This window comes from Haliotis rufescens, unplaced genomic scaffold (assembly GCF_023055435.1).
Source record: "Haliotis rufescens isolate VD_foot unplaced genomic scaffold, xgHalRufe1.0.p SCAF_8, whole genome shotgun sequence".
Lineage (NCBI taxonomy): Eukaryota > Metazoa > Mollusca > Gastropoda > Lepetellida > Haliotidae > Haliotis > Haliotis rufescens.
Genome location: NW_025964372.1, coordinates 404,483 through 476,571, shown reverse-complemented (window position 1 = coordinate 476,571; position 72,089 = coordinate 404,483).

The window sequence follows — 72,089 nt, the reverse complement described above, 5'->3', positions numbered from 1 at the left end:
GAAACAGAGCCATTGGACGTCTGGAAGCTGGAGAAAGTCAGACATCAGTAGCCAGGTACTTTAACGTGAGGCAGAGTACCATTTTTCGTCTGTGGCAGCGCTACAGACTCCACAACTCTACAAGAGATCGACCGAGAAGTGGAAGACTCAGGGTCACAACTGCGGCGCAGGACCGCTTCATCCGGGTGTTGCATCTTCGCACCCGTTACAGTGCAGCATAACAACGTTCCTGGTCTTCGTAGAGTCTCAGCGCAAACCATCAGAAATCGTCCAAGACAGCATGGGATACTGCCAATCAGACCATATACAGCGCCCGTTCTGCGGCAACATCATCGTCGTGCACGTCTGCAATGGAGCAGAAATTTTCGACCATGGACCCTAGTGAACTGGAGAAGGATATGGTTCAGTGATGAGTCGCGGTTCATGCTGTATCGCCATGATGGTAGGATGCGTGTCTACAGACGGAGAAACGAACGCTACAATCGACACTGTATTCATGAAGCCGACCGATACGGCGGTGGAAGTGTCATGATATGGGCTGGCACATCCGTGAATGGTAGGACAGATCTGGTGCACGTGCAGGGAAATCTAACTGCTGTACGCTACCGTAATGAAATCCTTAACGTCACCTTATTCCCGCCATTGACGTTAGAAGAGGGATTTTAATAAATAATTTAAACCCCATATTTTATTGGATATAAACTACCGTCCAAAAGAAACTTGGCAGCCTGTTTGAAGTTCGATAGCGAAACAACACCAAAACATAAACGATCAGAATAAACTGTATTGTAAACATGAATATTTTACCACAACCTTAGGCATAAAGTCATAACTATAACATGACAAGCGAATTAAATAAGGCTGGTAATGTTCAGGTGGGGTATGCAAAACAGTTTTTCATTACACGTGCAAATGACTAGCTCGGCACAAAATGACTACAGATGGTGTTTGTGTCACCCTAGTAGCGTGTGTGACCGCCATTGGCTTGAATGCAGGCAAACACTCTCCTACAAACTGAATTTGTCAGTTGCCTGATGACGTCACGTGGGATGCGTCGCCATTCTTCGTGGAGGGCCTGGATGAGTTCATTCCTGGTGGTTGGAGGTTGTTGTCGTCGTCGAATTTGCCTGTCCATGAAATCCCAAATGTGCTCTATGGGATTAAGGTCTGGTGAACGAGCTGGCCAGGGCAACACATGGAAATTGTTGACATTAAGAAAGTTTTGCACGATGTTAGCAGTATGTGGCCTAGCAATGTCATGCCTGTCAATACCCTGTGGTTGTTGACGAAGAAATGGAAGCACAACAACACGTAAAACCTCATCCCTGTAACGTACGGCATTCAAGTTACCGTTAATGATGACCAATGGCGTCCTCTCATCAGCACAAATGCCACCCCACACCATGACACTCATACCACCAAAGGGTACGACCTCTTCGACACAACAACGAGCAGTACGTTCGCCTCTTCGACGATACACGCGGTGTCTGCCATCAGAATGGAACATACAGAACCTACTCTCGTCAGTGAAGAGGACACGCTGCCAATCACGTCGTTGCCAACGCCTAACTGTTCGCGCCCATCTCAGTCTTCGACGACGATGTTCATTCGTCAACAGTTGGCCTCTGTAAGGTCTATAGGCTCTGATCCCTGCTGCCCTTAGTCTTCTGGCTATTGTCTGCCTACTGACCACACGACCCAACGCATTCGCTGCCGATGACGTCACAGGTAGGAATCGATTACGCAGGTGCAATGTGCGTAGGTAGAGATCTTCATGGGTCGTGATCACCCTTGGTCTGCCTGTTCTTGACCTGTCCGATGTGCGACCTGTTACTCTCAATCGCTGGACCAAGTTGGCACAAGTTGTTTCGCGACATTGGTCCAATGTGTGAAGCTTATTGCTGGTGTCCCCCACCATGATATTGTTGCAATATTGCTAAGTGGCAAAACAGCATTCTCACTCAGAAAAAAATGGAAAGAAATTGGCTATGTGCTTTGGCATTTGGCATTTGGTGAGATTAAAAGATTAGTTTGGAACGGTATCAGTACTTGTTATATCGGGACAGTGTAGTTTCATGGGAATATGAAACAGAATACAATTGTCCCAAATTGGTGCATATGGTGCAATTGGTGCATATTTCTAATGGCATCCATAGAAAAAACCTAAATAAAGTACAGAAAAAATAAAAATGTCATTTGTCTACTAAGGTGAAACAACAACTTCTGTTAAGTGAGCTGTATTTACAGTAGGAAAACATCCAGGGCATTAGTACATTTTATATTTGTTCAGCACCTATGTTATGGCTGATCAGTATTATATTTCTTTATGCTAATGAAGCAAAACAAATCATGTTTTTGGAAAAAAATCGTATTTATTGATTATATGGCATTTCATTGGTACATATCACAAATTGAAATTTGATCAAGCAAGAAGAGGAACTAGCATTAAGTAACCAGTGGTGTTTGCAAGGCCTTACAGAACAGACGCTTCAATGCCATTTTCTAAATTAGTCAAATTAGTCAAATCTCAGAAGAATTTCATTGAAGAAGAATATCTAAAGTCAATTATGTTTCTGCAGTAAACCACAAAAGTCATTCAGATTTGTATAGTCAGCATCGGTGTACACAACCTGGACATAGTCACAGTGCTTTGGCATAAATTCATTCAGACTTCATTAGTGTCATAATAAAACCACCTACAGTCACAATGATGTGGCATTATTCATTCAGAATCATCACTTTCTGAGGTGAATCTGTTGGTTGGTATCAGGAGGACTGTTCATCATCCGGCGAGTCCTTTGTCTGAATTGTGTGAGCAAGATCTTCTTAAATGTAGCTGGTGTCAGATTGTGAAATCCAGGTACCTGAAACATTTCATAACATCTTTAGAAACACACACATATTTACAAATGTTTAAAGTTATTTTCTCGAACAGTGAGGTATTGACGATTTATCTTGCAACTGATATTTAACCAATCTTTGAACATGTAAATAAGCCATTGCAAACAGAAAAGTGTTCAGAAAATACAAAAATGTATCCGGTCTTCTAAAACAATACCTTAAGCGCCACAAGGTTCACTTGAATTTTGCTTGAATGTTTGCATCACATCAAAATGTAAGGAAGGGTAAACAAGACAATGCAAAACTACATGTAAGTTACATAGGTTCTTATACATAAATACATAAATACAACTATTCATAATTATCAAAACACATGTCATGTAAGTGATCTCAAAATACAACATAATGAGCGAGTGAGTTGGTATAGTTTCATGCAGCTTGTTAACAATATTCCAGCTATGGGCTTCACACATTGTACCCATGTGGTGAATTGAACCCGGTTTTCAGAGACTGTTTCACCCACTAGGCTACCCTTGCACACCAAATACAAAAGAAAGTATATTAGGAATTCAGACAATATATATTCTCACCAAATTCATTAATTCATTAATGACAAATTAGGATGATACTGTAGAAGCATTTATCTAAGTTATTATTGATATTTAATATCTACCGTTAATTGGTAGTCCATCATAGACAGTGATAAGAAATTCAACTGAAAAGTACAACCTGAACCATCAACTAAAAACTATGTATATTACATTAAAGGGGCCGGTCATGTATTACGGGTATGTTCTCATTCATTTTTGACACAACCTTCCCTGAAAGAAAATGCAAAGCACTTTATATTTTATTGTCCATTTTGTCAAAAGCCTCCCCTAGAGACTCTCACATTTTGGGGTGACCCTCCCTGTTTGTTCTGATCTGAATTCAAATATTCATGACTCATTATCATATTTTATCATTTATCCTATCTTTTTTGAAATATTATCTTCATGAAGATTAACAATTACATGCAAATCTGCCAAAATATTGGCCTGGCAAAGTTTAAATTAATCATAATTACTGTTATAAAGTTTGGAATCCATCGTCTGTTTCTAAATACAGTGAAACCCAACTTTGACTTGTGTGGCATTATTGAATCATCTACCCAATGTTCTTTATGCATTGATATGCATCTGCACAGAGTGGTCAAAGTCCTTGTCTGACACATAGTGTGCTACACGGGAGACGTCAGTTTGTGTCTAGCCAAACTGTCTGATAATCTCAAGGGCTGCCTTGGTAGCATCAAGGGATGTAGCTAATCCTAAATAAACATAAAACAAGTGACATCATCTTTTCTACAGAACACATGATCAAAGCCTGCCCCACCTTTGATGTTTATTACCTTGCTACTTTAAAAACAGCTAATTAGCAAAATGAACTCAAGACAAGACAAGACAAGACAATAATTTATTTGCGTCTCACCCATAAGGTACATTGTACAGTATACATATAAATCAAAACATGCTTTAAACTTACGGCCAGTCGTAAAACGACTAATGAGAGACGATATGATCATAAAACCAACTTATATACTAAAATGAATATACATACAATATATACATCATGAATATAAAATAGATCGGCGCTTCAATAAAATATCATAGGTTTTGGCCACTTAAAAGGTGAGATCGGAGCTGGATAGAAGTAGTGTAAATTGTTCACAGTAGGAATAGCCTTAGAAATACGGATCGGTAAAAGTACATCGTTTAAGAAGATCTGTTCTCACATCATTATATAGTGGGCATAAAAGTAAGACGTGTATCTCGTCCTCCACACAGTCTCTACAGTTAAAACAAAATCGCTCTTCTGCTGGAATATTAGAATAGCGGCCAGTTTCTAACTTTAATGGGGCTACCCCGCATAATCTTCCGTATCGTAATGGTGTTTGAAACGCCTGTAGGTTCTCAGTTTATTTCTTCCCCTCGCCCCTTGTATTGACTGTAGCTTGTCCCACCACTTTGTTTTATACACTGACATCAGTCTTTCTCTTACTGCCGCAGCAAGGGGCCTCAGCTCAATGTGTGAGCTAGTCAACTCATTGTGGACTAGGGATTAACAGGGCAATTAGTGTCGGGTGGGTATTAGTACTTGCAATTGTCTGTTAATTACTTAATTGAGTAGTGACGGCTTAGTCAGTTGTGCCTTTACAACCACGCTGACTGCTATTCAACTTATCGAGTCAGTTTACTATGTAACATGCTTCTTGGGACCAAGGAAATGTATCTTGCTGGATAACAGTTTTTTTCTAATTTATCAGAGATCAGAAATAATAATAATGACGTTTTTGATGTGCATTTCTTGTTGTGTTCACTAGAATGATTAGTAGTGATGGTGTTTGAATTATTAGACACTATTTATTCTAAAAGAAGAAGGGGGTTGGTGAAGAGGCAAAGCTTATTTGAACAACATATACATTTAATAAACAGAAACTGTACAAAAAACAGATTAACTGTATCTACAGTTGAAACTATCATGATGCAAATTTTCACTGAATCAAAGTCATATCTTTTCAAGACTCAGATCAGGTTGTAGTGATTGAAGGTCACATAAAACTTGCTAATTTCAAATCACTCATCCCGCACTTATGATTTGGTTTGTTGTTTTATGCCGCACTCAAGCAATATTCCGGCTATACGTAAATAATCGAGTCTGGACCAGACAGTCCAGTGATTGACATCATGAGCATCGACCCACACAATTGGGATCAATGACATGCATCAACCAAGTCACCGAGCCTGACTGCCACCTGATCGCGTTAGTCAACTCTTTAGACAAGCATTGTCGCCCGTTAAATGTTGTGATCATCATAATAAAGAAGTTGACATCAATACATTCTCCACCTTTAAGTCCTTATGTGTATAACTTGTAAATAACTTTCATAGACTTCAGGAGTTTATCTGTGATATATGTGTGCACTTAAATAAATCACTGCATCCTTACCTGAGGCAGGAATAGATAATAGGCAGGAACAGAAAAAAATAGTCAAAGTTATAGCCAAATACAGGTATTTGAAGATTTTCAGTTGTGGCGACACTTTCAGTGAAACCCATACAGTATTTGATTTGTAGTAGTTAACGGTTCTGGTATTTTCTGTCTTTAACTGTAAAGAAGTTCCGAAATTGTAGCGAGCAACTGCCCAGACATAAGGAGGAACAAGATGACATAGATATTAACCCATTTGTAAACTGTACAGTCTGAAGTATGTTTGTTGCCACATATCAATAAAATAGTTCCATATTGGCTGATTTATTTGTTGTAATGTAAGGGCAGAAATAGCATCAGTTATTACTGACAAATATCTCTTGTAAGACCTTTCAACATGTTCAAATGACACATCGAAAGGCCATTGTGAAAAATTGTGATCTGACAGCACCATGTTAGGATTCTTAAATACAGTTCCAGCTTGACATTGAGTACTTTAAACTTTAAAGTGAAAAATACATTCACAATAAGTGAGCTGTGTCTGCCAATCAGAGTCGGTGAGTAAATTGGAGTAGGGGACTAATTTCGAAGGTAAACTTGTTTCAACGTTTAACAACTATTTGTGTTTGTATGAGACGATGTGTGTTGATTCCATATATTTTACTTCAAAGCACGTTATCACAATAAATTGAGTCGGGTATAGGATAAGTTGGAGTAGAGGCTAATTTCTTATGTAAGCTTGTTTTAACATTTCACAATTATTGGTCTTTGCAAGTTATCAATCCATGTTTAATTTCATTTATTTTACCAAGGTAAAAAAAAAATAAGGTGTCATCTTCGTCAAGTAATAATCGCCGTTTTCGCTTTCGGCGAGTATTTCGCCAGTCAGTGCTGTTTTGCTAAGGTGTCGTTTCAGCTATAACCCGGTTATTGCAAATTATAGGTTTCAATTGATATTTAAAATCATTTTAACCACTGTAATAAGTAAAAAATGAAATAAAAGCATATAGAAAATAAGGTGTTTTCATAAACAAGCACTTGCATTGCTTGGGCATCTCAAGAATAAATAACACATGTTTCCTTTGCTCTGAAAACGTCTGATGACACATTGATCTGTTATGTCAAAGGTCAAAGTCACAACCAGACAAAAAGTTTGTTTGTGGTCTAACTCTTCCTTTGGGCAGGGGTCGAAGTTGCAAAAAGGTCGTGTGTGATCTATATATACTACATTTTCCCCTAAATTGCCTTTTCTACAGAAGTCTTAGTAACTCTTAAACATATACTGGTTACATTACTTTCATATTTTTGTCAATGATATGTTGAATTCTACCAAAGGACGGCATATTTGGTTTATGTGCTGGATAGCTCTTTGAAATGTTTTTGAAATATTTGTCACTAATATTGAAGGTCAAATTCACACTCAAAAGTGATAACTCATGAAGTGTTGAAGTGTAAGATCAAGGCAATAGTGAAGGGGTCATTCATAAAGTATTTCTGCAATTATGACTAAACTGCCTATTTCTTGAGATATTTGTGAAGTATTAAGCACATAGTTGTTATATTATTTGAATAGACATATATGAGCAGTGGTTACAACTCCAGTGTCAAATTAACTCTCAATCCCTTTTAATAAAAGAATTCACAGTAACTGAGGAAGAGCTCACTGTAGTACCATAAAACTAGGGTGAGGCAAATTTCAATGAAGTTAGTATTTTGGATATAACAAGTACATGTACCGTTACAAATAGTCTTATTATCATCTCACTAGGACCAAAGGCCCAAGTGAGCACATTGTCAATGACTTTTTCTTTTTCTCAGTACAAACTGGAAGTCTGGACATGAAATTTAAGGATATCATTATACGAGAACTGATGTTTGTTCATTAAATACCATTAACATCTGAAATGGACAATATATGAAATTGAACAATTATCTTCTCCAAAAATGTTTTAGGAGGATATTTACCATTAAAGTAACCCAGAATATTACAACAGCTACCTGTAATGCACATGCTAACATTATTTACCAGAAGCAAGTCATTAAGAAAATTTGCATCTGGATACCTTCCGGAAACCTTCCAGATGCCTTCAGCAACCTTCAAATTGCTTGGTATTTTCCAGTTAATTTTTTTATGTGTTTCACACTTAAGTGAACAAAATGCACCCCCCAAATTTTGACATTTTTTTGGGAAGGTATCCGGGCCGGATCCAAAATAGGAAGGTATCCGGAAGGTTTCCGGAAGACGGAAACCTACACTTTTTTTGCTGTGAGAGGTGATCTGGGGTCAAGGACGGTGAAAAAGGGGCCGCGAGGTCAAGGTCTACACGCATGCAAAGTTTCAATGCGCTGCCACATGTTTGACATCCGAGTCCAGTGTGAGTGCAAGGGGTTGTTAGTCTTAGGCGCATTTTCGACCAAAAGTGTCAAATCGTCGTAGGAGTCTCAGACTTTGCAGGACGACTCCTTGGGTCACGTGAAGCATTCTGAACCAAACATTTTTCGATTTGGAGCCAATGTTACGGTTGGATAATGGAGCCCATAGCTCCGCACCCAGAAGTGATCTGGGGTCAAGGACGGTGAAAACGTGTCCGCGAGGTCAAGGTCTACCCGCATGCAAATTTCCAATGCGCTCCGACGAGTTTGGCCTCCGAGTGCCATTTGAGTGCCTGGGTGTTGGACTTAGGCGCAATTTCGACCAAAAAGGTCAAATCGCCGTAGGAGTCTCAGACTTTGCAGGACGACTCCTTAGGTCATATGGAGCATGCTGAACCGAACATATTTCACTTTGGAGCCAATGTTAAAATCATCTTTGATCGCCCATAGCTCCACTCACAGAGGTGAGCGGGCTTCAAGAACGGTGGAAACGTGACCTCCAGGTCAAGGTCTACACGCATGCAAAATTTCAATGCGCTGCGACAACTTTGACATCCGAGTGGCATTTGAGCGCCAGGTGTTAGACTTACATGCATTTTCGACCAAAAAGGTCAAATCGCCGTAGGAGTCTCAGACTTTGCAGGACGACTCCTTAGGTCATATGGAGCATACTGAACCGAACATTTTTCCCTTTGGAGCCAATGTTAAAATAGTCTTTCATCGCCCATAGCTCCACTCACAGAGGTGAGCGGGGGTCAAGAACGGTGGAAACGTGACCTCCAGGTCAAGGTCTACACGCATGCAAAATTTCAATGCGCTGCGACAACTTTGACATCCGAGTGGCATTTGAGCGCCAGGTGTTAGACTTACATGCATTTTCGACCAAAAAGGTCAAATCGCCGTAGGAGTCTCAGACTTTGCAGGACGACTCCTTAGGTCATATGGAGCATACTGAACCGAACATTTTTCACTTTGGAGCCAATGTTAAAATAGTCTTTCATCGCCCATAGCTCCACTCACAGAGGTGAGCGGGGGTCAAGAACGGTGGAAACGTGACCTCCAGGTCAAGGTCTACACGCATGCAAAATTTCAATGCGCTGCGACAACTTTGACATCCGAGTGGCATTTGAGCGCCAGGTGTTAGACTTACATGCATTTTCGACCAAAAAGGTCAAATCGCCGTAGGAGTCTCAGACTTTGCAGGACGACTCCTTAGGTCATATGGAGCATACTGAACCGAACATTTTTCACTTTGGAGCCAATGTTAAAATCGTCTTTGATCGCCCATAGCTCCACTCACAGAGGTGAGCGGGGGTCAAGAACGGTGGAAACGTGACCTCCATGTCAAGGTCTACACGCATGCAAAATTTCAATGCGCTGCACAACTTTGACATCCGAGTAGCATTTGAGCTTCAGGTGTTAGACTTACATGCATTTTCGACCAAAAAGGTCAAATCGCCGTAGGAGTCTCAGACTTTGCAGGACGACTCCTTAGGTCATATGGAGCATACTGAACCGAACATTTTTCACTTTGGAGCCAATGTTAAAATCTTCTTTGATCGCCCATAGCTCCACTCACAGAGGTGAGCGGGGGTCAAGAACGGTGGAAACGTGACCTCCAGGTCAAGGTCTACACGCATGCAAAATTTCAATGCGCTGCGACAACTTTGACATCCGAGTGGCATTTGAGCGCCAGGTGTTAGACTTACATGCATTTTCGACCAAAAAGGTCAAATCGCCGTAGGAGTCTCAGACTTTGCAGGACGACTCCTTAGGTCATATGGAGCATACTGAACCGAACATTTTTTACTTTGGAGCCAATATTAAAATCGTCTTTCATCGCCCATAGCTCCACTCACAGAGGTGAGCGGGGGTCAAGAACGGTGGAAACGTGAATCCAGGTCAAGGTCTACACGCATGCAAAATTTCAATGCGCTGCGACAACTTTGACATCCGAGTGGCATTTGAGCGCCAGGTGTTAGACTTACATGCATTTTCGACCAAAAAGGTCAAATCGCCGTAGGAGTCTCAGACTTTGCAGGACGACTCCTTAGGTCATATGGAGCATACTGAACCGAACATTTTTCACTTTGGAGCCAATGTTAAAATCGTCTTTGATCGCCCATAGCTCCACTCACAGAGGTGAGCGGGGGTCAAGAACGGTGGAAACGTGACCTCCAGGTCAAGGTCTACACGCATGCAAAATTTCAATGCGCTGCGACAACTTTGACATCCGAGTGGCATTTGAGCGCCAGGTGTTAGACTTACATGCATTTTCGACCAAAAAGGTCAAATCGCCGTAGGAGTCTCAGACTTTGCAGGACGACTCCTTAGGTCATATGGAGCATACTGAACCGAACATTTTTTACTTTGGAGCCAATGTTAAAATCGTCTTTCATCGCCCATAGCTCCACTCACAGAGGTGAGCGGGGGTCAAGAACGGTGGAAACGTGAATCCAGGTCAAGGTCTACACGCATGCAAAATTTCAATGCGCTGCGACAACTTTGACATCCGAGTGGCATTTGAGCGCCAGGTGTTAGACTTACATGCATTTTCGACCAAAAAGGTCAAATCGCCGTAGGAGTCTCAGACTTTGCAGGACGACTCCTTAGGTCATATGGAGCATACTGAACCGAACATTTTTCACTTTGGAGCCAATGTTAAAATCTTCTTTGATCGCCCATAGCTCCACTCACAGAGGTGAGCGGGGGTCAAGAACGGTGGAAACGTGACCTCCAGGTCAAGGTCTACACGCATGCAAAATTTCAATGCGCTGCGACAACTTTGACATCCGAGTGGCATTTGAGCGCCAGGTGTTAGACTTACATGCATTTTCGACCAAAAAGGTCAAATCGCCGTAGGAGTCTCAGACTTTGCAGGACGACTCCTTAGGTCATATGGAGCATACTGAACCGAACATTTTTCACTTTGGAGCCAATGTTAAAATCTTCTTTGATCGCCCATAGCTCCACTCATAGAGGTGAGCGGGGGTCAAGAACGGTGGAAACGTGACCTCCAGGTCAAGGTCTACACGCATGCAAAATTTCAATGCGCTGCGACAAATTTGACATCCGAGTAGCATTTGAGCGCCAGGTGTTAGACTTACATGCATTTTCGACCAAAAAGGTCAAATCGCCGTAGGAGTCTCAGACTTTGCAGGACGACTCCTTAGGTCATATGGAGCATAATGAACCGAACATTTTTCACTTTGGAGCCAATGTTAAAATCATCTTTGATCGCCCATAGCTCCACTCAAAGAGGAGAGCGGGGGTCAAGAACGGTGGAAACGTGACCTCCAGGTCAAGGTCTACACGCATGCAAAATTTCAATGCGCTGCGACAACTTTGACATCCGAGTGGCATTTGAGCGCCAGGTGTTAGACTTACATGCATTTTCGACCAAAAAGGTCAAATCGCCGTAGGAGTCTCAGACTTTGCAGGACGACTCCTTAGGTCATATGGAACATACTGAACCGAACATTTTTCACTTTGGAGCCAATGTTAAAATCATCTTTGATCGCCCATAGCTCCACTCAAAGAGGTGAGCGGGGGTCAAGAACGGTGGAAACGTGACCTCCAGGTCAAGGTCTACACGCATGCAAAATTTCAATGCGCTGCGACAACTTTGACATCCGAGTGGCATTTGAGCGCCAGGTGTTAGACTTACATGCATTTTCGACCAAAAAGGTCAAATCGCCGTAGGAGTCTCAGACTTTGCAGGACGACTCCTTAGGTCATATGGAGCATACTGAACCGAACATTTTTCACTTTGGAGCCAATGTTAAAATCATCTTTGATCGCCCATAGCTCCACTCATAGAGGTGAGCGGGGGTCAAGAACGGTGGAAACGTGACCTCCAGGTCAAGGTCTACACGCATGCAAAATTTCAATGCGCTGCGACAACTTTGACATCCGAGTAGCATTTGAGCGCCAGGTGTTAGACTTACATGCATTTTCGACCAAAAAGGTCAAATCGCCGTAGGAGTCTCAGACTTTGCAGGACGACTCCTTAGGTCATATGGAGCATAATGAACCGAACATTTTTCACTTTGGAGCCAATGTTAAAATCATCTTTGATCGCCCATAGCTCCACTCACAGAGGTGAGCGGGGGTCAAGAACGGTGGAAACGTGACCTCCACGTCAAGGTCTACACGCATGCAAAATTTCAATGCGCTGCGACAACTTTGACATCCGAGTGGCATTTGAGCGCCAGGTGTTAGACTTACATGCATTTTCGACCAAAAAGGTCAAATCGCCGTAGGAGTCTCAGACTTTGCAGGACGACTCCTTAGGTCATATGGAGCATACTGAACCGAACATTTTTCACTTTGGAGCCAATGTTAAAATCGTCTTTGATCGCCCATAGCTCCACTCACAGAGGTGAGCGGGGGTCAAGAACGGTGGAAACGTGAATCCAGGTCAAGGTCTACACGCATGCAAAATTTCAATGCGCTGCGACAACTTTGACATCCGAGTGGCATTTGAGCGCCAGGTGTTAGACTTACATGCATTTTCGACCAAAAAGGTCAAATCGCCGTAGGAGTCTCAGACTTTGCAGGACGACTCCTTAGGTCATATGGAGCATACTGAACCGAACATTTTTCACTTTGGAGCCAATGTTAAAATCTTCTTTGATCGCCCATAGCTCCACTCACAGAGGTGAGCGGGGGTCAAGAACGGTGGAAACGTGACCTCCAGGTCAAGGTCTACACGCATGCAAAATTTCAATGCGCTGCGACAACTTTGACATCCGAGTGGCATTTGAGCGCCAGGTGTTAGACTTACATGCATTTTCGACCAAAAAGGTCAAATCGCCGTAGGAGTCTCAGACTTTGCAGGACGACTCCTTAGGTCATATGGAGCATACTGAACCGAACATTTTTCACTTTGGAGCCAATGTTAAAATCATCTTTGATCGCCCATAGCTCCACTCAAAGAGGAGAGCGGGGGTCAAGAACGGTGGAAACGTGACCTCCAGGTCAAGGTCTACACGCATGCAAAATTTCAATGCGCTGCGACAACTTTGACATCCGAGTGGCATTTGAGCGCCAGGTGTTAGACTTACATGCATTTTCGACCAAAAAGGTCAAATCGCCGTAGGAGTCTCAGACTTTGCAGGACGACTCCTTAGGTCATATGGAGCATACTGAACCGAACATTTTTCACTTTGGAGCCAATGTTAAAATCATCTTTGATCGCCCATAGCTCCACTCATAGAGGTGAGCGGGGGTCAAGAACGGTGGAAACGTGACCTCCAGGTCAAGGTCTACACGCATGCAAAATTTCAATGCGCTGCGACAACTTTGACATCCGAGTAGCATTTGAGCGCCAGGTGTTAGACTTACATGCATTTTCGACCAAAAAGGTCAAATCGCCGTAGGAGTCTCAGACTTTGCAGGACGACTCCTTAGGTCATATGGAGCATAATGAACCGAACATTTTTCACTTTGGAGCCAATGTTAAAATCATCTTTGATCGCCCATAGCTCCACTCACAGAGGTGAGCGGGGGTCAAGAACGGTGGAAACGTGACCTCCACGTCAAGGTCTACACGCATGCAAAATTTCAATGCGCTGCGACAACTTTGACATCCGAGTGGCATTTGAGCGCCAGGTGTTAGACTTACATGCATTTTCGACCAAAAAGGTCAAATCGCCGTAGGAGTCTCAGACTTTGCAGGACGACTCCTTAGGTCATATGGAGCATACTGAACCGAACATTTTTCACTTTGGAGCCAATGTTAAAATCGTCTTTGATCGCCCATAGCTCCACTCACAGAGGTGAGCGGGGGTCAAGAACGGTGGAAACGTGACCTCCATGTCAAGGTCTACACGCATGCAAAATTTCAATGCGCTGCGACAACTTTGACATCCGAGTAGCATTTGAGCGCCAGGTGTTAGACTTACATGCATTTTCGACCAAAAAGGTCAAATCGCCGTAGGAGTCTCAGACTTTGCAGGACGACTCCTTAGGTCATATGGAGCATACTGAACCGAACATTTTTCACTTTGGAGCCAATGTTAAAATCGTCTTTGATCGCCCATAGCTCCACTCACAGAGGTGAGCAGGGGTCAAGAACGGTGGAAACGTGACCTCCAGGTCAAGGTCTACACGCATGCAAAATTTCAATGCGCTGCGACAACTTTGACATCCGAGTGGCATTTGAGCGCCAGGTGTTAGACTTACATGCATTTTCGACCAAAAAGGTCAAATCGCCGTAGGAGTCTCAGACTTTGCAGGACGACTCCTTAGGTCATATGGAGCATACTGAACCGAACATTTTTCACTTTGGAGCCAATGTTAAAATCGTCTTTGATCGCCCATAGCTCCACTCACAGAGGTGAGCGGGGGTCAAGAACGGTGGAAACGTGACCTCCATGTCAAGGTCTACACGCATGCAAAATTTCAATGCGCTGCGACAACTTTGACATCCGAGTAGCATTTGAGCGCCAGGTGTTAGACTTACATGCATTTTCGACCAAAAAGGTCAAATCGCCGTAGGAGTCTCAGACTTTGCAGGACGACTCCTTAGGTCATATGGAGCATACTGAACCGAACATTTTTCACTTTGGAGCCAATGTTAAAATCGTCTTTGATCGCCCATAGCTCCACTCACAGAGGTGAGCAGGGGTCAAGAACGGTGGAAACGTGACCTCCAGGTCAAGGTCTACACGCATGCAAAATTTCAATGCGCTGCGACAACTTTGACATCCGAGTGGCATTTGAGCGCCAGGTGTTAGACTTACATGCATTTTCGACCAAAAAGGTCAAATCGCCGTAGGAGTCTCAGACTTTGCAGGACGACTCCTTAGGTCATATGGAGCATACTGAACCGAACATTTTTCACTTTGGAGCCAATGTTAAAATCGTCTTTGATCGCCCATAGCTCCACTCACAGAGGTGAGCGGGGGTCAAGAACGGTGGAAACGTGACCTCCAGGTCAAGGTCTACACGCATGCAAAATTTCAATGCGCTGCGACAACTTTGACATCCGAGTGGCATTTGAGCGCCAGGTGTTAGACTTACATGCATTTTCGACCAAAAAGGTCAAATCGCCGTAGGAGTCTCAGACTTTGCAGGACGACTCCTTAGGTCATATGGAGCATACTGAACCGAACATTTTTCACTTTGGAGCCAATGTTAAAATAGTCTTTCATCGCCCATAGCTCCACTCACAGAGGTGAGCGGGGGTCAAGAACGGTGGAAACGTGACCTCCATGTCAAGGTCTACACGCATGCAAAATTTCAATGCGCTGCGACAACTTTGACATCCGAGTGGCATTTGAGCGCCAGGTGTTAGACTTACATGCATTTTCGACCAAAAAGGTCAAATCGCCGTAGGAGTCTCAGACTTTGCAGGACGACTCCTTAGGTCATATGGAGCATACTGAACCGAACATTTTTCACTTTGGAGCCAATGTTAAAATCGTCTTTGATCGCCCATAGCTCCACTCACAGAGGTGAGCGGGGGTCAAGAACGGTGGAAACGTGACCTCCAGGTCAAGGTCTACACGCATGCAAAATTTCAATGCGCTGCGACAACTTTGACATCCGAGTAGCATTTGAGCGCCAGGTGTTAGACTTACATGCATTTTCGACCAAAAAGGTCAAATCGCCGTAGGAGTCTCAGACTTTGCAGGACGACTCCTTAGGTCATATGGAGCATACTGAACCGAACATTTTTCACTTTGGAGCCAATGTTAAAATAGTCTTTCATCGCCCATAGCTCCACTCACAGAGGTGAGCGGGGGTCAAGAACGGTGGAAACGTGACCTCCAGGTCAAGGTCTACACGCATGCAAAATTTCAATGCGCTGCGACAACTTTGACATCCGAGTGGCATTTGAGCGCCAGGTGTTAGACTTACATGCATTTTCGACCAAAAAGGTCAAATCGCCGTAGGAGTCTCAGACTTTGCAGGACGACTCCTTAGGTCATATGGAGCATAATGAACCGAACATTTTTCACTTTGGAGCCAATGTTAAAATCGTCTTTGATCGCCCATAGCTCCACTCACAGAGGTGAGCGGGGGTCAAGAACGGTGGAAACGTGACCTCCATGTCAAGGTCTACACGCATGCAAAATTTCAATGCGCTGCGACAACTTTGACATCCGAGTGGCATTTGAGCGCCAGGTGTTAGACTTACATGCATTTTCGACCAAAAAGGTCAAATCGCCGTAGGAGTCTCAGACTTTGCAGGACGACTCCTTAGGTCATATGGAGCATACTGAACCGAACATTTTTCACTTTGGAGCCAATGTTAAAATCATCTTTGATCGCCCATAGCTCCACTCATAGAGGTGAGCGGGGGTCAAGAACGGTGGAAACGTGACCTCCAGGTCAAGGTCTACACGCATGCAAAATTTCAATGCGCTGCGACAACTTTGACATCCGAGTAGCATTTGAGCGCCAGGTGTTAGACTTACATGCATTTTCGACCAAAAAGGTCAAATCGCCGTAGGAGTCTCAGACTTTGCAGGACGACTCCTTAGGTCATATGGAGCATACTGAACCGAACATTTTTCACTTTGGAGCCAATGTTAAAATCATCTTTGATCGCCCATAGCTCCACTCACAGAGGTGAGCGGGGGTCAAGAACGGTGGAAACGTGACCTCCACGTCAAGGTCTACACGCATGCAAAATTTCAATGCGCTGCGACAACTTTGACATCCGAGTGGCATTTGAGCGCCAGGTGTTAGACTTACATGCATTTTCGACCAAAAAGGTCAAATCGCCGTAGGAGTCTCAGACTTTGCAGGACGACTCCTTAGGTCATATGGAGCATACTGAACCGAACATTTTTCACTTTGGAGCCAATGTTAAAATCGTCTTTGATCGCCCATAGCTCCACTCACAGAGGTGAGCGGGGGTCAAGAACGGTGGAAACGTGACCTCCATGTCAAGGTCTACACGCATGCAAAATTTCAATGCGCTGCGACAACTTTGACATCCGAGTGGCATTTGAGCGCCAGGTGTTAGACTTACATGCATTTTCGACCAAAAAGGTCAAATCGCCGTAGGAGTCTCAGACTTTGCAGGACGACTCCTTAGGTCATATGGAGCATACTGAACCGAACATTTTTCACTTTGGAGCCAATGTTAAAATCATCTTTGATCGCCCATAGCTCCACTCATAGAGGTGAGCGGGGGTCAAGAACGGTGGAAACGTGACCTCCAGGTCAAGGTCTACACGCATGCAAAATTTCAATGCGCTGCGACAACTTTGACATCCGAGTAGCATTTGAGCGCCAGGTGTTAGACTTACATGCATTTTCGACCAAAAAGGTCAAATCGCCGTAGGAGTCTCAGACTTTGCAGGACGACTCCTTAGGTCATATGGAGCATAATGAACCGAACATTTTTCACTTTGGAGCCAATATTAAAATCATCTTTGATCGCCCATAGCTCCACTCACAGAGGTGAGCGGGGGTCAAGAACGGTGGAAACGTGACCTCCACGTCAAGGTCTACACGCATGCAAAATTTCAATGCGCTGCGACAACTTTGACATCCGAGTGGCATTTGAGCGCCAGGTGTTAGACTTACATGCATTTTCGACCAAAAAGGTCAAATCGCCGTAGGAGTCTCAGACTTTGCAGGACGACTCCTTAGGTCATATGGAGCATACTGAACCGAACATTTTTCACTTTGGAGCCAATGTTAAAATCGTCTTTGATCGCCCATAGCTCCACTCACAGAGGTGAGCGGGGGTCAAGAACGGTGGAAACGTGACCTCCATGTCAAGGTCTACACGCATGCAAAATTTCAATGCGCTGCGACAACTTTGACATCCGAGTAGCATTTGAGCGCCAGGTGTTAGACTTACATGCATTTTCGACCAAAAAGGTCAAATCGCCGTAGGAGTCTCAGACTTTGCAGGACGACTCCTTAGGTCATATGGAGCATACTGAACCGAACATTTTTCACTTTGGAGCCAATGTTAAAATCTTCTTTGATCGCCCATAGCTCCACTCACAGAGGTGAGCAGGGGTCAAGAACGGTGGAAACGTGACCTCCAGGTCAAGGTCTACACGCATGCAAAATTTCAATGCGCTGCGACAACTTTGACATCCGAGTGGCATTTGAGCGCCAGGTGTTAGACTTACATGCATTTTCGACCAAAAAGGTCAAATCGCCGTAGGAGTCTCAGACTTTGCAGGACGACTCCTTAGGTCATATGGAGCATACTGAACCGAACATTTTTCACTTTGGAGCCAATGTTAAAATCGTCTTTGATCGCCCATAGCTCCACTCACAGAGGTGAGCGGGGGTCAAGAACGGTGGAAACGTGACCTCCAGGTCAAGGTCTACACGCATGCAAAATTTCAATGCGCTGCGACAACTTTGACATCCGAGTGGCATTTGAGCGCCAGGTGTTAGACTTACATGCATTTTCGACCAAAAAGGTCAAATCGCCGTAGGAGTCTCAGACTTTGCAGGACGACTCCTTAGGTCATATGGAGCATAATGAACCGAACATTTTTCACTTTGGAGCCAATGTTAAAATCATCTTTGATCGCCCATAGCTCCACTCACAGAGGTGAGCGGGGGTCAAGAACGGTGGAAACGTGACCTCCACGTCAAGGTCTACACGCATGCAAAATTTCAATGCGCTGCGACAACTTTGACATCCGAGTGGCATTTGAGCGCCAGGTGTTAGACTTACATGCATTTTCGACCAAAAAGGTCAAATCGCCGTAGGAGTCTCAGACTTTGCAGGACGACTCCTTAGGTCATATGGAGCATACTGAACCGAACATTTTTCACTTTGGAGCCAATGTTAAAATCGTCTTTGATCGCCCATAGCTCCACTCACAGAGGTGAGCGGGGGTCAAGAACGGTGGAAACGTGACCTCCATGTCAAGGTCTACACGCATGCAAAATTTCAATGCGCTGCGACAACTTTGACATCCGAGTAGCATTTGAGCGCCAGGTGTTAGACTTACATGCATTTTCGACCAAAAAGGTCAAATCGCCGTAGGAGTCTCAGACTTTGCAGGACGACTCCTTAGGTCATATGGAGCATACTGAACCGAACATTTTTCACTTTGGAGCCAATGTTAAAATCGTCTTTGATCGCCCATAGCTCCACTCACAGAGGTGAGCAGGGGTCAAGAACGGTGGAAACGTGACCTCCAGGTCAAGGTCTACACGCATGCAAAATTTCAATGCGCTGCGACAACTTTGACATCCGAGTGGCATTTGAGCGCCAGGTGTTAGACTTACATGCATTTTCGACCAAAAAGGTCAAATCGCCGTAGGAGTCTCAGACTTTGCAGGACGACTCCTTAGGTCATATGGAGCATACTGAACCGAACATTTTTCACTTTGGAGCCAATGTTAAAATCGTCTTTGATCGCCCATAGCTCCACTCACAGAGGTGAGCGGGGGTCAAGAACGGTGGAAACGTGACCTCCAGGTCAAGGTCTACACGCATGCAAAATTTCAATGCGCTGCGACAACTTTGACATCCGAGTGGCATTTGAGCGCCAGGTGTTAGACTTACATGCATTTTCGACCAAAAAGGTCAAATCGCCGTAGGAGTCTCAGACTTTGCAGGACGACTCCTTAGGTCATATGGAGCATACTGAACCGAACATTTTTCACTTTGGAGCCAATGTTAAAATAGTCTTTCATCGCCCATAGCTCCACTCACAGAGGTGAGCGGGGGTCAAGAACGGTGGAAACGTGACCTCCATGTCAAGGTCTACACGCATGCAAAATTTCAATGCGCTGCGACAACTTTGACATCCGAGTGGCATTTGAGCGCCAGGTGTTAGACTTACATGCATTTTCGACCAAAAAGGTCAAATCGCCGTAGGAGTCTCAGACTTTGCAGGACGACTCCTTAGGTCATATGGAGCATACTGAACCGAACATTTTTCACTTTGGAGCCAATGTTAAAATCGTCTTTGATCGCCCATAGCTCCACTCACAGAGGTGAGCGGGGGTCAAGAACGGTGGAAACGTGACCTCCAGGTCAAGGTCTACACGCATGCAAAATTTCAATGCGCTGCGACAACTTTGACATCCGAGTAGCATTTGAGCGCCAGGTGTTAGACTTACATGCATTTTCGACCAAAAAGGTCAAATCGCCGTAGGAGTCTCAGACTTTGCAGGACGACTCCTTAGGTCATATGGAGCATACTGAACCGAACATTTTTCACTTTGGAGCCAATGTTAAAATAGTCTTTCATCGCCCATAGCTCCACTCACAGAGGTGAGCGGGGGTCAAGAACGGTGGAAACGTGACCTCCAGGTCAAGGTCTACACGCATGCAAAATTTCAATGCGCTGCGACAACTTTGACATCCGAGTGGCATTTGAGCGCCAGGTGTTAGACTTACATGCATTTTCGACCAAAAAGGTCAAATCGCCGTAGGAGTCTCAGACTTTGCAGGACGACTCCTTAGGTCATATGGAGCATACTGAACCGAACATTTTTCACTTTGGAGCCAATGTTAAAATCGTCTTTGATCGCCCATAGCTCCACTCACAGAGGTGAGCGGGGGTCAAGAACGGTGGAAACGTGACCTCCAGGTCAAGGTCTACACGCATGCAAAATTTCAATGCGCTGCGACAACTTTGACATCCGAGTGGCATTTGAGCGCCAGGTGTTAGACTTACATGCATTTTCGACCAAAAAGGTCAAATCGCCGTAGGAGTCTCAGACTTTGCAGGACGACTCCTTAGGTCATATGGAGCATAATGAACCGAACATTTTTCACTTTGGAGCCAATGTTAAAATCATCTTTGATCGCCCATAGCTCCACTCACAGAGGTGAGCGGGGGTCAAGAACGGTGGAAACGTGACCTCCACGTCAAGGTCTACACGCATGCAAAATTTCAATGCGCTGCGACAACTTTGACATCCGAGTGGCATTTGAGCGCCAGGTGTTAGACTTACATGCATTTTCGACCAAAAAGGTCAAATCGCCGTAGGAGTCTCAGACTTTGCAGGACGACTCCTTAGGTCATATGGAGCATACTGAACCGAACATTTTTCACTTTGGAGCCAATGTTAAAATCGTCTTTGATCGCCCATAGCTCCACTCACAGAGGTGAGCGGGGGTCAAGAACGGTGGAAACGTGACCTCCATGTCAAGGTCTACACGCATGCAAAATTTCAATGCGCTGCGACAACTTTGACATCCGAGTAGCATTTGAGCGCCAGGTGTTAGACTTACATGCATTTTCGACCAAAAAGGTCAAATCGCCGTAGGAGTCTCAGACTTTGCAGGACGACTCCTTAGGTCATATGGAGCATACTGAACCGAACATTTTTCACTTTGGAGCCAATGTTAAAATCGTCTTTGATCGCCCATAGCTCCACTCACAGAGGTGAGCAGGGGTCAAGAACGGTGGAAACGTGACCTCCAGGTCAAGGTCTACACGCATGCAAAATTTCAATGCGCTGCGACAACTTTGACATCCGAGTGGCATTTGAGCGCCAGGTGTTAGACTTACATGCATTTTCGACCAAAAAGGTCAAATCGCCGTAGGAGTCTCAGACTTTGCAGGACGACTCCTTAGGTCATATGGAGCATACTGAACCGAACATTTTTCACTTTGGAGCCAATGTTAAAATCGTCTTTGATCGCCCATAGCTCCACTCACAGAGGTGAGCGGGGGTCAAGAACGGTGGAAACGTGACCTCCAGGTCAAGGTCTACACGCATGCAAAATTTCAATGCGCTGCGACAACTTTGACATCCGAGTGGCATTTGAGCGCCAGGTGTTAGACTTACATGCATTTTCGACCAAAAAGGTCAAATCGCCGTAGGAGTCTCAGACTTTGCAGGACGACTCCTTAGGTCATATGGAGCATACTGAACCGAACATTTTTCACTTTGGAGCCAATGTTAAAATAGTCTTTCATCGCCCATAGCTCCACTCACAGAGGTGAGCGGGGGTCAAGAACGGTGGAAACGTGACCTCCATGTCAAGGTCTACACGCATGCAAAATTTCAATGCGCTGCGACAACTTTGACATCCGAGTGGCATTTGAGCGCCAGGTGTTAGACTTACATGCATTTTCGACCAAAAAGGTCAAATCGCCGTAGGAGTCTCAGACTTTGCAGGACGACTCCTTAGGTCATATGGAGCATACTGAACCGAACATTTTTCACTTTGGAGCCAATGTTAAAATCGTCTTTGATCGCCCATAGCTCCACTCACAGAGGTGAGCGGGGGTCAAGAACGGTGGAAACGTGACCTCCAGGTCAAGGTCTACACGCATGCAAAATTTCAATGCGCTGCGACAACTTTGACATCCGAGTAGCATTTGAGCGCCAGGTGTTAGACTTACATGCATTTTCGACCAAAAAGGTCAAATCGCCGTAGGAGTCTCAGACTTTGCAGGACGACTCCTTAGGTCATATGGAGCATACTGAACCGAACATTTTTCACTTTGGAGCCAATGTTAAAATAGTCTTTCATCGCCCATAGCTCCACTCACAGAGGTGAGCGGGGGTCAAGAACGGTGGAAACGTGACCTCCAGGTCAAGGTCTACACGCATGCAAAATTTCAATGCGCTGCGACAACTTTGACATCCGAGTGGCATTTGAGCGCCAGGTGTTAGACTTACATGCATTTTCGACCAAAAAGGTCAAATCGCCGTAGGAGTCTCAGACTTTGCAGGACGACTCCTTAGGTCATATGGAGCATAATGAACCGAACATTTTTCACTTTGGAGCCAATGTTAAAATCGTCTTTGATCGCCCATAGCTCCACTCACAGAGGTGAGCGGGGGTCAAGAACGGTGGAAACGTGACCTCCATGTCAAGGTCTACACGCATGCAAAATTTCAATGCGCTGCGACAACTTTGACATCCGAGTGGCATTTGAGCGCCAGGTGTTAGACTTACATGCATTTTCGACCAAAAAGGTCAAATCGCCGTAGGAGTCTCAGACTTTGCAGGACGACTCCTTAGGTCATATGGAGCATACTGAACCGAACATTTTTCACTTTGGAGCCAATGTTAAAATCTTCTTTCATCGCCCATAGCTCCACTCACAGAGGTGAGCGGGGGTCAAGAACGGTGGAAACGTGACCTCCAGGTCAAGGTCTACACGCATGCAAAATTTCAATGCGCTGCGACAACTTTGACATCCGAGTGGCATTTGAGCGCCAGGTGTTAGACTTACATGCATTTTCGACCAAAAAGGTCAAATCGCCGTAGGAGTCTCAGACTTTGCAGGACGACTCCTTAGGTCATATGGAGCATACTGAACCGAACATTTTTCACTTTGGAGCCAATGTTAAAATCATCTTTGATCGCCCATAGCTCCACTCATAGAGGTGAGCGGGGGTCAAGAACGGTGGAAACGTGACCTCCACGTCAAGGTCTACACGCATGCAAAATTTCAATGCGCTGCGACAACTTTGACATCCGAGTAGCATTTGAGCGCCAGGTGTTAGACTTACATGCATTTTCGACCAAAAAGGTCAAATCGCCGTAGGAGTCTCAGACTTTGCAGGACGACTCCTTAGGTCATATGGAGCATACTGAACCGAACATTTTTCACTTTGGAGCCAATGTTAAAATCATCTTTGATCGCCCATAGCTCCACTCACAGAGGTGAGCGGGGGTCAAGAACGGTGGAAACGTGACCTCCACGTCAAGGTCTACACGCATGCAAAATTTCAATGCGCTGCGACAACTTTGACATCCGAGTGGCATTTGAGCGCCAGGTGTTAGACTTACATGCATTTTCGACCAAAAAGGTCAAATCGCCGTAGGAGTCTCAGACTTTGCAGGACGACTCCTTAGGTCATATGGAGCATACTGAACCGAACATTTTTCACTTTGGAGCCAATGTTAAAATCGTCTTTGATCGCCCATAGCTCCACTCACAGAGGTGAGCGGGGGTCAAGAACGGTGGAAACGTGACCTCCATGTCAAGGTCTACACGCATGCAAAATTTCAATGCGCTGCGACAACTTTGACATCCGAGTGGCATTTGAGCGCCAGGTGTTAGACTTACATGCATTTTCGACCAAAAAGGTCAAATCGCCGTAGGAGTCTCAGACTTTGCAGGACGACTCCTTAGGTCATATGGAGCATACTGAACCGAACATTTTTCACTTTGGAGCCAATGTTAAAATCGTCTTTGATCGCCCATAGCTCCACTCACAGAGGTGAGCGGGGGTCAAGAACGGTGGAAACGTGACCTCCAGGTCAAGGTCTACACGCATGCAAAATTTCAATGCGCTGCGACAACTTTGACATCCGAGTAGCATTTGAGCGCCAGGTGTTAGACTTACATGCATTTTCGACCAAAAAGGTCAAATCGCCGTAGGAGTCTCAGACTTTGCAGGACGACTCCTTAGGTCATATGGAGCATAATGAACCGAACATTTTTCACTTTGGAGCCAATGTTAAAATCATCTTTGATCGCCCATAGCTCCACTCACAGAGGTGAGCGGGGGTCAAGAACGGTGGAAACGTGACCTCCACGTCAAGGTCTACACGCATGCAAAATTTCAATGCGCTGCGACAACTTTGACATCCGAGTGGCATTTGAGCGCCAGGTGTTAGACTTACATGCATTTTCGACCAAAAAGGTCAAATCGCCGTAGGAGTCTCAGACTTTGCAGGACGACTCCTTAGGTCATATGGAGCATACTGAACCGAACATTTTTCACTTTGGAGCCAATGTTAAAATAGTCTTTCATCGCCCATAGCTCCACTCACAGAGGTGAGCGGGGGTCAAGAACGGTGGAAACGTGACCTCCATGTCAAGGTCTACACGCATGCAAAATTTCAATGCGCTGCGACAACTTTGACATCCGAGTGGCATTTGAGCGCCAGGTGTTAGACTTACATGCATTTTCGACCAAAAAGGTCAAATCGCCGTAGGAGTCTCAGACTTTGCAGGACGACTCCTTAGGTCATATGGAGCATACTGAACCGAACATTTTTCACTTTGGAGCCAATGTTAAAATAGTCTTTCATCGCCCATAGCTCCACTCACAGAGGTGAGCGGGGGTCAAGAACGGTGGAAACGTGACCTCCAGGTCAAGGTCTACACGCATGCAAAATTTCAATGCGCTGCGACAACTTTGACATCCGAGTGGCATTTGAGCGCCAGGTGTTAGACTTACATGCATTTTCGACCAAAAAGGTCAAATCGCCGTAGGAGTCTCAGACTTTGCAGGACGACTCCTTAGGTCATATGGAGCATACTGAACCGAACATTTTTCACTTTGGAGCCAATGTTAAAATAGTCTTTCATCGCCCATAGCTCCACTCACAGAGGTGAACGGGGGTCAAGAACGGTGGAAACGTGACCTCCAGGTCAAGGTCTACACGCATGCAAAATTTCAATGCGCTGCGACAACTTTGACATCCGAGTGGCATTTGAGCGCCAGGTGTTAGACTTACATGCATTTTCGACCAAAAAGGTCAAATCGCCGTAGGAGTCTCAGACTTTGCAGGACGACTCCTTAGGTCATATGGAGCATACTGAACCGAACATTTTTCACTTTGGAGCCAATGTTAAAATCGTCTTTGATCGCCCATAGCTCCACTCACAGAGGTGAGCGGGGGTCAAGAACGGTGGAAACGTGACCTCCATGTCAAGGTCTACACGCATGCAAAATTTCAATGCGCTGCGACAACTTTGACATCCGAGTGGCATTTGAGCGCCAGGTGTTAGACTTACATGCATTTTCGACCAAAAAGGTCAAATCGCCGTAGGAGTCTCAGACTTTGCAGGACGACTCCTTAGGTCATATGGAGCATACTGAACCGAACATTTTTCACTTTGGAGCCAATGTTAAAATCGTCTTTGATCGCCCATAGCTCCACTCATAGAGGTGAGCGGGGGTCAAGAACGGTGGAAACGTGACCTCCAGGTCAAGGTCTACACGCATGCAAAATTTCAATGCGCTGCGACAACTTTGACATCCGAGTGGCATTTGAGCGCCAGGTGTTAGACTTACATGCATTTTCGACCAAAAAGGTCAAATCGCCGTAGGAGTCTCAGACTTTGCAGGACGACTCCTTAGGTCATATGGAGCATACTGAACCGAACATTTTTCACTTTGGAGCCAATGTTAAAATCTTCTTTCATCGCCCATAGCTCCACTCACAGAGGTGAGCGGGGGTCAAGAACGGTGGAAACGTGACCTCCAGGTCAAGGTCTACACGCATGCAAAATTTCAATGCGCTGCGACAACTTTGACATCCGAGTGGCATTTGAGCGCCAGGTGTTAGACTTACATGCATTTTCGACCAAAAAGGTCAAATCGCCGTAGGAGTCTCAGACTTTGCAGGACGACTCCTTAGGTCATATGGAGCATAATGAACCGAACATTTTTCACTTTGGAGCCAATGTTAAAATCTTCTTTGATCGCCCATAGCTCCACTCATAGAGGTGAGCGGGGGTCAAGAACGGTGGAAACGTGACCTCCAGGTCAAGGTCTACACGCATGCAAAATTTCAATGCGCTGCGACAACTTTGACATCCGAGTGGCATTTGAGCGCCAGGTGTTAGACTTACATGCATTTTCGACCAAAAAGGTCAAATCGCCGTAGGAGTCTCAGACTTTGCAGGACGACTCCTTAGGTCATATGGAGCATACTGAACCGAACATTTTTCACTTTGGAGCCAATGTTAAAATCGTCTTTGATCGCCCATAGCTCCACTCACAGAGGTGAGCGGGGGTCAAGAACGGTGGAAACGTGACCTCCATGTCAAGGTCTACACGCATGCAAAATTTCAATGCGCTGCGACAACTTTGACATCCGAGTGGCATTTGAGCGCCAGGTGTTAGACTTACATGCATTTTCGACCAAAAAGGTCAAATCGCCGTAGGAGTCTCAGACTTTGCAGGACGACTCCTTAGGTCATATGGAGCATACTGAACCGAACATTTTTCACTTTGGAGCCAATGTTAAAATCTTCTTTCATCGCCCATAGCTCCACTCACAGAGGTGAGCGGGGGTCAAGAACGGTGGAAACGTGACCTCCAGGTCAAGGTCTACACGCATGCAAAATTTCAATGCGCTGCGACAACTTTGACATCCGAGTGGCATTTGAGCGCCAGGTGTTAGACTTACATGCATTTTCGACCAAAAAGGTCAAATCGCCGTAGGAGTCTCAGACTTTGCAGGACGACTCCTTAGGTCATATGGAGCATACTGAACCGAACATTTTTCACTTTGGAGCCAATGTTAAAATCTTCTTTGATCGCCCATAGCTCCACTCATAGAGGTGAGCGGGGGTCAAGAACGGTGGAAACGTGACCTCCAGGTCAAGGTCTACACGCATGCAAAATTTCAATGCGCTGCGACAACTTTGACATCCGAGTAGCATTTGAGCGCCAGGTGTTAGACTTACATGCATTTTCGACCAAAAAGGTCAAATCGCCGTAGGAGTCTCAGACTTTGCAGGACGACTCCTGAGGTCATATGGAGCATAATGAACCGAACATTTTTCACTTTGGAGCCAATGTTAAAATCATCTTTGATCGCCCATAGCTCCACTCAAAGAGGAGAGCGGGGGTCAAGAACGGTGGAAACGTGACCTCCAGGTCAAGGTCTACACGCATGCAAAATTTCAATGCGCTGCGACAACTTTGACATCCGAGTGGCATTTGAGCGCCAGGTGTTAGACTTACATGCATTTTCGACCAAAAAGGTCAAATCGCCGTAGGAGTCTCAGACTTTGCAGGACGACTCCTTAGGTCATATGGAACATACTGAACCGAACATTTTTCACTTTGGAGCCAATGTTAAAATCTTCTTTGATCGCCCATAGCTCCACTCAAAGAGGTGAGCGGGGGTCAAGAACGGTGGAAACGTGACCTCCAGGTCAAGGTCTACACGCATGCAAAATTTCAATGCGCTGCGACAACTTTGACATCCGAGTGGCATTTGAGCGCCAGGTGTTAGACTTACATGCATTTTCGACCAAAAAGGTCAAATCGCCGTAGGAGTCTCAGACTTTGCAGGACGACTCCTTAGGTCATATGGAGCATACTGAACCGAACATTTTTCACTTTGGAGCCAATGTTAAAATCGTCTTTGATCGCCCATAGCTCCACTCATAGAGGTGAGCGGGGGTCAAGAACGGTGGAAACGTGACCTCCAGGTCAAGGTCTACACGCATGCAAAATTTCAATGCGCTGCGACAACTTTGACATCCGAGTAGCATTTGAGCGCCAGGTGTTAGACTTACATGCATTTTCGACCAAAAAGGTCAAATCGCCGTAGGAGTCTCAGACTTTGCAGGACGACTCCTTAGGTCATATGGAGCATACTGAACCGAACATTTTTCACTTTGGAGCCAATGTTAAAATCATCTTTGATCGCCCATAGCTCCACTCACAGAGGTGAGCGGGGGTCAAGAACGGTGGAAACGTGACCTCCAGGTCAAGGTCTACACGCATGCAAAATTTCAATGCGCTGCGACAACTTTGACATCCGAGTGGCATTTGAGCGCCAGGTGTTAGACTTACATGCATTTTCGACCAAAAAGGTCAAATCGCCGTAGGAGTCTCAGACTTTGCAGGACGACTCCTTAGGTCATATGGAGCATACTGAACCGAACATTTTTCACTTTGGAGCCAATGTTAAAATCGTCTTTGATCGCCCATAGCTCCACTCACAGAGGTGAGCGGGGGTCAAGAACGGTGGAAACGTGACCTCCATGTCAAGGTCTACACGCATGCAAAATTTCAATGCGCTGCGACAACTTTGACATCCGAGTGGCATTTGAGCGCCAGGTGTTAGACTTACGTGCATTTTCGACCAAAAAGGTCAAATCGCCGTAGGAGTCTCAGACTTTGCAGGACGACTCCTTAGGTCATATGGAGCATACTGAACCGAACATTTTTCACTTTGGAGCCAATGTTAAAATAGTCTTTCATCGCCCATAGCTCCACTCACAGAGGTGAGCGGGGGTCAAGAACGGTGGAAACGTGACCTCCAGGTCAAGGTCTACACGCATGCAAAATTTCAATGCGCTGCGACAACTTTGACATCCGAGTGGCATTTGAGCGCCAGGTGTTAGACTTACATGCATTTTCGACCAAAAAGGTCAAATCGCCGTAGGAGTCTCAGACTTTGCAGGACGACTCCTTAGGTCATATGGAGCATACTGAACCGAACATTTTTCACTTTGGAGCCAATGTTAAAATCGTCTTTGATCGCCCATAGCTCCACTCACAGAGGTGAGCGGGGGTCAAGAACGGTGGAAACGTGACCTCCAGGTCAAGGTCTACACGCATGCAAAATTTCAATGCGCTGCGACAACTTTGACATCCGAGTGGCATTTGAGCGCCAGGTGTTAGACTTACATGCATTTTCGACCAAAAAGGTCAAATCGCCGTAGGAGTCTCAGACTTTGCAGGACGACTCCTTAGGTCATATGGAGCATACTGAACCGAACATTTTTCACTTTGGAGCCAATGTTAAAATCGTCTTTGATCGCCCATAGCTCCACTCACAGAGGTGAGCGGGGGTCAAGAACGGTGGAAACGTGACCTCCATGTCAAGGTCTACACGCATGCAAAATTTCAATGCGCTGCGACAACTTTGACATCCGAGTGGCATTTGAGCGCCAGGTGTTAGACTTACATGCATTTTCGACCAAAAAGGTCAAATCGCCGTAGGAGTCTCAGACTTTGCAGGACGACTCCTTAGGTCATATGGAGCATACTGAACCGAACATTTTTCACTTTGGAGCCAATATTAAAATCTTCTTTCATCCCCCATAGCTCCACTCACAGAGGTGATCGGGGGTCAAGAACGGTGGAAACGTGACCTCCAGGTCAAGGTCTACACGCATGCAAAATTTCAATGCGCTGCGACAACTTTGACATCCGAGTGGCATTTGAGCGCCAGGTGTTAGACTTACATGCATTTTCGACCAAAAAGGTCAAATCGCCGTAGGAGTCTCAGACTTTGCAGGACGACTCCTTAGGTCATATGGAGCATACTGAACCGAACATTTTTCACTTTGGAGCCAATGTTAAAATCTTCTTTCATCGCCCATAGCTCCACTCACAGAGGTGAGCGGGGGTCAAGAACGGTGGAAACGTGACCTCCAGGTCAAGGTCTACACGCATGCAAAATTTCAATGCGCTGCGACAACTTTGACATCCGAGTGGCATTTGAGCGCCAGGTGTTAGACTTACATGCATTTTCGACCAAAAAGGTCAAATCGCCGTAGGAGTCTCAGACTTTGCAGGACGACTCCTTAGGTCATATGGAGCATACTGAACCGAACATTTTTCACTTTGGAGCCAATGTTAAAATCTTCTTTCATCGCCCATAGCTCCACTCACAGAGGTGAGCGGGGGTCAAGAACGGTGGAAACGTGACCTCCAGGTCAAGGTCTACACGCATGCAAAATTTCAATGCGCTGCGACAACTTTGACATCCGAGTGGCATTTGAGCGCCAGGTGTTAGACTTACATGCATTTTCGACCAAAAAGGTCAAATCGCCGTAGGAGTCTCAGACTTTGCAGGACGACTCCTTAGGTCATATGGAGCATACTGAACCGAACATTTTTCACTTTGGAGCCAATGTTAAAATCTTCTTTCATCGCCCATAGCTCCACTCACAGAGGTGAGCGGGGGTCAAGAACGGTGGAAACGTGACCTCCAGGTCAAGGTCTACACGCATGCAAAATTTCAATGCGCTGCGACAACTTTGACATCCGAGTGGCATTTGAGCGCCAGGTGTTAGACTTACATGCATTTTCGACCAAAAAGGTCAAATCGCCGTAGGAGTCTCAGACTTTGCAGGACGACTCCTTAGGTCATATGGAGCATAATGAACCGAACATTTTTCACTTTGGAGCCAATGTTAAAATCTTCTTTCATCGCCCATAGCTCCACTCATAGATTTGAGCGGGGGTCAAGAACGGTGGAAACGTGACCTCCAGGTCAAGGTCTACACGCATGCAAAATTTCAATGCGCTGCGACAACTTTGACATCCGAGTGGCATTTGAGCGCCAGGTGTTAGACTTACATGCATTTTCGACCAAAAAGGTCAAATCGCCGTAGGAGTCTCAGACTTTGCAGGACGACTCCTTAGGTCATATGGAGCATACTGAACCGAACATTTTTCACTTTGGAGCCAATGTTAAAATCGTCTTTGATCGCCCATAGCTCCACTCACAGAGGTGAGCGGGGGTCAAGAACGGTGGAAACGTGACCTCCAGGTCAAGGTCTACACGCATGCAAAATTTCAATGCGCTGCGACAACTTTGACATCCGAGTGGCATTTGAGCGCCAGGTGTTAGACTTACATGCATTTTCGACCAAAAAGGTCAAATCGCCGTAGGAGTCTCAGACTTTGCAGGACGACTCCTTAGGTCATATGGAGCATACTGAACCGAACATTTTTCACTTTGGAGCCAATGTTAAAATCTTCTTTCATCGCCCATAGCTCCACTCACAGAGGTGAGCGGGGGTCAAGAACGGTGGAAACGTGACCTCCAGGTCAAGGTCTACACGCATGCAAAATTTCAATGCGCTGCGACAACTTTGACATCCGAGTGGCATTTGAGCGCCAGGTGTTAGACTTACATGCATTTTCGACCAAAAAGGTCAAATCGCCGTAGGAGTCTCAGACTTTGCAGGACGACTCCTTAGGTCATATGGAGCATAATGAACCGAACATTTTTCACTTTGGAGCCAATGTTAAAATCTTCTTTCATCGCCCATAGCTCCACTCATAGATTTGAGCGGGGGTCAAGAACGGTGGAAACGTGACCTCCAGGTCAAGGTCTACACGCATGCAAAATTTCAATGCGCTGCGACAACTTTGACATCCGAGTGGCATTTGAGCGCCAGGTGTTAGACTTACATGCATTTTCGACCAAAAAGGTCAAATCGCCGTAGGAGTCTCAGACTTTGCAGGACGACTCCTTAGGTCATATGGAGCATACTGAACCGAACATTTTTCACTTTGGAGCCAATGTTAAAATCGTCTTTGATCGCCCATAGCTCCACTCACAGAGGTGAGCGGGGGTCAAGAACGGTGGAAACGTGACCTCCAGGTCAAGGTCTACACGCATGCAAAATTTCAATGCGCTGCGACAACTTTGACATCCGAGTGGCATTTGAGCGCCAGGTGTTAGACTTACATGCATTTTCGACCAAAAAGGTCAAATCGCCGTAGGAGTCTCAGACTTTGCAGGACGACTCCTTAGGTCATATGGAGCATACTGAACCGAACATTTTTCACTTTGGAGCCAATGTTAAAATCATCTTTGATCGCCCATAGCTCCACTCACAGAGGTGAGCGGGGGTCAAGAATGATGGAAACGTGACCTCCAGGTCAAGGTCTACACGCATGCAAAATTTCAATGCGCTGCGACAACTTTGACATCCGAGTGGCATTTGAGCGCCAGGTGTTAGACTTACATGCATTTTCGACCAAAAAGGTCAAATCGCCGTAGGAGTCTCAGACTTTGCAGGACGACTCCTTAGGTCATATGGAGCATACTGAACCGAACATTTTTCACTTTGGAGCCAATGTTAAAATCGTCTTTGATCGCCCATAGCTCCACTCACAGAGGTGAGCGGGGGTCAAGAACGGTGGAAACGTGACCTCCAGGTCAAGGTCTACACGCATGCAAAATTTCAATGCGCTGCGACAACTTTGACATCCGAGTGGCATTTGAGCGCCAGGTGTTAGACTTTCATGCATTTTCGACCAAAAAGGTCAAATCGCCGTAGGAGTCTCAGACTTTGCAGGACGACTCCTTAGGTCATATGGAGCATACTGAACCGAACATTTTTCACTTTGGAGCCAATGTTAAAATCTTCTTTCATCGCCCATAGCTCCACTCATAGAGGTGAGCGGGGGTCAAGAACGGTGGAAACGTGACCTCCAGGTCAAGGTCTACACGCATGCAAAATTTCAATGCGCTGCGACAACTTTGACATCCGAGTGGCATTTGAGCGCCAGGTGTTAGACTTACATGCATTTTCGACCAAAAAGGTCAAATCGCCGTAGGAGTCTCAGACTTTGCAGGACGACTCCTTAGGTCATATGGAGCATACTGAACCGAACATTTTTCACTTTGGAGCCAATGTTAAAATCGTCTTTGATCGCCCATAGCTCCACTCACAGAGGTGAGCGGGGGTCAAGAACGGTGGAAACGTGACCTCCAGGTCAAGGTCTACACGCATGCAAAATTTCAATGCGCTGCGACAACTTTGACATCCGAGTGGCATTTGAGCGCCAGGTGTTAGACTTACATGCATTTTCGACCAAAAAGGTCAAATCGCCGTAGGAGTCTCAGACTTTGCAGGACGACTCCTTAGGTCATATGGAGCATACTGAACCGAACATTTTTCACTTTGGAGCCAATGTTAAAATCGTCTTTCATCGCCCATAGCTCCACTCACAGAGGTGAGCGGGGGTCAAGAACGGTGGAAACGTGACCTCCATGTCAAGGTCTACACGCATGCAAAATTTCAATGCGCTGCGACAACTTTGACATCCGAGTGGCATTTGAGCGCCAGGTGTTAGACTTACATGCATTTTCGACCAAAAAGGTCAAATCGCCGTAGGAGTCTCAGACTTTGCAGGACGACTCCTTAGGTCATATGGAGCATACTGAACCGAACATTTTTCACTTTGGAGCCAATGTTAAAATCTTCTTTGATCGCCCATAGCTCCACTCACAGAGGTGAGCGGGGGTCAAGAACGGTGGAAACGTGACCTCCAGGTCAAGGTCTACACGCATGCAAAATTTCAATGCGCTGCGACAACTTTGACATCCGAGTGGCATTTGAGCGCCAGGTGTTAGACTTACATGCATTTTCGACCAAAAAGGTCAAATCGCCGTAGGAGTCTCAGACTTTGCAGGACGACTCCTTAGGTCATATGGAGCATACTGAACCGAACATTTTTCACTTTGGAGCCAATGTTAAAATCGTCTTTGATCGCCCATAGCTCCACTCACAGAGGTGAGCGGGGGTCAAGAACGGTGGAAACGTGACCTCCAGGTCAAGGTCTACACGCATGCAAAATTTCAATGCGCTGCGACAACTTTGACATCCGAGTGGCATTTGAGCGCCAGGTGTTAGACTTACATGCATTTTCGACCAAAAAGGTCAAATCGCCGTAGGAGTCTCAGACTTTGCAGGACGACTCCTTAGGTCATATGGAGCATACTGAACCGAACATTTTTCACTTTGGAGCCAATGTTAAAATAGTCTTTCATCGCCCATAGCTCCACTCACAGAGGTGAGCGGGGGTCAAGAACGGTGGAAACGTGACCTCCAGGTCAAGGTCTACACGCATGCAAAATTTCAATGCGCTGCGACAACTTTGACATCCGAGTGGCATTTGAGCGCCAGGTGTTAGACTTACATGCATTTTCGACCAAAAAGGTCAAATCGCCGTAGGAGTCTCAGACTTTGCAGGACGACTCCTTAGGTCATATGGAGCATACTGAACCGAACATTTTTCACTTTGGAGCCAATGTTAAAATCATCTTTGATCGCCCATAGCTCCACTCACAGAGGTGAGCGGGGGTCAAGAATGATGGAAACGTGACCTCCAGGTCAAGGTCTACACGCATGCAAAATTTCAATGCGCTGCGACAACTTTGACATCCGAGTGGCATTTGAGCGCCAGGTGTTAGACTTACATGCATTTTCGACCAAAAAGGTCAAATCGCCGTAGGAGTCTCAGACTTTGCAGGACGACTCCTTAGGTCATATGGAGCATACTGAACCGAACATTTTTCACTTTGGAGCCAATGTTAAAATCGTCTTTGATCGCCCATAGCTCCACTCACAGAGGTGAGCGGGGGTCAAGAACGGTGGAAACGTGACCTCCAGGTCAAGGTCTACACGCATGCAAAATTTCAATGCGCTGCGACAACTTTGACATCCGAGTGGCATTTGAGCGCCAGGTGTTAGACTTACATGCATTTTCGACCAAAAAGGTCAAATCGCCGTAGGAGTCTCAGACTTTGCAGGACGACTCCTTGGGTCATATGGAGCATACTGAACCGAACATTTTTCACTTTGGAGCCAATGTTAAAATCTTCTTTGATCGCCCATAGCTCCACTCACAGAGGTGAGCGGGGGTCAAGAACGGTGGAAACGTGACCTCCATGTCAAGGTCTACACGCATGCAAAATTTCAATGCGCTGCGACAACTTTGACATCCGAGTGGCATTTGAGCGCCAGGTGTTAGACTTACATGCATTTTCGACCAAAAAGGTCAAATCGCCGTAGGAGTCTCAGACTTTGCAGGGCGACTCCTTAGGTCATATGGAGCATACTGAACCGAACATTTTTCACTTTGGAGCCAATGTTAAAATCGTCTTTGATCGCCCATAGCTCCACTCACAGTGGTGAGCGGGGGTCAAGAACGGTGGAAACGTGACCTCAATGTCAAGGTCTACACGCATGCAAAATTTCAATGCGCTGCGACAACTTTGACATCCGAGTGGCATTTGAGCGCCAGGTGTTAGACTTACATGCATTTTCGACCAAAAAGGTCAAATCGCCGTAGGAGTCTCAGACTTTGCAGGGCGACTCCTTAGGTCATATGGAGCATACTGAACCGAACATTTTTCACTTTGGAGCCAATGTTAAAATCGTCTTTGATCGCCCATAGCTCCACTCACAGAGGTGAGCGGGGGTCAAGAACGGTGGAAACGTGACCTCCAGGTCAAGGTCTACACGCATGCAAAATTTCAATGCGCTGCGACAACTTTGACATCCGAGTGGCATTTGAGCGCCAGGTGTTAGACTTACATGCATTTTCGACCAAAAAGGTCAAATCGCCGTAGGAGTCTCAGACTTTGCAGGACGACTCCTTAGGTCATATGGAGCATACTGAACCGAACATTTTTCACTTTGGAGCCAATGTTAAAATCTTCTTTCATCGCCCATAGCTCCACTCACAGAGGTGAGCGGGGGTCAAGAACGGTGGAAACGTGACCTCCAGGTCAAGGTCTACACGCATGCAAAATTTCAATGCGCTGCGACAACTTTGACATCCGAGTGGCATTTGAGCGCCAGGTGTTAGACTTACATGCATTTTCGACCAAAAAGGTCAAATCGCCGTAGGAGTCTCAGACTTTGCAGGACGACTCCTTAGGTCATATGGAGCATACTGAACCGAACATTTTTCACTTTGGAGCCAATGTTAAAATCGTCTTTCATCGCCCATAGCTCCACTCACAGAGGTGAGCGGGGGTCAAGAACGGTGGAAACGTGACCTCCAGGTCAAGGTCTACACGCATGCAAAATTTCAATGCGCTGGGACAACTTTGACATCCGAGTGGCATTTGAGCGCCAGGTGTTAGACTTACATGCATTTTCGACCAAAAAGGTCAAATCGCCGTAGGAGTCTCAGACTTTGCAGGGCGACTCCTTAGGTCATATGGAGCATACTGAACCGAACATTTTTCACTTTGGAGCCAATGTTAAAGTCGTCTTTCATCGCCCATAGCTCCACTCACAGTGGTGAGCGGGGGTCAAGAACGGTGGAAACGTGACCTCCATGTCAAGGTCTACACGCATGCAAAATTTCAATGCGCTGCGACAACTTTGACATCCGAGTGGCATTTGAGCGCCAGGTGTTAGACTTACATGCATTTTCGACCAAAAAGGTCAAATCGCCGTAGGAGTCTCAGACTTTGCAGGACGACTCCTTAGGTCATATGGAGCATACTGAACCGAACATTTTTCACTTTGGAGCCAATGTTAAAATCGTCTTTCATCGCCCATAGCTCCACTCACAGAGGTGAGCGGGGGTCAAGAACGGTGGAAACGTGACCTCCAGGTCAAGGTCTACACGCATGCAAAATTTCAATGCGCTGCGACAACTTTGACATCCGAGTGGCATTTGAGCGCCAGGTGTTAGACTTACATGCATTTTCGACCAAAAAGGTCAAATCGCCGTAGGAGTCTCAGACTTTGCAGGACGACTCCTTAGGTCATATGGAGCATACTGAACCGAACATTTTTCACTTTGGAGCCAATGTTAAAATCTTCTTTGATCGCCCATAGCTCCACTCACAGAGGTGAGCGGGGGTCAAGAACGGTGGAAACGTGACCTCCAGGTCAAGGTCTACACGCATGCAAAATTTCAATGCGCTGCGACAACTTTGACATCCGAGTGGCATTTGAGCGCCAGGTGTTAGACTTACATGCATTTTCGACCAAAAAGGTCAAATCGCCGTAGGAGTCTCAGACTTTGCAGGACGACTCCTTAGGTCATATGGAGCATACTGAACCGAACATTTTTCACTTTGGAGCCAATGTTAAAATCGTCTTTCATCGCCCATAGCTCCACTCACAGAGGTGAGCGGGGGTCAAGAACGGTGGAAACGTGACCTCCATGTCAAGGTCTACACGCATGCAAAATTTCAATGCGCTGCGACAACTTTGACATCCGAGTGGCATTTGAGCGCCAGGTGTTAGACTTACATGCATTTTCGACCAAAAAGGTCAAATCGCCGTAGGAGTCTCAGACTTTGCAGGACGACTCCTTAGGTCATATGGAGCATACTGAACCGAACATTTTTCACTTTGGAGCCAATGTTAAAATCGTCTTTCATCGCCCATAGCTCCACTCACAGAGGTGAGCGGGGGTCAAGAACGGTGGAAACGTGACCTCCAGGTCAAGGTCTACACGCATGCAAAATTTCAATGCGCTGCGACAACTTTGACATCCGAGTGGCATTTGAGCGCCAGGTGTTAGACTTACATGCATTTTCGACCAAAAAGGTCAAATCGCCGTAGGAGTCTCAGACTTTGCAGGACGACTCCTTAGGTCATATGGAGCATACTGAACCGAACATTTTTCACTTTGGAGCCAATGTTAAAATCGTCTTTCATCGCCCATAGCTCCACTCACAGAGGTGAGCGGGGGTCAAGAACGGTGGAAACGTGACCTCCAGGTCAAGGTCTACACGCATGCAAAATTTCAATGCGCTGCGACAACTTTGACATCCGAGTGGCATTTGAGCGCCAGGTGTTAGACTTACATGCATTTTCGACCAAAAAGGTCAAATCGCCGTAGGAGTCTCAGACTTTGCAGGACGACTCCTTAGGTCATATGGAGCATACTGAACCGAACATTTTTCACTTTGGAGCCAATGTTAAAATCTTCTTTCATCGCCCATAGCTCCACTCACAGAGATGAGCGGGGGTCAAGAACGGTGGAAACGTGACCTCCAGGTCAAGGTCTACACGCATGCAAAATTTCAATGCGCTGCGACAACTTTGACATCCGAGTGGCATTTGAGCGCCAGGTGTTAGACTTACATGCATTTTCGACCAAAAAGGTCAAATCGCCGTAGGAGTCTCAGACTTTGCAGGACGACTCCTTAGGTCATATGGAGCATACTGAACCGAACATTTTTCACTTTGGAGCCAATGTTAAAATCTTCTTTCATCGCCCATAGCTCCACTCACAGAGGTGAGCGGGGGTCAAGAACGGTGGAAACGTGACCTCCAGGTCAAGGTCTACACGCATGCAAAATTTCAATGCGCTGCGACAACTTTGACATCCGAGTGGCATTTGAGCGCCAGGTGTTAGACTTACATGCATTTTCGACCAAAAAGGTCAAATCGCCGTAGGAGTCTCAGACTTTGCAGGACGACTCCTTAGGTCATATGGAGCATACTGAACCGAACATTTTTCACTTTGGAGCCAATGTTAAAATCGTCTTTCATCGCCCATAGCTCCACTCATAGAGGTGAGCGGGGGTCAAGAACGGTGGAAACGTGACCTCCAGGTCAAGGTCTACACGCATGCAAAATTTCAATGCGCTGCGACAACTTTGACATCCGAGTAGCATTTGAGCGCCAGGTGTTAGACTTACATGCATTTTCGACCAAAAAGGTCAAATCGCCGTAGGAGTCTCAGACTTTGCAGGACGACTCCTTAGGTCATATGGAGCATACTGAACCGAACATTTTTCACTTTGGAGCCAATGTTAAAATCGTCTTTCATCGCCCATAGCTCCACTCACAGAGGTGAGCGGGGGTCAAGAACGGTGGAAACGTGACCTCCAGGTCAAGGTCTACACGCATGCAAAATTTCAATGCGCTGCGACAACTTTGACATCCGAGTGGCATTTGAGCGCCAGGTGTTAGACTTACATGCATTTTCGACCAAAAAGGTCAAATCGCCGTAGGAGTCTCAGACTTTGCAGGACGACTCCTTGGGTCATATGGAGCATACTGAACCGAACATTTTTCACTTTGGAGCCAATGTTAAAATCGTCTTTCATCGCCCATAGCTCCACTCACAGAGGTGAGCGGGGGTCAAGAACGGTGGAAACGTGACCTCCATGTCAAGGTCTACACGCATGCAAAATTTCAATGCGCTGCGACAACTTTGACATCCGAGTGGCATTTGAGCGCCAGGTGTTAGACTTACATGCATTTTCGACCAAAAAGGTCAAATCGCCGTAGGAGTCTCAGACTTTGCAGGACGACTCCTTAGGTCATATGGAGCATACTGAACCGAACATTTTTCACTTGGAGCCAATGTTAAAATCTTATTTCATCGCCCATAGCTCCACTCATAGAGGTGAGCGGGGGTCAAGAACGGTGGAAACGTGACCTCCAGGTCAAGGTCTACACGCATGCAAAATTTCAATGCGCTGCGACAACTTTGACATCCGAGTGGCATTTGAGCGCCAGGTGTTAGACTTACATGCATTTTCGACCAAAAAGGTCAAATCGCCGTAGGAGTCTCAGACTTTGCAGGACGACTCCTTAGGTCATATGGAGCATACTGAACCGAACATTTTTCACTTTGGAGCCAATGTTAAAATCTTCTTTCATCGCCCATAGCTCCACTCACAGAGGTGAGCGGGGGTCAAGAACGGTGGAAACGTGACCTCCAGGTCAAGGTCTACACGCATGCAAAATTTCAATGCGCTGGGACAACTTTGACATCCGAGTGGCATTTGAGCGCCAGGTGTTAGACTTACATGCATTTTCGACCAAAAAGGTCAAATCGCCGTAGGAGTCTCAGACTTTGCAGGGCGACTCCTTAGGTCATATGGAGCATACTGAACCGAACATTTTTCACTTTGGAGCCAATGTTAAAGTCGTCTTTCATCGCCCATAGCTCCACTCACAGTGGTGAGCGGGGGTCAAGAACGGTGGAAACGTGACCTCCATGTCAAGGTCTACACGCATGCAAAATTTCAATGCGCTGCGACAACTTTGACATCCGAGTGGCATTTGAGCGCCAGGTGTTAGACTTACATGCATTTTCGACCAAAAAGGTCAAATCGCCGTAGGAGTCTCAGACTTTGCAGGACGACTCCTTAGGTCATATGGAGCATACTGAACCGAACATTTTTCACTTTGGAGCCAATGTTAAAATCGTCTTTCATCGCCCATAGCTCCACTCACAGAGGTGAGCGGGGGTCAAGAACGGTGGAAACGTGACCTCCAGGTCAAGGTCTACACGCATGCAAAATTTCAATGCGCTGCGACAACTTTGACATCCGAGTGGCATTTGAGCGCCAGGTGTTAGACTTACATGCATTTTCGACCAAAAAGGTCAAATCGCCGTAGGAGTCTCAGACTTTGCAGGACGACTCCTTAGGTCATATGGAGCATACTGAACCGAACATTTTTCACTTTGGAGCCAATGTTAAAATCTTCTTTGATCGCCCATAGCTCCACTCACAGAGGTGAGCGGGGGTCAAGAACGGTGGAAACGTGACCTCCAGGTCAAGGTCTACACGCATGCAAAATTTCAATGCGCTGCGACAACTTTGACATCCGAGTGGCATTTGAGCGCCAGGTGTTAGACTTACATGCATTTTCGACCAAAAAGGTCAAATCGCCGTAGGAGTCTCAGACTTTGCAGGACGACTCCTTAGGTCATATGGAGCATACTGAACCGAACATTTTTCACTTTGGAGCCAATGTTAAAATCGTCTTTCATCGCCCATAGCTCCACTCACAGAGGTGAGCGGGGGTCAAGAACGGTGGAAACGTGACCTCCATGTCAAGGTCTACACGCATGCAAAAATTTCAATGCGCTGCGACAACTTTGACATCCGAGTGGCATTTGAGCGCCAGGTGTTAGACTTACATGCATTTTCGACCAAAAAGGTCAAATCGCCGTAGGAGTCTCAGACTTTGCAGGACGACTCCTTAGGTCATATGGAGCATACTGAACCGAACATTTTTCACTTTGGAGCCAATGTTAAAATCGTCTTTCATCGCCCATAGCTCCACTCACAGAGGTGAGCGGGGGTCAAGAACGGTGGAAACGTGACCTCCAGGTCAAGGTCTACACGCATGCAAAATTTCAATGCGCTGCGACAACTTTGACATCCGAGTGGCATTTGAGCGCCAGGTGTTAGACTTACATGCATTTTCGACCAAAAAGGTCAAATCGCCGTAGGAGTCTCAGACTTTGCAGGACGACTCCTTAGGTCATATGGAGCATACTGAACCGAACATTTTTCACTTTGGAGCCAATGTTAAAATCTTCTTTCATCGCCCATAGCTCCACTCACAGAGGTGAGCGGGGGTCAAGAACGGTGGAAACGTGACCTCCAGGTCAAGGTCTACACGCATGCAAAATTTCAATGCGCTGCGACAACTTTGACATCCGAGTGGCATTTGAGCGCCAGGTGTTAGACTTACATGCATTTTCGACCAAAAAGGTCAAATCGCCGTAGGAGTCTCAGACTTTGCAGGACGACTCCTTAGGTCATATGGAGCATACTGAACCGAACATTTTTCACTTTGGAGCCAATGTTAAAATCTTCTTTCATCGCCCATAGCTCCACTCACAGAGATGAGCGGGGGTCAAGAACGGTGGAAACGTGACCTCCAGGTCAAGGTCTACACGCATGCAAAATTTCAATGCGCTGCGACAACTTTGACATCCGAGTGGCATTTGAGCGCCAGGTGTTAGACTTACATGCATTTTCGACCAAAAAGGTCAAATCGCCGTAGGAGTCTCAGACTTTGCAGGACGACTCCTTAGGTCATATGGAGCATACTGAACCGAACATTTTTCACTTTGGAGCCAATGTTAAAATCTTCTTTCATCGCCCATAGCTCCACTCACAGAGGTGAGCGGGGGTCAAGAACGGTGGAAACGTGACCTCCAGGTCAAGGTCTACACGCATGCAAAATTTCAATGCGCTGCGACAACTTTGACATCCGAGTGGCATTTGAGCGCCAGGTGTTAGACTTACATGCATTTTCGACCAAAAGGTCAAATCGCCGTAGGAGTCTCAGACTTTGCAGGACGACTCCTTAGGTCATATGGAGCATACTGAACCGAACATTTTTCACTTTGGAGCCAATGTTAAAATCGTCTTTCATCGCCCATAGCTCCACTCATAGAGGTGAGCGGGGGTCAAGAACGGTGGAAACGTGACCTCCAGGTCAAGGTCTACACGCATGCAAAATTTCAATGCGCTGCGACAACTTTGACATCCGAGTAGCATTTGAGCGCCAGGTGTTAGACTTACATGCATTTTCGACCAAAAAGGTCAAATCGCCGTAGGAGTCTCAGACTTTGCAGGACGACTCCTTAGGTCATATGGAGCATACTGAACCGAACATTTTTCACTTTGGAGCCAATGTTAAAATCGTCTTTCATCGCCCATAGCTCCACTCACAGAGGTGAGCGGGGGTCAAGAACGGTGGAAACGTGACCTCCAGGTCAAGGTCTACACGCATGCAAAATTTCAATGCGCTGCGACAACTTTGACATCCGAGTGGCATTTGAGCGCCAGGTGTTAGACTTACATGCATTTTCGACCAAAAAGGTCAAATCGCCGTAGGAGTCTCAGACTTTGCAGGACGACTCCTTGGGTCATATGGAGCATACTGAACCGAACATTTTTCACTTTGGAGCCAATGTTAAAATCGTCTTTCATCGCCCATAGCTCCACTCACAGAGGTGAGCGGGGGTCAAGAACGGTGGAAACGTGACCTCCATGTCAAGGTCTACACGCATGCAAAATTTCAATGCGCTGCGACAACTTTGACATCCGAGTGGCATTTGAGCGCCAGGTGTTAGACTTACATGCATTTTCGACCAAAAAGGTCAAATCGCCGTAGGAGTCTCAGACTTTGCAGGACGACTCCTTAGGTCATATGGAGCATACTGAACCGAACATTTTTCACTTGGAGCCAATGTTAAAATCTTATTTCATCGCCCATAGCTCCACTCATAGAGGTGAGCGGGGGTCAAGAACGGTGGAAACGTGACCTCCAGGTCAAGGTCTACACGCATGCAAAATTTCAATGCGCTGCGACAACTTTGACATCCGAGTGGCATTTGAGCGCCAGGTGTTAGACTTACATGCATTTTCGACCAAAAAGGTCAAATCGCCGTAGGAGTCTCAGACTTTGCAGGACGACTCCTTAGGTCATATGGAGCATACTGAACCGAACATTTTTCACTTTGGAGCCAATGTTAAAATCTTCTTTCATCGCCCATAGCTCCACTCACAGAGGTGAGCGGGGGTCAAGAACGGTGGAAACGTGACCTCCATGTCAAGGTCTACACGCATGCAAAATTTCAATGCGCTGCGACAACTTTGACATCCGAGTGGCATTTGAGCGCCAGGTGTTAGACTTACATGCATTTTCGACCAAAAAGGTCAAATCGCCGTAGGAGTCTCAGACTTTGCAGGACGACTCCTTAGGTCATATGGAGCATACTGAACCGAACATTTTTCACTTTGGAGCCAATGTTAAAATCGTCTTTCATCGCCCATAGCTCCACTCACAGAGGTGAGCGGGGGTCAAGAACGGTGGAAACGTGACCTCCAGGTCAAGGTCTACACGCATGCAAAATTTCAATGCGCTGCGACAACTTTGACATCCGAGTGGCATTTGAGCGCCAGGTGTTAGACTTACATGCATTTTCGACCAAAAAGGTCAAATCGCCGTAGGAGTCTCAGACTTTGCAGGACGACTCCTTAGGTCATATGGAGCATACTGAACCGAACATTTTTCACTTTGGAGCCAATGTTAAAATCGTCTTTCATCGCCCATAGCTCCACTCACAGAGATGAGCGGGGGTCAAGAACGGTGGAAACGTGACCTCCAGGTCAAGGTCTACACGCATGCAAAATTTCAATGCGCTGCGACAACTTTGACATCCGAGTGGCATTTGAGCGCCAGGTGTTAGACTTACATGCATTTTCGACCAAAAAGGTCAAATCGCCGTAGGAGTCTCAGACTTTGCAGGACGACTCCTTAGGTCATATGGAGCATACTGAACCGAACATTTTTCACTTTGGAGCCAATGTTAAAATCTTCTTTCATCGCCCATAGCTCCACTCACAGAGGTGAGCGGGGGTCAAGAACGGTGGAAACGTGACCTCCAGGTCAAGGTCTACACGCATGCAAAATTTCAATGCGCTGCGACAACTTTGACATCCGAGTGGCATTTGAGCGCCAGGTGTTAGACTTACATGCATTTTCGACCAAAAAGGTCAAATCGCCGTAGGAGTCTCAGACTTTGCAGGACGACTCCTTAGGTCATATGGAGCATACTGAACCGAACATTTTTCACTTTGGAGCCAATGTTAAAATCGTCTTTCATCGCCCATAGCTCCACTCATAGAGGTGAGCGGGGGTCAAGAACGGTGGAAACGTGACCTCCAGGTCAAGGTCTACACGCATGCAAAATTTCAATGCGCTGCGACAACTTTGACATCCGAGTGGCATTTGAGCGCCAGGTGTTAGACTTACATGCATTTTCGACCAAAAAGGTCAAATCGCCGTAGGAGTCTCAGACTTTGCAGGACGACTCCTTAGGTCATATGGAGCATACTGAACCGAACATTTTTCACTTTGGAGCCAATGTTAAAATCGTCTTTCATCGCCCATAGCTCCACTCACAGAGGTGAGCGGGGGTCAAGAACGGTGGAAACGTGACCTCCAGGTCAAGGTCTACACGCATGCAAAATTTCAATGCGCTGCGACAACTTTGACATCCGAGTGGCATTTGAGCGCCAGGTGTTAGACTTACATGCATTTTCGACCAAAAAGGTCAAATCGCCGTAGGAGTCTCAGACTTTGCAGGACGACTCCTTGGGTCATATGGAGCATACTGAACCGAACATTTTTCACTTTGGAGCCAATGTTAAAATCGTCTTTCATCGCCCATAGCTCCACTCACAGAGGTGAGCGGGGGTCAAGAACGGTGGAAACGTGACCTCCATGTCAAGGTCTACACGCATGCAAAATTTCAATGCGCTGCGACAACTTTGACATCCGAGTGGCATTTGAGCGCCAGGTGTTAGACTTACATGCATTTTCGACCAAAAAGGTCAAATCGCCGTAGGAGTCTCAGACTTTGCAGGACGACTCCTTAGGTCATATGGAGCATACTGAACCGAACATTTTTCACTTGGAGCCAATGTTAAAATCTTATTTCATCGCCCATAGCTCCACTCATAGAGGTGAGCGGGGGTCAAGAACGGTGGAAACGTGACCTCCAGGTCAAGGTCTACACGCATGCAAAATTTCAATGCGCTGCGACAACTTTGACATCCGAGTGGCATTTGAGCGCCAGGTGTTAGACTTACATGCATTTTCGACCAAAAAGGTCAAATCGCCGTAGGAGTCTCAGACTTTGCAGGACGACTCCTTAGGTCATATGGAGCATACTGAACCCAACATTTTTCACTTTGGAGCCAATGTTAAAATCTTCTTTCATCGCCCATAGCTCCACTCACAGAGGTGAGCGGGGGTCAAGAACGGTGGAAACGTGACCTCCATGTCAAGGTCTACACGCATGCAAAATTTCAATGCGCTGCGACAACTTTGACATCCGAGTGGCATTTGAGCGCCAGGTGTTAGACTTACATGCATTTTCGACCAAAAAGGTCAAATCGCCGTAGGAGTCTCAGACTTTGCAGGACGACTCCTTAGGTCATATGGAGCATACTGAACCGAACATTTTTCACTTTGGAGCCAATGTTAAAATCGTCTTTCATCGCCCATAGCTCCACTCACAGAGGTGAGCGGGGGTCAAGAACGGTGGAAACGTGACCTCCAGGTCAAGGTCTACACGCATGCAAAATTTCAATGCGCTGCGACAACTTTGACATCCGAGTGGCATTTGAGCGCCAGGTGTTAGACTTACATGCATTTTCGACCAAAAAGGTCAAATCGCCGTAGGAGTCTCAGACTTTGCAGGACGACTCCTTAGGTCATATGGAGCATACTGAACCGAACATTTTTCACTTTGGAGCCAATGTTAAAATCATCTTTCATCGCCCATAGCTCCACTCACAGAGGTGAGCGGGGGTCAAGAACGGTGGAAACGTGACCTCCAGGTCAAGGTCTACACGCATGCAAAATTTCAATGCGCTGCGACAACTTTGACATCCGAGTGGCATTTGAGCGCCAGGTGTTAGACTTACATGCATTTTCGACCAAAAAGGTCAAATCGCCGTAGGAGTCTCAGACTTTGCAGGACGACTCCTTAGGTCATATGGAGCATACTGAACCGAACATTTTTCACTTTGGAGCCAATGTTAAAATCTTCTTTCATCGCCCATAGCTCCACTCACAGAGGTGAGCGGGGGTCAAGAACGGTGGAAACGTGACCTCCAGGTCAAGGTCTACACGCATGCAAAATTTCAATGCGCTGCGACAACTTTGACATCCGAGTGGCATTTGAGCGCCAGGTGTTAGACTTACATGCATTTTCGACCAAAAAGGTCAAATCGCCGTAGGAGTCTCAGACTTTGCAGGACGACTCCTTAGGTCATATGGAGCATACTGAACCGAACATTTTTCACTTTGGAGCCAATGTTAAAATAGTCTTTCATCGCCCATAGCTCCACTCACAGAGGTGAGCGGGGGTCAAGAACGGTGGAAACGTGACCTCCAGGTCAAGGTCTACACGCATGCAAAATTTCAATGCGCTGCGACAACTTTGACATCCGAGTAGCATTTGAGCGCCAGGTGTTAGACTTACATGCATTTTCGACCAAAAAGGTCAAATCGCCGTAGGAGTCTCAGACTTTGCAGGACGACTCCTTAGGTCATATGGAGCATACTGAACCGAACATTTTTCACTTTGGAGCCAATGTTAAAATCGTCTTTGATCGCCCATAGCTCCACTCACAGAGGTGAGCGGGGGTCAAGAACGGTGGAAACGTGACCTCCAGGTCAAGGTCTACACGCATGCAAAATTTCAATGCGCTGCACAACTTTGACATCCGAGTAGCATTTGAGCTTCAGGTGTTAGACTTACATGCATTTTCGACCAAAAAGGTCAAATCGCCGTAGGAGTCTCAGACTTTGCAGGACGACTCCTTAGGTCATATGGAGCATACTGAACCGAACATTTTTCACTTTGGAGCCAATGTTAAAATCTTCTTTGATCGCCCATAGCTCCACTCACAGAGGTGAGCGGGGGTCAAGAACGGTGGAAACGTGACCTCCATGTCAAGGTCTACACGCATGCAAAATTTCAATGCGCTGCGACAACTTTGACATCCGAGTGGCATTTGAGCGCCAGGTGTTAGACTTACATGCATTTTCGACCAAAAAGGTCAAATCGCCGTAGGAGTCTCAGACTTTGCAGGACGACTCCTTAGGTCATATGGAGCATACTGAACCGAACATTTTTCACTTTGGAGCCAATGTTAAAATCGTCTTTCATCGCCCATAGCTCCACTCACAGAGGTGAGCGGGGGTCAAGAACGGTGGAAACGTGACCTCCAGGTCAAGGTCTACACGAATGCAAAATTTCAATGCGCTGCGACAACTTTGACATCCGAGTGGCATTTGAGCGCCAGGTGTTAGACTTACATGCATTTTCGACCAAAAAGGTCAAATCGCCGTAGGAGTCTCAGACTTTGCAGGACGACTCCTTAGGTCATATGGAGCATACTGAACCGAACATTTTTCACTTTGGAGCCAATGTTAAAATCATCTTTCATCGCCCATAGCTCCACTCACAGAGGTGAGCGGGGGTCAAGAACGGTGGAAACGTGACCTCCAGGTCAAGGTCTACACGCATGCAAAATTTCAATGCGCTGCGACAACTTTGACATCCGAGTGGCATTTGAGCGCCAGGTGTTAGACTTACATGCATTTTCGACCAAAAAGGTCAAATCGCCGTAGGAGTCTCAGACTTTGCAGGACGACTCCTTAGGTCATATGGAGCATACTGAACCGAACATTTTTCACTTTGGAGCCAATGTTAAAATCTTCTTTCATCGCCCATAGCTCCACTCACAGAGGTGAGCGGGGGTCAAGAACGGTGGAAACGTGACCTCCAGGTCAAGGTCTACACGCATGCAAAATTTCAATGCGCTGCGACAACTTTGACATCCGAGTGGCATTTGAGCGCCAGGTGTTAGACTTACATGCATTTTCGACCAAAAAGGTCAAATCGCCGTAGGAGTCTCAGACTTTGCAGGACGACTCCTTAGGTCATATGGAGCATACTGAACCGAACATTTTTCACTTTGGAGCCAATGTTAAAATCGTCTTTCATCGCCCATAGCTCCACTCACAGAGGTGAGCGGGGGTGAAGAACGGTGGAAACGTGACCTCCAGGTCAAGGTCTACACGCATGCAAAATTTCAATGCGCTGCGACAACTTTGACATCCGAGTGGCATTTGAGCGCCAGGTGTTAGACTTACATGCATTTTCGACCAAAAAGGTCAAATCGCCGTAGGAGTCTCAGACTTTGCAGGACGACTCCTTAGGTCATATGGAGCATAATGAACCGAACATTTTTCACTTTGGAGCCAATGTTAAAATCGTCTTTCATCGCCCATAGCTCCACTCATAGAGGTGAGCGGGGGTCAAGAACGGTGGAAACGTGACCTCCAGGTCAAGGTCTACACGCATGCAAAATTTCAATGCGCTGCGACAACTTTGACATCCGAGTGGCATTTGAGCGCCAGGTGTTACACTTACATGCATTTTCGACCAAAAAGGTCAAATCGCCGTAGGAGTCTCAGACTTTGCAGGACGACTCCTTAGGTCATATGGAGCATACTGAACCGAACATTTTTCACTTTGGAGCCAATGTTAAAATCATCTTTGATCGCCCATAGCTCCACTCATAGAGGTGAGCGGGGGTCAAGAATGGTGGATACGTGACCTCCAGGTCGAGGTCTACACGCATGCAAAATTTCAATGCGCTGCGACAACTTTGACATCCGAGTAGCATTTGAGCGCCAGGTGTTAGACTTACATGCATTTTCGACCAAAAAGGTCAAATCGCCGTAGGAGTCTCAGACTTTGCAGGACGACTCCTTAGGTCATATGGAGCATACTGAACCGAACATTTTTCACTTTGGAGCCAATGTTAAAATCATCTTTGATCGCCCATAGCTCCACTCACAGAGGTGAGCGGGGGTCAAGAACGGTGGAAACGTGACCTCCAGGTCAAGGTCTACACGAATGCAAAATTTCAATGCGCTGCGACAACTTTGACATCCGAGTGGCATTTGAGCGCCAGGTGTTAGACTTACATGCATTTTCGACCAAAAAGGTCAAATCGCCGTAGGAGTCTCAGACTTTGCAGGACGACTCCTTAGGTCATATGGAGCATACTGAACCGAACATTTTTCACTTTGGAGCCAATGTTAAAATCTTCTTTCATCGCCCATAGCTCCACTCACAGAGGTGAGCGGGGGTCAAGAACGGTGGAAACGTGACCTCCAGGTCAAGGTCTACACGCATGCAAAATTTCAATGCGCTGCGACAACTTTGACATCCGAGTGGCATTTGAGCGCCAGGTGTTAGACTTACATGCATTTTCGACCAAAAAGGTCAAATCGCCGTAGGAGTCTCAGACTTTGCAGGACGACTCCTTAGGTCATATGGAGCATACTGAACCGAACATTTTTCACTTTGGAGCCAATGTTAAAATCGTCTTTCATCGCCCATAGCTCCACTCACAGAGGTGAGCGGGGGTGAAGAACGGTGGAAACGTGACCTCCAGGTCAAGGTCTACACGCATGCAAAATTTCAATGCGCTGCGACAACTTTGACATCCGAGTGGCATTTGAGCGCCAGGTGTTAGACTTACATGCATTTTCGACCAAAAAGGTCAAATCGCCGTAGGAGTCTCAGACTTTGCAGGACGACTCCTTAGGTCATATGGAGCATAATGAACCGAACATTTTTCACTTTGGAGCCAATGTTAAAATCGTCTTTCATCGCCCATAGCTCCACTCATAGAGGTGAGCGGGGGTGAAGAACGGTGGAAACGTGACCTCCAGGTCAAGGTCTACACGCATGCAAAATTTCAATGCGCTGCGACAACTTTGACATCCGAGTGGCATTTGAGCGCCAGGTGTTACACTTACATGCATTTTCGACCAAAAAGGTCAAATCGCCGTAGGAGTCTCAGACTTTGCAGGACGACTCCTTAGGTCATATGGAGCATACTGAACCGAACATTTTTCACTTTGGAGCCAATGTTAAAATCTTCTTTCATCGCCCATAGCTCCACTCACAGAGGTGAGCGGGGGTCAAGAACGGTGGAAACGTGACCTCCAGGTCAAGGTCTACACGCATGCAAAATTTCAATGCGCTGCGACAACTTTGACATCCGAGTGGCATTTGAGCGCCAGGTGTTAGACTTACATGCATTTTCGACCAAAAAGGTCAAATCGCCGTAGGAGTCTCAGACTTTGCAGGACGACTCCTTAGGTCATATGGAGCATACTGAACCGAACATTTTTCACTTTGGAGCCAATGTTAAAATCTTCTTTGATCGCCCATAGCTCCACTCATAGAGGTGAGCGGGGGTCAAGAACGGTGGAAACGTGACCTCCAGGTCAAGGTCTACACGCATGCAAAATTTCAATGCGCTGCGACAACTTTGACATCCGAGTGGCATTTGAGCGCCAGGTGTTAGACTTACATGCATTTTCGACCAAAAAGGTCAAATCGCCGTAGGAGTCTCAGACTTTGCAGGACGACTCCTTAGGTCATATGGAGCATACTGAACCGAACATTTTTCACTTTGGAGCCAATGTTAAAATCGTCTTTGATCGCCCATAGCTCCACTCATAGAGGTGAGCGGGGGTCAAGAATGGTGGATACGTGACCTCCAGGTCAAGGTCTACACGCATGCAAAATTTCAATGCGCTGCGACAACTTTGACATCCGAGTAGCATTTGAGCGCCAGGTGTTAGACTTACATGCATTTTCGACCAAAAAGGTCAAATCGCCGTAGGAGTCTCAGACTTTGCAGGACGACTCCTTAGGTCATATGGAGCATACTGAACCGAACATTTTTCACTTTGGAGCCAATGTTAAAATCGTCTTTGATCGTCCATAGCTCCACTCACAGAGGTGAGCGGGGGTCAAGAACGGTGGAAACGTGACCTCCAGGTCAAGGTCTACACGCATGCAAAATTTCAATGCGCTGCGACAACTTTGACATCCGAGTGGCATTTGAGCGCCAGGTGTTAGACTTACATGCATTTTCGACCAAAAAGGTCAAATCGCCGTAGGAGTCTCAGACTTTGCAGGACGACTCCTTAGGTCATATGGAGCATACTGAACCGAACATTTTTCACTTTGGAGCCAATGTTAAAATCATCTTTGATCGCCCATAGCTCCACTCACAGAGGTGAGCGGGGGTCAAGAACGGTGGAAACGTGACCTCCAGGTCAAGGTCTACACGCATGCAAAATTTCAATGCGCTGCGACAACTTTGACATCCGAGTGGCATTTGAGCGCCAGGTGTTAGACTTACATGCATTTTCGACCAAAAAGGTCAAATCGCCGTAGGAGTCTCAGACTTTGCAGGACGACTCCTTAGGTCATATGGAGCATACTGAACCGAACATTTTTCCCTTTGGAGCCAATGTTAAAATCGTCTTTGATCGCCCATAGCTCCACTCACAGAGGTGAGCGGGGGTCAAGAACGGTGGAAACGTGACCTCCAGGTCAAGGTCTACACGCATGCAAAATTTCAATGCGCTGCGACAACTTTGACATCCGAGTGGCATTTGAGCGCCAGGTGTTAGACTTACATGCATTTTCGACCAAAAAGGTCAAATCGCCGTAGGAGTCTCAGACTTTGCAGGACGACTCCTTAGGTCATATGGAGCATACTGAACCGAACATTTTTCACTTTGGAGCCAATGTTAAAATCATCTTTGATCGCCCATAGCTCCACTCACAGAGGTGAGCGGGGGTCAAAAATGATGGAAACGTGACCTCCAGGTCAAGGTCTACACGCATGCAAAATTTCAATGCGCTGCGACAACTTTGACATCCGAGTGGCATTTGAGCGCCAGGTGTTAGACTTACATGCATTTTCGACCAAAAAGGTCAAATCGCCGTAGGAGTCTCAGACTTTGCAGGACGACTCCTTAGGTCATATGGAGCATACTGAACCGAACATTTTTCACTTTGGAGCCAATGTTAAAATCATCTTTGATCGCCCATAGCTCCACTCAAAGAGGTGAGCGGGGGTCAAGAACGGTGGAAACGTGACCTCCAGGTCAAGGTCTACACGCATGCAAAATTTCAATGCGCTGCGACAACTTTGACATCCGAGTGGCATTTGAGCGCCAGGTGTTAGACTTACATGCATTTTCGACCAAAAAGGTCAAATCGCCGTAGGAGTCTCAGACTTTGCAGGACGACTCCTTAGGTCATATGGAGCATACTGAACCGAACATTTTTCACTTTGGAGCCAATGTTAAAATCTTCTTTGATCGCCCATAGCTCCACTCACAGAGGTGAGCGGGGGTGAAGAACGGTGGAAACGTGACCTCCAGGTCAAGGTCTACACGCATGCAAAATTTCAATGCGCTGCGACAACTTTGACATCCGAGTGGCATTTGAGCGCCAGGTGTTAGACTTACATGCATTTTCGACCAAAAAGGTCAAATCGCCGTAGGAGTCTCAGACTTTGCAGGACGACTCCTTAGGTCATATGGAGCATACTGAACCGAACATTTTTCACTTTGGAGCCAATGTTAAAATCATCTTTGATCGCCCATAGCTCCACTCACAGAGGTGAGCGGGGGTCAAGAATGATGGAAACGTGACCTCCAGGTCAAGGTCTACAAGCATGCAAAATTTCAATGCGCTGCGACAACTTTGACATCCGAGTGGCATTTGAGCGCCAGGTGTTAGACTTACATGCATTTTCGACCAAAAAGGTCAAATCGCCGTAGGAGTCTCAGACTTTGCAGGACGACTCCTTAGGTCATATGGAGCATACTGAACCGAACATTTTTCACTTTGGAGCCAATGTTAAAATCTTCTTTGATCGCCCATAGCTCCACTCACAGAGGTGAGCGGGGGTCAAGAACGGTGGAAACGTGACCTCCAGGTCAAGGTCTACACGCATGCAAAATTTCAATGCGCTGCGACAACTTTGACATCCGAGTGGCATTTGAGCGCCAGGTGTTAGACTTACATGCATTTTCGACCAAAAAGGTCAAATCGCCGTAGGAGTCTCAGACTTTGCAGGACGACTCCTTAGGTCATATGGAGCATACTGAACCGAACATTTTTCACTTTGGAGCCAATGTTAAAATAATCTTTGATCGCCCATAGCTCCACTCACAGAGGTGAGCGGGGGTCAAAAATGATGGAAACGTGACCTCCAGGTCAAGGTCTACACGCATGCAAAATTTCAATGCGCTGCGACAACTTTGACATCCGAGTGGCATTTGAGCGCCAGGTGTTAGACTTACATGCATTTTCGACCAAAAAGGTCAAATCGCCGTAGGAGTCTCAGACTTTGCAGGACGACTCCTTAGGTCATATGGAGCATACTGAACCGAACATTTTTCACTTTGGAGCCAATGTTAAAATCATCTTTGATCGCCCATAGCTCCACTCACAGAGGTGAGCGGGGGTCAAGAACGGTGGAAACGTGACCTCCAGGTCAAGGTCTACACGCATGCAAAATTTCAATGCGCTGCGACAACTTTGACATCCGAGTGGCATTTGAGCGCCAGGTGTTAGACTTACATGCATTTTCGACCAAAAAGGTCAAATCGCCGTAGGAGTCTCAGACTTTGCAGGACGACTCCTTAGGTCATATGGAGCATACTGAACCGAACATTTTTCACTTTGGAGCCAATGTTAAAATCTTCTTTGATCGCCCATAGCTCCACTCACAGAGGTGAGCGGGGGTCAAGAACGGTGGAAACGTGACCTCCAGGTCAAGGTCTACACGCATGCAAAATTTCAATGCGCTGCGACAACTTTGACATCCGAGTGGCATTTGAGCGCCAGGTGTTAGACTTACATGCATTTTCGACCAAAAAGGTCAAATCGCCGTAGGAGTCTCAGACTTTGCAGGACGACTCCTTAGGTCATATGGAGCATACTGAACCGAACATTTTTCACTTTGGAGCCAATGTTAAAATCATCTTTGATCGCCCATAGCTCCACTCACAGAGGTGAGCGGGGGTCAAGAATGATGGAAACGTGACCTCCAGGTCAAGGTCTACAAGCATGCAAAATTTCAATGCGCTGCGACAACTTTGACATCCGAGTGGCATTTGAGCGCCAGGTGTTAGACTTACATGCATTTTCGACCAAAAAGGTCAAATCGCCGTAGGAGTCTCAGACTTTGCAGGACGACTCCTTAGGTCATATGGAGCATACTGAACCGAACATTTTTCACTTTGGAGCCAATGTTAAAATCGTCTTTGATCGCCCATAGCTCCACTCACAGAGGTGAGCGGGGGTCAAGAACGGTGGAAACGTGACCTCCAGGTCAAGGTCTACACGCATGCAAAATTTCAATGCGCTGCGACAACTTTGACATCCGAGTGGCATTTGAGCGCCAGGTGTTAGACTTACATGCATTTTCGACCAAAAAGGTCAAATCGCCGTAGGAGTCTCAGACTTTGCAGGACGACTCCTTAGGTCATATGGAGCATACTGAACCGAACATTTTTCACTTTGGAGCCAATGTTAAAATCTTCTTTGATCGCCCATAGCTCCACTCACAGAGGTGAGCGGGGGTCAAGAACGGTGGAAACGTGACCTCCAGGTCAAGGTCTACACGCATGCAAAATTTCAATGCGCTGCGACAACTTTGACATCCGAGTGGCATTTGAGCGCCAGGTGTTAGACTTACATGCATTTTCGACCAAAAAGGTCAAATCGCCGTAGGAGTCTCAGACTTTGCAGGACGACTCCTTAGGTCATATGGAGCATACTGAACCGAACATTTTTCACTTTGGAGCCAATGTTAAAATCATCTTTGATCGCCCATAGCTCCACTCACAGAGGTGAGCGGGGGTCAAGAATGATGGAAACGTGACCTCCAGGTCAAGGTCTACAAGCATGCAAAATTTCAATGCGCTGCGACAACTTTGACATCCGAGTGGCATTTGAGCGCCAGGTGTTAGACTTACATGCATTTTCGACCAAAAAGGTCAAATCGCCGTAGGAGTCTCAGACTTTGCAGGACGACTCCTTAGGTCATATGGAGCATACTGAACCGAACATTTTTCACTTTGGAGCCAATGTTAAAATCGTCTTTGATCGCCCATAGCTCCACTCAAAGAGGTGAGCGGGGGTCAAGAACGGTGGAAACGTGACCTCCAGGTCAAGGTCTACACGCATGCAAAATTTCAATGCGCTGCGACAACTTTGACATCCGAGTGGCATTTGAGCGCCAGGTGTTAGACTTACATGCATTTTCGACCAAAAAGGTCAAATCGCCGTAGGAGTCTCAGACTTTGCAGGACGACTCCTTAGGTCATATGGAGCATACTGAACCGAACATTTTTCACTTTGGAGCCAATGTTAAAATCGTCTTTGATCGCCCATAGCTCCACTCACAGAGGTGAGCGGGGGTCAAGAACGGTGGAAACGTGACCTCCAGGTCAAGGTCTACACGCATGCAAAATTTCAATGCGCTGCGACAACTTTGACATCCGAGTGGCATTTGAGCGCCAGGTGTTAGACTTACATGCATTTTCGACCAAAAAGGTCAAATCGCCGTAGGAGTCTCAGACTTTGCAGGACGACTCCTTAGGTCATATGGAGCATACTGAACCGAACATTTTTCACTTTGGAGCCAATGTTAAAATCTTCTTTGATCGCCCATAGCTCCACTCACAGAGGTGAGCGGGGGTCAAGAACGGTGGAAACGTGACCTCCAGGTCAAGGTCTACACGCATGCAAAATTTCAATGCGCTGCGACAACTTTGACATCCGAGTGGCATTTGAGCGCCAGGTGTTAGACTTACATGCATTTTCGACCAAAAAGGTCAAATCGCCGTAGGAGTCTCAGACTTTGCAGGACGACTCCTTAGGTCATATGGAGCATACTGAACCGAACATTTTTCACTTTGGAGCCAATGTTAAAATCATCTTTGATCGCCCATAGCTCCACTCACAGAGGTGAGCGGGGGTCAAGAATGATGGAAACGTGACCTCCAGGTCAAGGTCTACAAGCATGCAAAATTTCAATGCGCTGCAACAACTTTGACATCCGAGTGGCATTTGAGCGCCAGGTGTTAGACTTACATGCATTTTCGACCAAAAAGGTCAAATCGCCGTAGGAGTCTCAGACTTTGCAGGACGACTCCTTAGGTCATATGGAGCATACTGAACCGAACATTTTTCACTTTGGAGCCAATGTTAAAATCGTCTTTGATCGTCCATAGCTCCACTCACAGAGGTGAGCGGGGGTCAAGAACGGTGGAAACGTGACCTCCAGGTCAAGGTCTACACGCATGGAAAATTTCAATGCGCTGCGACAACTTTGACATCCGAGTGGCATTTGAGCGCCAGGTGTTAGACTTACATGCATTTTCGACCAAAAAGGTCAAATCGCCGTAGGAGTCTCAGACTTTGCAGGACGACTCCTTAGGTCATATGGAGCATACTGAACCGAACATTTTTCACTTTGGAGCCAATCTTAAAATCATCTTTGATCGCCCATAGCTCCACTCACAGAGGTGAGCGGGGGTCAAGAACGGTGGAAACGTGACCTCCAGGTCAAGGTCTACACGCATGCAAAATTTCAATGCGCTGCGACAACTTTGACATCCGAGTGGCATTTGAGCGCCAGGTGTTAGACTTACATGCATTTTCGACCAAAAAGGTCAAATCGCCGTAGGAGTCTCAGACTTTGCAGGACGACTCCTTAGGTCATATGGAGCATACTGAACCGAACATTTTTCCCTTTGGAGCCAATGTTAAAATCGTCTTTGATCGCCCATAGCTCCACTCACAGAGGTGAGCGGGGGTCAAGAACGGTGGAAACGTGACCTCCAGGTCAAGGTCTACACGCATGCAAATTTCCAATGCGCTGCGACAACTTTGACATCCGAGTGGCATTTGAGCGCCAGGTGTTAGACTTACATGCATTTTCGACCAAAAAGGTCAAATCGCCGTAGGAGTCTCAGACTTTGCAGGACGACTCCTTAGGTCATATGGAGCATACTGAACCGAACATTTTTCACTTTGGAGCCAATGTTAAAATCATCTTTGATCGCCCATAGCTCCACTCATAGAGGTGAGCGGGGGTCAAGAATGGTGGAAACGTGACCTCCAGGTCAAGGTCTACACGCGTGCAAAATTTCAATGCGCTGCGACAACTTTGACATCCGAGTGGCATTTGAGCGCCAGGTGTTAGACTTACATGCATTTTCGACCAAAAAGGTCAAATCGCCGTAGGAGTCTCAGACTTTGCAGGACGACTCCTTAGGTCATATGGAGCATACTGAACCGAACATTTTTCACTTTGGAGCCAATGTTAAAATCATCTTTGATCGCCCATAGCTCCACTCATAGAGGTGAGCGGGGGTCAAGAATGGTGGAAACGTGACCTCCAGGTCAAGGTCTACACGCATGCAAAATTTCAATGCGCTGCGACAACTTTGACATCCGAGTGGCATTTGAGCGCCAGGTGTTAGACTTACATGCATTTTCGACCAAAAAGGTCAAATCGCCGTAGGAGTCTCAGACTTTGCAGGACGACTCCTTAGGTCATATGGAGCATACTGAACCGAACATTTTTCACTTTGGAGCCAATGTTAAAATCATCTTTGATCGCCCATAGCTCCACTCACAGAGTTGAGCGGGGGTCAAGAACGGTGGAAACGTGACCTCCAGGTCAAGGTCTACACGCATGCAAAATTTCAATGCGCTGCGACAACTTTGACATCCGAGTGGCATTTGAGCGCCAGGTGTTAGACTTACATGCATTTTCGACCAAAAAGGTCAAATCGCCGTAGGAGTCTCAGACTTTGCAGGACGACTCCTTAGGTCATATGGAGCATACTGAACCGAACATTTTTCACTTTGGAGCCAATGTTAAAATCGTCTTTCATCGCCCATAGCTCCACTCACAGAGGTGAGCGGGGGTCAAGAACGGTGGAAACGTGACCTCCAGGTCAAGGTCTACACGCATGCAAAATTTCAATGCGCTGCGACAACTTTGACATCCGAGTGGCATTTGAGCGCCAGGTGTTAGACTTACATGCATTTTCGACCAAAAAGGTCAAATCGCCGTAGGAGTCTCAGACTTTGCAGGACGACTCCTTAGGTCATATGGAGCATACTGAACCGAACATTTTTCACTTTGGAGCCAATGTTAAAATCATCTTTGATCGCCCATAGCTCCACTCACAGAGGTGAGCGGGGGTCAAAAATGATGGAAACGTGACCTCCAGGTCAAGGTCTACACGCATGCAAAATTTCAATGCGCTGCGACAACTTTGACATCCGAGTGGCATTTGAGCGCCAGGTGTTAGACTTACATGCATTTTCGACCAAAAAGGTCAAATCGCCGTAGGAGTCTCAGACTTTGCAGGACGACTCCTTAGGTCATATGGAGCATACTGAACCGAACATTTTTCACTTTGGAGCCAATGTTAAAATCATCTTTGATCGCCCATAGCTCCACTCACAGAGGTGAGCGGGGGTCAAGAACGGTGGAAACGTGACCTCCAGGTCAAGGTCTACACGCATGCAAAATTTCAATGCGCTGCGACAACTTTGACATCCGAGTGGCATTTGAGCGCCAGGTGTTAGACTTACATGCATTTTCGACCAAAAAGGTCAAATCGCCGTAGGAGTCTCAGACTTTGCAGGACGACTCCTTAGGTCATATGGAGCATACTGAACCGAACATTTTTCACTTTGGAGCCAATGTTAAAATCATCTTTGATCGCCCATAGCTCCACTCACAGAGGTGAGCGGGGGTCAAAAATGATGGAAACGTGACCTCCAGGTCAAGGTCTACACGCATGCAAAATTTCAATGCGCTGCGACAACTTTGACATCCGAGTGGCATTTGAGCGCCAGGTGTTAGACTTACATGCATTTTCGACCAAAAAGGTCAAATCGCCGTAGGAGTCTCAGACTTTGCAGGACGACTCCTTAGGTCATATGGAGCATACTGAACCGAACATTTTTCACTTTGGAGCCAATGTTAAAATCTTCTTTGATCGCCCATAGCTCCACTCACAGAGGTGAGCGGGGGTCAAGAACGGTGGAAACGTGACCTCCAGGTCAAGGTCTACACGCATGCAAAATTTCAATGCGCTGCGACAACTTTGACATCCGAGTGGCATTTGAGCGCCAGGTGTTAGACTTACATGCATTTTCGACCAAAAAGGTCAAATCGCCGTAGGAGTCTCAGACTTTGCAGGACGACTCCTTAGGTCATATGGAGCATACTGAACCGAACATTTTTCACTTTGGAGCCAATGTTAAAATCATCTTTGATCGCCCATAGCTCCACTCACAGAGGTGAGCGGGGGTCAAAAATGATGGAAACGTGACCTCCAGGTCAAGGTCTACACGCATGCAAAATTTCAATGCGCTGCGACAACTTTGACATCCGAGTGGCATTTGAGCGCCAGGTGTTAGACTTACATGCATTTTCGACCAAAAAGGTCAAATCGCCGTAGGAGTCTCAGACTTTGCAGGACGACTCCTTAGGTCATATGGAGCATACTGAACCGAACATTTTTCACTTTGGAGCCAATGTTAAAATCTTCTTTGATCGCCCATAGCTCCACTCACAGAGGTGAGCGGGGGTCAAGAACGGTGGAAACGTGACCTCCAGGTCAAGGTCTACACGCATGCAAAATTTCAATGCGCTGCGACAACTTTGACATCCGAGTGGCATTTGAGCGCCAGGTGTTAGACTTACATGCATTTTCGACCAAAAAGGTCAAATCGCCGTAGGAGTCTCAGACTTTGCAGGACGACTCCTTAGGTCATATGGAGCATACTGAACCGAACATTTTTCACTTTGGAGCCAATGTTAAAATCGTCTTTGATCGCCCATAGCTCCACTCAAAGAGGTGAGCGGGGGTCAAGAACGGTGGAAACGTGACCTCCAGGTCAAGGTCTACACGCATGCAAAATTTCAATGCGCTGCGACAACTTTGACATCCGAGTGGCATTTGAGCGCCAGGTGTTAGACTTACATGCATTTTCGACCAAAAAGGTCAAATCGCCGTAGGAGTCTCAGACTTTGCAGGACGACTCCTTAGGTCATATGGAGCATACTGAACCGAACATTTTTCACTTTGGAGCCAATGTTAAAATCATCTTTGATCGCCCATAGCTCCACTCACAGAGGTGAGCGGGGGTCAAAAATGATGGAAACGTGACCTCCAGGTCAAGGTCTACACGCATGCAAAATTTCAATGCGCTGCGACAACTTTGACATCCGAGTGGCATTTGAGCGCCAGGTGTTAGACTTACATGCATTTTCGACCAAAAAGGTCAAATCGCCGTAGGAGTCTCAGACTTTGCAGGACGACTCCTTAGGTCATATGGAGCATACTGAACCGAACATTTTTCACTTTGGAGCCAATGTTAAAATCTTCTTTGATCGCCCATAGCTCCACTCACAGAGGTGAGCGGGGGTCAAGAACGGTGGAAACGTGACCTCCAGGTCAAGGTCTACACGCATGCAAAATTTCAATGCGCTGCGACAACTTTGACATCCGAGTGGCATTTGAGCGCCAGGTGTTAGACTTACATGCATTTTCGACCAAAAAGGTCAAATCGCCGTAGGAGTCTCAGACTTTGCAGGACGACTCCTTAGGTCATATGGAGCATACTGAACCGAACATTTTTCACTTTGGAGCCAATGTTAAAATCATCTTTGATCGCCCATAGCTCCACTCACAGAGGTGAGCGGGGGTCAAAAATGATGGAAACGTGACCTCCAGGTCAAGGTCTACACGCATGCAAAATTTCAATGCGCTGCGACAACTTTGACATCCGAGTGGCATTTGAGCGCCAGGTGTTAGACTTACATGCATTTTCGACCAAAAAGGTCAAATCGCCGTAGGAGTCTCAGACTTTGCAGGACGACTCCTTAGGTCATATGGAGCATACTGAACCGAACATTTTTCACTTTGGAGCCAATGTTAAAATCTTCTTTGATCGCCCATAGCTCCACTCACAGAGGTGAGCGGGGGTCAAGAACGGTGGAAACGTGACCTCCAGGTCAAGGTCTACACGCATGCAAAATTTCAATGCGCTGCGACAACTTTGACATCCGAGTGGCATTTGAGCGCCAGGTGTTAGACTTACATGCATTTTCGACCAAAAAGGTCAAATCGCCGTAGGAGTCTCAGACTTTGCAGGACGACTCCTTAGGTCATATGGAGCATACTGAACCGAACATTTTTCACTTTGGAGCCAATGTTAAAATCGTCTTTGATCGCCCATAGCTCCACTCAAAGAGGTGAGCGGGGGTCAAGAACGGTGGAAACGTGACCTCCAGGTCAAGGTCTACACGCATGCAAAATTTCAATGCGCTGCGACAACTTTGACATCCGAGTGGCATTTGAGCGCCAGGTGTTAGACTTACATGCATTTTCGACCAAAAACGGTCAAATCGCCGTAGGAGTCTCAGACTTTGCAGGACGACTCCTTAGGTCATATGGAGCATACTGAACCGAACATTTTTCACTTTGGAGCCAATGTTAAAATCTTCTTTGATCGCCCATAGCTCCACTCACAGAGGTGAGCGGGGGTCAAGAACGGTGGAAACGTGACCTCCAGGTCAAGGTCTACACGCATGCAAAATTTCAATGCGCTGCGACAACTTTGACATCCGAGTGGCATTTGAGCGCCAGGTGTTAGACTTACATGCATTTTCGACCAAAAAGGTCAAATCGCCGTAGGAGTCTCAGACTTTGCAGGACGACTCCTTAGGTCATATGGAGCATACTGAACCGAACATTTTTCACTTTGGAGCCAATGTTAAAATCATCTTTGATCGCCCATAGCTCCACTCACAGAGGTGAGCGGGGGTCAAGAATGATGGAAACGTGTCCTCCAGGTCAAGGTCTACAAGCATGCAAAATTTCAATGCGCTGCGACAACTTTGACATCCGAGTGGCATTTGAGCGCCAGGTGTTAGACTTACATGCATTTTCGACCAAAAAGGTCAAATCGCCGTAGGAGTCTCAGACTTTGCAGGACGACTCCTTAGGTCATATGGAGCATACTGAACCGAACATTTTTCACTTTGGAGCCAATGTTAAAATCATCTTTGATCGCCCATAGCTCCACTCACAGAGGTGAGCGGGGGTCAAGAACGGTGGAAACGTGACCTCCAGGTCAAGGTCTACACGCATGCAAAATTTCAATGCGCTGCGACAACTTTGACATCCGAGTGGCATTTGAGCGCCAGGTGTTAGACTTACATGCATTTTCGACCAAAAAGGTCAAATCGCCGTAGGAGTCTCAGACTTTGCAGGACGACTCCTTAGGTCATATGGAGCATACTGAACCGAACATTTTTCACTTTGGAGCCAATGTTAAAATCATCTTTGATCGCCCATAGCTCCACTCACAGAGGTGAGCGGGGGTCAAGAATGATGGAAACGTGACCTCCAGGTCAAGGTCTACAAGCATGCAAAATTTCAATGCGCTGCGACAACTTTGACATCCGAGTGGCATTTGAGCGCCAGGTGTTAGACTTACATGCATTTTCGACCAAAAAGGTCAAATCGCCGTAGGAGTCTCAGACTTTGCAGGACGACTCCTTAGGTCATATGGAGCATACTGAACCGAACATTTTTCACTTTGGAGCCAATGTTAAAATCATCTTTGATCGCCCATAGCTCCACTCACAGAGGTGAGCGGGGGTCAAGAACGGTGGAAACGTGACCTCCAGGTCAAGGTCTACACGCATGCAAAATTTCAATGCGCTGCGACAACTTTGACATCCGAGTGGCATTTGAGCGCCAGGTGTTAGACTTACATGCATTTTCGACCAAAAAGGTCAAATCGCCGTAGGAGTCTCAGACTTTGCAGGACGACTCCTTAGGTCATATGGAGCATACTGAACCGAACATTTTTCACTTTGGAGCCAATGTTAAAATCGTCTTTGATCGCCCATAGCTCCACTCACAGAGGTGAGCGGGGGTCAAAAATGATGGAAACGTGACCTCCAGGTCAAGGTCTACACGCATGCAAAATTTCAATGCGCTGCGACAACTTTGACATCCGAGTGGCATTTGAGCGCCAGGTGTTAGACTTACATGCATTTTCGACCAAAAAGGTCAAATCGCCGTAGGAGTCTCAGACTTTGCAGGACGACTCCTTAGGTCATATGGAGCATACTGAACCGAACATTTTTCACTTTGGAGCCAATGTTAAAATCTTCTTTCATCGCCCATAGCTCCACTCACAGAGGTGAGCGGGGGTCAAGAACGGTGGAAACGTGACCTCCAGGTCAAGGTCTACACGCATGCAAAATTTCAATGCGCTGCGACAATTTTGACATCCGAGTGGCATTTGAGCGCCAGGTGTTAGACTTACATGCATTTTCGACCAAAAAGGTCAAATCGCCGTAGGAGTCTCAGACTTTGCAGGACGACTCCTTAGGTCATATGGAGCATACTGAACCGAACATTTTTCACTTTGGAGCCAATGTTAAAATCTTCTTTCATCGCCCATAGCTCCACTCACAGAGGTGAGCGGGGGTCAAGAACGGTGGAAACGTGACCTCCAGGTCAAGGTCTACACGCATGCAAAATTTCAATGCGCTGCGACAACTTTGACATCCGAGTGGCATTTGAGCGCCAGGTGTTAGACTTACATGCATTTTCGACCAAAAAGGTCAAATCGCCGTAGGAGTCTCAGACTTTGCAGGACGACTCCTTAGGTCATATGGAGCATACTGAACCGAACATTTTTCACTTTGGAGCCAATGTTAAAATCATCTTTGATCGCCCATAGCTCCACTCACAGAGGTGAGCGGGGGTCAAAAATGATGGAAACGTGACCTCCAGGTCAAGGTCTACACGCATGCAAAATTTCAATGCGCTGCGACAACTTTGACATCCGAGTGGCATTTGAGCGCCAGGTGTTAGACTTACATGCATTTTCGACCAAAAAGGTCAAATCGCCGTAGGAGTCTCAGACTTTGCAGGACGACTCCTTAGGTCATATGGAGCATACTGAACCGAACATTTTTCACTTTGGAGCCAATGTTAAAATCTTCTTTGATCGCCCATAGCTCCACTCACAGAGGTGAGCGGGGGTCAAGAACGGTGGAAACGTGACCTCCAGGTCAAGGTCTACACGCATGCAAAATTTCAATGCGCTGCGACAACTTTGACATGCGAGTGGCATTTGAGCGCCAGGTGTTAGACTTACATGCATTTCCGACCAAAAAGGTCAAATCGCCGTAGGAGTCTCAGACTTTGCAGGACGACTCCTTAGGTCATATGGAGCATACTGAACCGAACATTTTTCACTTTGGAGCCAATGTTAAAATCTTCTTTCATCGCCCATAGCTCCACTCACAGAGGTGAGCGGGGGTCAAGAACGGTGGAAACGTGACCTCCAGGTCAAGGTCTACACGCATGCAAAATTTCAATGCGCTGCGACAACTTTGACATCCGAGTGGCATTTGAGCGCCAGGTGTTAGACTTACATGCATTTTCGACCAAAAAGGTCAAATCGCCGTAGGAGTCTCAGACTTTGCAGGACGACTCCTTAGGTCATATGGAGCATACTGAACCGAACATTTTTCACTTTGGAGCCAATGTTAAAATCTTCTTTCATCGCCCATAGCTCCACTCACAGAGGTGAGCGGGGGTCAAGAACGGTGGAAACGTGACCTCCAGGTCAAGGTCTACACGCATGCAAAATTTCAATGCGCTGCGACAACTTTGACATCCGAGTGGCATTTGAGCGCCAGGTGTTAGACTTACATGCATTTTCGACCAAAAAGGTCAAATCGCCGTAGGAGTCTCAGACTTTGCAGGACGACTCCTTAGGTCATATGGAGCATACTGAACCGAACATTTTTCACTTTGGAGCCAATGTTAAAATCATCTTTGATCGCCCATAGCTCCACTCACAGAGGTGAGCGGGGGTCAAAAATGATGGAAACGTGACCTCCAGGTCAAGGTCTACACGCATGCAAAATTTCAATGCGCTGCGACAACTTTGACATCCGAGTGGCATTTGAGCGCCAGGTGTTAGACTTACATGCATTTTCGACCAAAAAGGTCAAATCGCCGTAGGAGTCTCAGACTTTGCAGGACGACTCCTTAGGTCATATGGAGCATACTGAACCGAACATTTTTCACTTTGGAGCCAATGTTAAAATCTTCTTTGATCGCCCATAGCTCCACTCACAGAGGTGAGCGGGGGTCAAGAACGGTGGAAACGTGACCTCCAGGTCAAGGTCTACACGCATGCAAAATTTCAATGCGCTGCGACAACTTTGACATGCGAGTGGCATTTGAGCGCCAGGTGTTAGACTTACATGCATTTCCGACCAAAAAGGTCAAATCGCCGTAGGAGTCTCAGACTTTGCAGGACGACTCCTTAGGTCATATGGAGCATACTGAACCGAACATTTTTCACTTTGGAGCCAATGTTAAAATCTTCTTTCATCGCCCATAGCTCCACTCACAGAGGTGAGCGGGGGTCAAGAACGGTGGAAACGTGACCTCCAGGTCAAGGTCTACACGCATGCAAAATTTCAATGCGCTGCGACAACTTTGACATCCGAGTGGCATTTGAGCGCCAGGTGTTAGACTTACATGCATTTTCGACCAAAAAGGTCAAATCGCCGTAGGAGTCTCAGACTTTGCAGGACGACTCCTTAGGTCATATGGAGCATACTGAACCGAACATTTTTCACTTTGGAGCCAATGTTAAAATCATCTTTGATCGCCCATAGTTCCACTCACAGAGGTGAGCGGGGGTCAAAAATGATGGAAACGTGACCTCCAGGTCAAGGTCTACACGCATGCAAAATTTCAATGCGCTGCGACAACTTTGACATCCGAGTGGCATTTGAGCGCCAGGTGTTAGACTTACATGCATTTTCGACCAAAAAGGTCAAATCGCCGTAGGAGTCTCAGACTTTGCAGGACGACTCCTTAGGTCATATGGAGCATACTGAACCGAACATTTTTCACTTTGGAGCCAATGTTAAAATCTTCTTTGATCGCCCATAGCTCCACTCACAGAGGTGAGCGGGGGTCAAGAACGGTGGAAACGTGACCTCCAGGTCAAGGTCTACACGCATGCAAAATTTCAATGCGCTGCGACAACTTTGACATGCGAGTGGCATTTGAGCGCCAGGTGTTAGACTTACATGCATTTTCGACCAAAAAGGTCAAATCGCCGTAGGAGTCTCAGACTTTGCAGGACGACTCCTTAGGTCATATGGAGCATACTGAACCGAACATTTTTCACTTTGGAGCCAATGTTAAAATCATCTTTGATCGCCCATAGCTCCACTCAAAGAGGTGAGCGGGGGTCAAGAACGGTGGAAACGTGACCTCCAGGTCAAGGTCTACACGCATGCAAAATTTCAATGCGCTGCGACAACTTTGACATCCGAGTGGCATTTGAGCGCCAGGTGTTAGACTTACATGCATTTTCGACCAAAAAGGTCAAATCGCCGTAGGAGTCTCAGACTTTGCAGGACGACTCCTTAGGTCATATGGAGCATACTGAACCGAACATTTTTCACTTTGGAGCCAATGTTAAAATCATCTTTGATCGCCCATAGCTCCACTCACAGAGGTGAGCGGGGGTCAAGAATGATGGAAACGTGACCTCCAGGTCAAGGTCTACAAGCATGCAAAATTTCAATGCGCTGCGACAACTTTGACATCCGAGTGGCATTTGAGCGCCAGGTGTTAGACTTACATGCATTTTCGACCAAAAAGGTCAAATCGCCGTAGGAGTCTCAGACTTTGCAGGACGACTCCTTAGGTCATATGGAGCATACTGAACCGAACATTTTTCACTTTGGAGCCAATGTTAAAATCATCTTTGATCGCCCATAGCTCCACTCACAGAGGTGAGCGGGGGTCAAGAACGGTGGAAACGTGACCTCCAGGTCAAGGTCTACACGCATGCAAAATTTCAATGCGCTGCGACAACTTTGACATCCGAGTGGCATTTGAGCGCCAGGTGTTAGACTTACATGCATTTTCGACCAAAAAGGTCAAATCGCCGTAGGAGTCTCAGACTTTGCAGGACGACTCCTTAGGTCATATGGAGCATACTGAACCGAACATTTTTCACTTTGGAGCCAATGTTAAAATCGTCTTTGATCGCCCATAGCTCCACTCACAGAGGTGAGCGGCGGTCAAAAATGATGGAAACGTGACCTCCAGGTCAAGGTCTACACGCATGCAAAATTTCAATGCGCTGCGACAACTTTGACATCCGAGTGGCATTTGAGCGCCAGGTGTTAGACTTACATGCATTTTCGACCAAAAAGGTCAAATCGCCGTAGGAGTCTCAGACTTTGCAGGACGACTCCTTAGGTCATATGGAGCATACTGAACCGAACATTTTTCACTTTGGAGCCAATGTTAAAATCTTCTTTCATCGCCCATAGCTCCACTCACAGAGGTGAGCGGGGGTCAAGAACGGTGGAAACGTGACCTCCAGGTCAAGGTCTACACGCATGCAAAATTTCAATGCGCTGCGACAATTTTGACATCCGAGTGGCATTTGAGCGCCAGGTGTTAGACTTACATGCATTTTCGACCAAAAAGGTCAAATCGCCGTAGGAGTCTCAGACTTTGCAGGACGACTCCTTAGGTCATATGGAGCATACTGAACCGAACATTTTTCACTTTGGAGCCAATGTTAAAATCTTCTTTCATCGCCCATAGCTCCACTCACAGAGGTGAGCGGGGGTCAAGAACGGTGGAAACGTGACCTCCAGGTCAAGGTCTACACGCATGCAAAATTTCAATGCGCTGCGACAACTTTGACATCCGAGTGGCATTTGAGCGCCAGGTGTTAGACTTACATGCATTTTCGACCAAAAAGGTCAAATCGCCGTAGGAGTCTCAGACTTTGCAGGACGACTCCTTAGGTCATATGGAGCATACTGAACCGAACATTTTTCACTTTGGAGCCAATGTTAAAATCATCTTTGATCGCCCATAGCTCCACTCACAGAGGTGAGCGGGGGTCAAAAATGATGGAAACGTGACCTCCAGGTCAAGGTCTACACGCATGCAAAATTTCAATGCGCTGCGACAACTTTGACATCCGAGTGGCATTTGAGCGCCAGGTGTTAGACTTACATGCATTTTCGACCAAAAAGGTCAAATCGCCGTAGGAGTCTCAGACTTTGCAGGACGACTCCTTAGGTCATATGGAGCATACTGAACCGAACATTTTTCACTTTGGAGCCAATGTTAAAATCATCTTTGATCGCCCATAGCTCCACTCACAGAGGTGAGCGGGGGTCAAAAATGATGGAAACGTGACCTCCAGGTCAAGGTCTACACGCATGCAAAATTTCAATGCGCTGCGACAACTTTGACATGCGAGTGGCATTTGAGCGCCAGGTGTTAGACTTACATGCATTTTCGACCAAAAAGGTCAAATCGCCGTAGGAGTCTCAGACTTTGCAGGACGACTCCTTAGGTCATATGGAGCATACTGAACCGAACATTTTTCACTTTGGAGCCAATGTTAAAATCATCTTTGATCGCCCATAGCTCCACTCAAAGAGGTGAGCGGGGGTCAAGAACGGTGGAAACGTGACCTCCAGGTCAAGGTCTACACGCATGCAAAATTTCAATGCGCTGCGACAACTTTGACATCCGAGTGGCATTTGAGCGCCAGGTGTTAGACTTACATGCATTTTCGACCAAAAAGGTCAAATCGCCGTAGGAGTCTCAGACTTTGCAGGACGACTCCTTAGGTCATATGGAGCATACTGAACCGAACATTTTTCACTTTGGAGCCAATGTTAAAATCTTCTTTCATCGCCCATAGCTCCACTCACAGAGGTGAGCGGGGGTCAAGAACGGTGGAAACGTGACCTCCAGGTCAAGGTCTACACGCATGCAAAATTTCAATGCGCTGCGACAACTTTGACATCCGAGTGGCATTTGAGCGCCAGGTGTTAGACTTACATGCATTTTCGACCAAAAAGGTCAAATCGCCGTAGGAGTCTCAGACTTTGCAGGACGACTCCTTAGGTCATATGGAGCATACTGAACCGAACATTTTTCACTTTGGAGCCAATGTTAAAATCTTCTTTCATCGCCCATAGCTCCACTCACAGAGGTGAGCGGGGGTCAAGAACGGTGGAAACGTGACCTCCAGGTCAAGGTCTACACGCATGCAAAATTTCAATGCGCTGCGACAACTTTGACATCCGAGTGGCATTTGAGCGCCAGGTGTTAGACTTACATGCATTTTCGACCAAAAAGGTCAAATCGCCGTAGGAGTCTCAGACTTTGCAGGACGACTCCTTAGGTCATATGGAGCATACTGAACCGAACATTTTTCACTTTGGAGCCAATGTTAAAATCATCTTTGATCGCCCATAGCTCCACTCACAGAGGTGAGCGGGGGTCAAAAATGATGGAAACGTGACCTCCAGGTCAAGGTCTACACGCATGCAAAATTTCAATGCGCTGCGACAACTTTGACATCCGAGTGGCATTTGAGCGCCAGGTGTTAGACTTACATGCATTTTCGACCAAAAAGGTCAAATCGCCGTAGGAGTCTCAGACTTTGCAGGACGACTCCTTAGGTCATATGGAGCATACTGAACCGAACATTTTCCCTTTGGAGCCAATGTTAAAATCTTCTTTGATCGCCCATAGCTCCACTCACAGAGGTGAGCGGGGGTCAAGAACGGTGGAAACGTGACCTCCAGGTCAAGGTCTACACGCATGCAAAATTTCAATGCGCTGCGACAACTTTGACATCCGAGTGGCATTTGAGCGCCAGGTGTTAGACTTACATGCATTTTCGACCAAAAAGGTCAAATCGCCGTAGGAGTCTCAGACTTTGCAGGACGACTCCTTAGGTCATATGGAGCATACTGAACCGAACATTTTTCACTTTGGAGCCAATGTTAAAATCTTCTTTGATCGCCCATAGCTCCACTCATAGAGGTGAGCGGGGGTCAAGAACGGTGGAAACGTGACCTCCAGGTCAAGGTCTACACGCATGCAAAATTTCAATGCGCTGCGACAACTTTGACATCCGAGTGGCATTTGAGCGCCAGGTGTTAGACTTACATGCATTTTCGATCAAAAACGGTCAAATCGCCGTAGGAGTCTCAGACTTTGCAGGACGACTCCTTAGGTCATATGGAGCATACTGAACCGAACATTTTTCACTTTGGAGCCAATGTTAAAATCTTCTTTGATCGCCCATAGCTCCACTCACAGAGGTGAGCGGGGGTGAAGAACGGTGGAAACGTGACCTCCAGGTCAAGGTCTACAAGCATGCAAAATTTCAATGCGCTGCGACAACTTTGACATCCGAGTGGCATTTGAGCGCCAGGTGTTAGACTTACATGCATTTTCGACCAAAAAGGTCAAATCGCCGTAGGAGTCTCAGACTTTGCAGGACGACTCCTTAGGTCATATGGAGCATACTGAACCGAACATTTTTCACTTTGGAGCCAATGTTAAAATCATCTTTGATCGCCCATAGCTCCACTCACAGAGGTGAGCGGGGGTCAAGAATGATGGAAACGTGACCTCCAGGTCAAGGTCTACAAGCATGCAAAATTTCAATGCGCTGCGACAACTTTGACATCCGAGTGGCATTTGAGCGCCAGGTGTTAGACTTACATGCATTTTCGACCAAAAAGGTCAAATCGCCGTAGGAGTCTCAGACTTTGCAGGACGACTCCTTAGGTCATATGGAGCATACTGAACCGAACATTTTTCACTTTGGAGCCAATGTTAAAATCATCTTTGATCGCCCATAGCTCCACTCACAGAGGTGAGCGGGGGTCAAGAACGGTGGAAACGTGACCTCCAGGTCAAGGTCTACACGCATGCAAAATTTCAATGCGCTGCGACAACTTTGACATCCGAGTGGCATTTGAGCGCCAGGTGTTAGACTTACATGCATTTTCGACCAAAAAGGTCAAATCGCCGTAGGAGTCTCAGACTTTGCAGGACGACTCCTTAGGTCATATGGAGCATACTGAACCGAACATTTTTCACTTTGGAGCCAATGTTAAAATCTTCTTTGATCGCCCATAGCTCCACTCACAGAGGTGAGCGGGGGTCAAGAACGGTGGAAACGTGACCTCCAGGTCAAGGTCTACACGCATGCAAAATTTCAATGCGCTGCGACAACTTTGACATCCGAGTGGCATTTGAGCGCCAGGTGTTAGACTTACATGCATTTTCGACCAAAAAGGTCAAATCGCCGTAGGAGTCTCAGACTTTGCAGGACGACTCCTTAGGTCATATGGAGCATACTGAACCGAACATTTTTCACTTTGGAGCCAATGTTAAAATCATCTTTGATCGCCCATAGCTCCACTCACAGAGGTGAGCGGGGGTCAAAAATGATGGAAACGTGACCTCCAGGTCAAGGTCTACAAGCATGCAAAATTTCAATGCGCTGCGACAACTTTGACATCCGAGTGGCATTTGAGCGCCAGGTGTTAGACTTACATGCATTTTCGACCAAAAAGGTCAAATCGCCGTAGGAGTCTCAGA